The sequence below is a fragment of the Salvia miltiorrhiza genome, unplaced genomic scaffold (genome assembly GCF_028751815.1).
Source record: "Salvia miltiorrhiza cultivar Shanhuang (shh) unplaced genomic scaffold, IMPLAD_Smil_shh original_scaffold_269, whole genome shotgun sequence".
NCBI lineage: Eukaryota > Viridiplantae > Streptophyta > Magnoliopsida > Lamiales > Lamiaceae > Salvia > Salvia miltiorrhiza.
Window position 1 is genome coordinate 1 of NW_026651514.1, and position 71,670 is coordinate 71,670.

The 71,670-nt window shown below is 36.5% G+C and overlaps 7 protein-coding genes, 3 long non-coding RNA genes and 1 pseudogene across 13 annotated transcripts in view; 4 read left to right on the plus strand and 7 right to left on the minus strand.

The window, feature by feature from the left end:
- The first annotated feature begins 243 nt into the window (after window positions 1-243).
- On the plus strand, window positions 244-1,332 carry LOC131003780 (F-box/kelch-repeat protein At3g23880-like). Its single transcript, XM_057930331.1, has one exon. It carries the CDS (start codon window positions 259-261, stop codon window positions 1,330-1,332), a length of 1,074 nt encoding a protein of 357 aa, XP_057786314.1. The 5' UTR covers window positions 244-258.
- Window positions 1,333-6,671: 5,339 nt separating this feature from the next.
- LOC131003792 (uncharacterized) lies at window positions 6,672-7,727 on the minus strand. The gene is made up of 2 exons (XR_009094798.1): window positions 7,603-7,727; window positions 6,672-6,906 (listed from the first exon to the last, which is right to left on the minus strand). It is a non-coding gene; the product is annotated as an uncharacterized LOC131003792 (long non-coding RNA).
- Window positions 7,728-9,597: 1,870 nt separating this feature from the next.
- LOC131003802 (uncharacterized) lies at window positions 9,598-12,625 on the minus strand. Its single transcript, XM_057930357.1, has 2 exons — window positions 10,447-12,625; window positions 9,598-10,366 (listed from the first exon to the last, which is right to left on the minus strand). Exon 1 carries the CDS (start codon window positions 12,222-12,224, stop codon window positions 11,181-11,183), a length of 1,044 nt encoding a protein of 347 aa, XP_057786340.1. The 5' UTR covers window positions 12,225-12,625; the 3' UTR covers window positions 9,598-10,366; window positions 10,447-11,180.
- A 413-nt stretch (window positions 12,626-13,038) lies between these two features.
- On the minus strand, window positions 13,039-14,094 carry LOC131003803 (uncharacterized). Its single transcript, XR_009094801.1, has 2 exons — window positions 13,970-14,094; window positions 13,039-13,273 (listed from the first exon to the last, which is right to left on the minus strand). It is a non-coding gene; the product is annotated as an uncharacterized LOC131003803 (long non-coding RNA).
- Window positions 14,095-20,739: 6,645 nt separating this feature from the next.
- LOC131003805 (uncharacterized) lies at window positions 20,740-22,343 on the minus strand. 2 transcript variants are annotated; one of them, XR_009094803.1, is made up of 3 exons: window positions 21,562-22,332; window positions 21,362-21,459; window positions 20,740-21,167 (listed from the first exon to the last, which is right to left on the minus strand). It is a non-coding gene; the product is annotated as an uncharacterized LOC131003805 (long non-coding RNA). The 2 variants fall into 2 exon arrangements; XR_009094802.1 differs by having other exon boundaries at window positions 20,740-21,459; window positions 21,562-22,343.
- Window positions 22,344-24,931: 2,588 nt separating this feature from the next.
- On the plus strand, window positions 24,932-25,966 carry LOC131003807 (F-box/kelch-repeat protein At3g23880-like). Its single transcript, XM_057930362.1, has one exon. The coding sequence runs from the start codon at window positions 24,932-24,934 to the stop codon at window positions 25,964-25,966; it is 1,035 nt and encodes a 344-aa protein (XP_057786345.1).
- Window positions 25,967-31,515: 5,549 nt separating this feature from the next.
- Window positions 31,516-32,790, minus strand: LOC131003808 (uncharacterized). Its single transcript, XM_057930363.1, has 2 exons — window positions 31,815-32,790; window positions 31,516-31,651 (listed from the first exon to the last, which is right to left on the minus strand). Exons 1-2 carry the CDS (start codon window positions 32,144-32,146, stop codon window positions 31,516-31,518), a joined length of 468 nt encoding a protein of 155 aa, XP_057786346.1. The 5' UTR covers window positions 32,147-32,790.
- LOC131003809 (F-box/LRR-repeat protein At2g43260-like) lies at window positions 32,153-32,800 on the minus strand. Its single transcript, XM_057930364.1, has one exon. The coding sequence runs from the start codon at window positions 32,798-32,800 to the stop codon at window positions 32,153-32,155; it is 648 nt and encodes a 215-aa protein (XP_057786347.1).
- Window positions 32,801-38,055: 5,255 nt separating this feature from the next.
- LOC131003776 (F-box protein At4g22390-like) lies at window positions 38,056-39,834 on the plus strand. 2 transcript variants are annotated; one of them, XM_057930325.1, is made up of 2 exons: window positions 38,056-38,208; window positions 38,577-39,834. In XM_057930325.1, the coding sequence occupies exons 1-2, from the start codon at window positions 38,206-38,208 to the stop codon at window positions 39,720-39,722; spliced, it is 1,149 nt and encodes a 382-aa protein (XP_057786308.1). In that variant the 5' UTR covers window positions 38,056-38,205; the 3' UTR covers window positions 39,723-39,834. The 2 variants fall into 2 exon arrangements, with proteins under 2 accessions (XP_057786308.1, XP_057786309.1); XM_057930326.1 differs by having other exon boundaries at window positions 38,067-38,208; window positions 38,570-39,834.
- A 21,109-nt stretch (window positions 39,835-60,943) lies between these two features.
- LOC131003777 (pentatricopeptide repeat-containing protein At1g62720-like) lies at window positions 60,944-64,420 on the minus strand (annotated as a pseudogene).
- Window positions 64,421-70,668: 6,248 nt separating this feature from the next.
- The window catches only part of LOC131003778 (F-box/kelch-repeat protein At3g06240-like), a 2,299-nt gene continuing 1,297 nt past the window's right edge, over window positions 70,669-71,670 (plus strand). The window contains exons 1-2 of one of the 2 annotated variants that reach the window (XM_057930329.1): window positions 70,669-70,929; window positions 71,557-71,670. The exon at window positions 71,557-71,670 is cut by the window's right edge and continues 1,297 nt beyond it. In XM_057930329.1, coding sequence (XP_057786312.1) covers window positions 71,557-71,670 — 114 coding nt within the window. In that variant the 5' untranslated portion in view covers window positions 70,669-70,929. Of the gene's footprint in view, window positions 70,930-71,312 lie in introns of both variants that reach the window. The other variant, XM_057930328.1, reaches the window with a different exon arrangement.

Genomic DNA, 71,670 nt, shown 5'->3' on the forward strand with positions numbered 1-71,670 from the left:
TGTTGGAATAAATATATAATGAGTTTTTAGATAATTAGTTTCTAAATATATCATGATTTTTAGATTTTTAATGGTTTTTAGATATAGAAATTGATTAAAATTTAGAAAAAAATAAGAATGAATGAGAATTGAGGAAAATAATGGAGTGATGGTACGACGCCACGTAGGATATAATTTATTTTGTTAGAATATTTATACAGAAAGCAAATCCCTCGCCTCTTCATATACAAAAACCTTGAAACATTCGCAGCTTTGGCTATGGAGATTGGAACAAGTAGTCGAAAATCTCTCCATCTTCATGAAGAAATAATCGAGGAAGAAATACTGCCAAGACTGCCGGTGAAATCACTGTTGAGATTCAGGTGCGTTTCGAAATCATGGGGCTCTTTAATTGGCAGCAAAAGATTCATTAAAAAACACCACCAAAATTCGAAGAACAACCCTTCTTTCCCCCAACAAAGTATCATTATATATACGTATTTGCATGAATGGCCTCACCAATGTTCTCTGCTATCGGCTTTGAGCGGACCAACAAATACTATCCCTTCATCTCCTTTAGCTGATCCAACGAATACTACAGTGACGTCATTTAAAATTGAGGGGTGCTGTCATGGGCTGCTGTGCATTCTCGAGGAAGTGGACGAGGAACAAATTCAATTTCATTTGTTGAACCCATCAACTAGAATCTCCAAGAAACTGCCAGAAATTTCTAATTCGGGCTTTGTTTATAATTTTGGATTCGGTTGGGTTGAATCGAGTGATGAGTACAAGGTGTTTGTGAGTCTGGTTGATCGTAGGAATAACTTCAGGGGTTGCAAAGTTTATAGTTCAAAGACAAAATCATGGAACACAATTGAGCTCTGCGCGGGTGTAGTTTTATGTAGGTCAATGAGGGTGTTTGCAGGTGGGAAGCTTTACTGGAAGAACGAAGATGAAACATTTATTACTTTCATGGACTTGAAGAGTGAGGTGTTTGGAATGATTGAGCTTCCCTTTGATCACGAGGAGGGTGTGCTTGGTGGTTTCCTTTGTGTGCTATGTTATGTGAACTTTCCTAATAAAAGAGGATTTCGAGTTTGGGTTATGCAGGAGTCTTGGGAGAAAGTGATGACGCTTGATCAACTTCTTGAGCTTCTTCAACCAGTACCATTGGTGGTGGGTCTAAAGGGAGAGATTTTGGTAAATTGTGGATCCTTTGTGATGGTTTACGATCGTCGGGATAATGTGTTTCGCGACCTCAAGTATTGTGAAGGTTCCTGTTGTCTTGGGTTCTACACAGGGGCAGATCCAGGAATTTTGTTGGGGGGCCCGGAAATTTTTTTTGGGATATAATATATAGTAATTAATAAATAATTGTTGTTTTGTCATTAGATCAACAACAATAATAAAAACCTACAATAGTTTCATTCATTACCATGTCTATTACATTACAAATAATCTATGAATAGACACTTGGCGAACCCGAGCTAGTAATTGTGGAAATAATAAATAATCACCTGGCCCAAAGTTGATCAATGTTGAATTGGGAGAAATTATTTCTCGGATCAAGACACGCCATGCATCTAAGCAAATTAGTGCTAGCTTCGGAAAACCGAGTGTTTAGCTCTTGTATTGTTAGATCAACATCCTAAAATATTAATAGAGTATTTAGTTTATTATTAGTGCTAGCTTTCAGTCTGTCCCGTTTGTATTTCTTAACAGAGTATTTAGTTTATTATTATTTTTAATTTCTATATTTAAAAAAAAAAAAAAAAAATTGGGGGGGCTCTAGCCCCCCCCTTGCCCCCCTGGATCCGCCACTGGTTCTACAGCTACAACAATTGTGCCCGTTATATTTCATATAAGGTCTATGTTGAAAGTTTAGTCTCGCCAAAAGATTTATGAAACATGATAGTGAGTGGCAGGGGCGTAGCCAGGGGGGGCTAGAGCCCCCCCAAATTTTGAAAAAAAAAATTGTTTTTTTTATAATATGTATATTATTTTTATTTTAATATATATATATATATATATAAATAACATAGGAAATTAAGGCTGAAAACCCTTACTAGCGCTGAAACCCAAAATTTTTTATTAAGAAGCTGCGCTGCGCGCCGCTGCTCCGCCTCGCTCGCACCACCACCGCCAGCCACTGCTCCGCCTCGCTCGCACCACCAAGTATTTATTCTTAGGTTATTTGTAATGTATTGAAACTTTTTTAGTTATGTTATTTGGAATGTATTAGAACTATATTATCTATGAAAATGTCGTTATTATTATTATTATATTTGTATTTTAGTAAAAAATGTCTAAAATGTATTGAATGCCCCCCAAAAAAAAAAATTCGGGGGCCCCGTAACAGTTCAGCCCCCCCCCCCCCCCAAAAAAAAAAAATCCTGGCTCCGCCACTGCTGAGTGGGTTTCATAGCTTTTTTGATCATATGTGTTTTTTTATTTCGATGCTTTCTTTATATATATATTTTGAGATCTTGTTCTTGTGGATCCTAGTTAAATACAAATATTTATTTATGAATTGTGTTAGATCCTCATATTTATGTTCAATGTTAAATACAAGTATTCATCCTGTGACACAAGTAGGAGAGCTTTTGTCTTCCATAAAAACATCATGGCAATCTGGTCCTTATTTTATCCCGTGCAGGAAATAATAAAGACACTAAAAATCTTCAAATTCCTAAATACAAATACTTGAGACCACTCTTATGTATGAGACTCCGTTTCGGGTTTCATTCCCTACTCTAAAAATTCTTCTTTCTCCCAAAACCATATTCAGCCATAATTTCCCCTACCGACGTCGAACTCTGCCTCCTTAAAGGCCTAACTAAGTACCTCCGGCGTTCTGATTAGCATCCACCTCTTCCAGTCGGCAGTCGGCATAAGTGCCGAGGAGTCGGCCATCGGGACCAGGTGTTTGAGCCGCGGGGCGCCATTCAACTATTCTTCAATCTTTATGAACGGTTTCGATTGAGGTATTGTCACATTCACTACAAAAAAACTCGAAAATAGCGGCCAAAATTAGCGACGGCGAAGCCGCCGCCGGCAATTACCGATGGCACGGCGGCGGCAAAAACGGCGACCCGCCTTTTGCCTATACCGGCGCATTACCGACGGCAAAACAACCACCGCTAATTAGCGGCGGTTGTGCCGTCGCTAATTTAAATATATGTTAATTTAAATACAAATTATTTATTACCGACGGCGTTGCCGTCGCTATTTACCGGCGGCAAGAGGCCGCCGCTAATCACTACCGCCGGTGACATCCGGCGATAGCACCACCGCCGTCCGGGCAAAATTACCGACGGCAAATTCCAATTACCGACGGCAAATGCCGTCGGTTTTTTTTTTTTTTTTCATTTATCATCTAATAAATTGGTCAAAGATAATAATACAAAAACATTAAAATTAAATATATATTGAAATACAAGTGAAAATTTAAACATTGATTATTACTAATCAAAGATTATTACTAAGAATTCAAGATTCCTAGTAAGAAACTTATAATTATAACTTAAGAATGTTAATTTGATTAGTGATCCACTTGATTAGTGATCCACTCATCAATCATCACTAATCTAATATTATTACTAAGCATTCAAGATTATTAGTAAGAAACTTATAATTATAACTTAATAATGTTAATTTGATTAGTGATTCACTCATCAATCAACACTAATCTAATATTATTACTAAGAATTCAAGATTCTTGGTAAAAATCTTATAATTATAACTTAAGAATGTTAATTTGATTAGTGATTCACTCATCAATCATCACTAATCTAATATTATTACTAAGAATTCAAGATTCTTAGTAAGTAACTTATAATTATAACTTAAGAATGTTAATTTGATTAGTGATTCACTCATCAATCAACACTAAGGTTATGAATGGTGTATAAACTAGATTGATAAAAAAAAAATCGAAAATTAATAATAAATTAATTAATAAATATTTTTCCGACATAAAAATAAGAACGGAAACGAGCCCAATCCGTAATTAACAACATTTTTTGTATATCATCTCGACATATTCTAAGGTTATGAATATATATGATATTGTATATTGAAGTAGACTTTAAATGAATTAATAGATACTATATATATCAATAATACGAGTGTTCTGTACTGGTGACCATTCGAAAACAACTTCAAGGTTAAGCGTGCTTGACTTAGAGCACAACTAAGATGGGTGACCGACTGGAAAGTTCGTCTAAATTATGCAATACTGTATAAATACCGAAATAAATTGTGGATATACAATAAATAAAATAAATAAATAAACTAAAATAAATAAATTAAAAAATATTACCGAGGGCAAATGCCGTCGGTAATGCCGTCGGTAATTACCGACTGCATTTTGCCCTCGGTAATACCTTGAACAACTCTGGCGTGTGCGCCACCACCGTCCGGTGGAAATTACCGACGGTGATCTCGCCGCCGCTAATTACCGACGGCATTTGCCGTCGGTAATTTTCCGGCAACTCTCCGCCGTTCAACGGCGGTATTTAACGGCGGAAATGCCGGCGGCGGCCGATCGCCGTCGGTAATGGCGTTACCGATGAGCCGGTTAGCGACGGCGAGTTGCCGCCGGTAACCTTTATCACCGGCGGCCGTGCCGTCGATAATCGTACGTTTTTTTGTAGTGATTGTCCCTATGAATACAATTCAATTTCTTCATCTACATTTCCCTTTTCTCTAATACTATAGGATTTTCTTCATGGCCCAAGCCACACCATGTCATCAAACAATGTAGCTGAGAAACATGTATCAGCTGTCATAAACCTCAAATGACTCAGGTCTCTTGCTATCTTTGTGTACATATCATTCAAGGGGAAATGAGAGAATCATCAACATTCAAGATGTCCAAGGCACCAATTTCAGCCAAATACCTACAAAGGTTTCAGCAATATATATCACTCACAAACACACTAAATAAACACTACATTGCTACCAACGGCTCCGAGAACATCACCAAATTTACTGAATAGAAAACATAATTTTGTTTGCAGCACAAAGAAGATTGCGACCATATACTAAAGAGCAATAAAACTTTGCAGAAAAGTTGAGGTCGAAAAAGTCAAGTTTTAGATAAATGTGGTCTTAAAATGAGCAAAACATAATCCAAATCTTCTATTTTGATCGATCTAGTGTGTGTGGGAGAGAGAAAATTGTAAAACGTTTGCATTGTCACGTCGCATTCAACATCCGTTAAATTGTGATGCTTAAGATACAACAAACAATTATCTATACTTATAAAAAAAGAGCCTTGGGCACAACAAGTGGATTGACAAAAATAAAAATAAAAAAATGAAGTGGCCTAGACAAAAAATTTTTGTCGATAACCTCATACCAATCAATCAAATATTGATTAATACATGATGGGGAAGTAGCAAATAATCCTCTATCATACAACCCCCTAACACATTTATCTCCCCATCTTTTAACTGTGGGATGTTAGTCCCTCAACATCTCATAAAGAGTGCAAAATCCCCCTATTTCTGACGGACACTTAACATCGTTAAATATATATTTTTTATTTTTTATTTCACTATAATATTTGTTAAGTAAAATTCATTGTTACAAATAATATTTCTAAGCAAACCTCAACCTTAATTAATAATTAACAACTATCATTAAATATAAATTTGCATTTTTTGGGAACAATCAACGAGGACGCAAAGATTAAAATATGTAAGATTGAGTGCTCATAAGCTTTCACGTATTTTTCTCTATCATACCACTTGGATATCATGGTCAATGGAGAGATAAATAGAAGCAATTTCATGAGCATATTTTAATCTTTGGGTATTCGTCGATTGTTCCAAAAAATGCAAATCTATATTTAATGATAGTTATTAATTATTAATTAAGGTTGATGTTTGCTTTGAAATATTTGTAGCAGTGCATTTTACTTAACAAATATTATAGTGAAATAAAAAACAAAAAAATATATTTAACGGTGTTAAGTGTCCGTCAGGAACATGAGAAATTTTGCACTTTTTATGAGATGTTGAGGGGCTAACAACCCATAGTTAAAAGATATGGAGGTAAATCTGTTAGGGGGTGTATGATAGGGGGCTATTTGCTACTTCTCCCATACATAATTGATCGAACATTATTTGAAAATGGCTCTTCTGCTCAAAAACAAAATGTTCCAAATGTTCCTGGAAATTCTTGCTCCCATTGGACCGTTAGTATCTATATGCATCAGGATCCCGATTCATGAATTTCTAGTCAATTCAAGAAATCAAGATAAGAGGATCGAACCGTTTCTTCCGACTCTTTTTCAAATTTGATAAACGTTGGTTGATCATATATTTCATTATAGTTCTATGATTCAGAGTATCCTTTCCTATTTGATCCCTTTGAATTCCATATTCGAAGTTGTTATCAGATCGATTCATTAAAAAGAATTGATTCAATATATTTTTAATGTAGCCATAGGTACTATATTGGATTCAGATCAATCTATATTGATAGACTGCCTCCATTATGTTGTTGCTATCAAATACTGTCACGACCGGCCTTAATTAGGGATAATTAAGTCGGGAAACCATGACTGGGGAAGGGAAATTACGAAGCGGGTTTAGAAAGGGGTGCATAAAAGAATACTCAAAGAGCTTGAATACGTGTGAAATATTCCTTAAAAAGGAAAAAAGGCATAGTTCGCATAAAAAGGGTACTCAAAGAACTTGTATACGCATTATATTCCTTAAAAGGAAAAAGGCATCGTTAGGGGCTTGGCTAAAACATTATCAGAGTTTGCAACGGAAGGCGTAACTGAAATAATCAGTGTTTACAGCGGAATGCATAACTGAGATACATGTATGAAGACATGTATCCTTTCTGAGCCTACTTTAAGTTCGACAAAAACTCCACTCAGCAACAACACTTCATCGCCCATCACAGCTCAACCTGCACAAACATAAATATCGAAGGGCTAAGTACAAGAGTACTTAGTGGGCAGTTGCCAAGCATATAACATAACATCATTAACAATTTCACAATATCGCATAAGAGGCATGAGTTTCTTTCATATCCTTTGCTCATTAAACATTTCCAAATTCATAAATAACATGAGCGCATTCTTCATCATCAACAATCATAAACAAGCATCGTGTCGTGGAGAAGGCCTTCCCCAACGAACACGGGCATCGCGCCGTGAAGGGGGCCTCCCTCAGCGGTCACGGCATCGTACTATTGAGGGAGGCCTCCCCCAATAGACGCTGTAACACTGGCATACTGGCATACTGGCATCGCGCCGCGAGAGAGGCCTCTCTCAGCGGACACGGGCATCGCGCCGTGAGGAAGGCCCTCCTCAGCGGACACGGCATCGTACTGTTGAGGGAGGCCTCCCCCAACAGACGCAAGCATCAAACATAAGCATAAACTTATCAGCGTAAAGCATTCAAGCGTAAATAAGCGTAATCAAGCGTAAATCACATAAGGCGTAAGTAGCATAAACAGCATAGCGTAAATCATTTAGCGTGAAGCATAATAAAGCTTAACTCAATTAGGCGTAATAAAGCATAACACACTTGAAGATCCAATTTGCATTTTTAAAGCATAACACTTGCATAGCATTTTATTTACGCGTAAGAAATTGCCCACCTGATAGCAAAGTTTTGCTAAGGTACTGTGACTCCTTGAATAGTTCTTACTCTCGCTCTTGACCTTAATCACGAGAATATAAAATAAGACATTGGCTCGAGGAAAATTCTCAATTAATGAGAAAGCGTAATGCATGAATCTGTTATGCATGTACTAATTTTCTGAGCGATAATCGGGAATTCTACTATTAATCCACATTAATAGATTTAACTAATTCTCGTATAACGTGGTCGAATAAAGCTGTGATTCTTCCTTCCTCATCGGAATATTCTAGTCGTGAAATAAATCTCGCCTTTGTACTCGTTCGAAATAAAAGAACTATCTCGGCTTTAATCGAGGTGTGACCTCGTAGAAATTATCGGGCTTTTCGATAGAAACATAATTACTAACGTAATCTCAAATAATTAATAGGCTCAAAAGAGAGTAGCCAATTAATTAAATAAAACGAGTAGCTTAACTCAAATAAATAATGGCAGCTCAAAATAATAATTTGGCCTTAACGGAAACAATATTATAAGCTCAATAATTAAGAGGCTCAATAAGGCAGCCTGATAATTAATTAAGTAGAGGTGGGCCTGAATAAATAGTACGAAAGCTCAATCGAAATAATTCATTGGCTTAAGTAATTAAATAAATCTTAGCCCAAATGAATAAATAATCTAATAGTTGGGCTCAAATAAATGAAGTATGCTAGGCCTGGTTGTAATTAATAATTCAGCCCAATTGAAATGAAATAATAAAGGCTCATCTGAATAAATAAATAAATAAAGCCCAACTGAATAAAATAACTGAGCTTGATTTAATGAAAATTCAGCCCGTTCCTAAACCAATTAAAGGTGGCCCAATCATAAAAATAAAACAAGGCCCAATTGGATATAATAACAAAGCCCAATAATCAATTAAGTGAAAGAGGCCCATTAAAAAGTTAGGCCCAACTGAATTAACATTTCAGTCCATAATTTAAAATTAGCCCAAGAATAGAATGAATTATTCTGAGCTTAAAATTAAATAAAACTCGGCCCAAATGATGAATTAAACTGGCCCAACGAAATATAATTGGGATTAGAATAATAGCCTATCGTAAAATAAGCATAAGCCCAATCTTTAAAATAATTCAAGCCCAATAGAAATAATTAGAAGAGCCAATTAAATAAAAGACTGGCCCAGTTCGAATTTAAATGAAAGCCCAATCAATTAAATTGGAAGCTCAATTCCTTTAGAATAAAACAAACCCAAACTCAAGTAATTCGGCCCAATTAATATAGATAAAGGCCCAATTCGAATTTAGATGTGAAGCCCAAGCCATTAAAAATTCAAGCCCGAAAATTAAAATATGAAAGCCCAAGCAAAAGAAATAAAATTAAGCCCGATCTTAAATTTTTTCGGCCCAAACTTAAAAGAATTCGGCCCAAAAGAAAATAATTCACAAGCCCAAATAAAAAAAATACAAAGGCCCAATAGAATGGCCCAATCCTTCACATGAAATCTCGGTTCTTTCTCTCTCATTTTCACGACTTCTGTTCCTCAATTCCTCCACCCAAATCAGCAACCTCTCTTCCCAAATCTCGCCAGCGCCGCTTCTCCTCCGGCGAGCGCCTCGCCCGGCTGAGGGAGCCACCTCTCGCCCGTTTTCTTCATCGTAGAGCCCTAATCGTCAAACCCAGGTCGCTGCTGCGGCCGCATCTTCGCCTGAAATCCGCCGGGCTGCTGTCGTTTGGGAGCCATCGCCGACTGGAGTTGCTGCTGCTCGGGCTCGGTACCGGTCAGCGGTCGTCGTCTGGGAGAGCGCCGTCGTCGATCGCTGCTGCTCCTTCGTTCGGAATCCGTAGAATCAGTCGGTCTCTCTCAACATCAGTCGAGCTTCAGTCGCCTTCTATGCTCCAACCGGCGTCGGCTGCCGCCGAGCTTAGGTCCGGCGTCGTTCAGCTTCCGCCAGTTCCGTCCGGCGTCTTCTTTCCTCTTGGTTTCACTGAGCAGAACCCTCAAAGAGATCTCTTGTTCTCTCTCGATTTCACGAATTGTGAAGTATCGAGGCGAGCTTTCTCGCCTGATTCCGCCGTCCCGATTTTGTAACCCGGCCAGAGGAAGTTCCTCTCCTCTCTGAGTCTCACACACACGATGCATAGGTGGTCTCCAAAACAAACAGAGTGAAAGTCCTAACTTCGCGCTTAAATCGGCGTCTCAGCCTCATCCTCTGCCTTCCTCCATCTCCGGCGAGTCAGACGCCGTCGACCACCGGTCTCACTTGCTGTCATTGATCTGATGCAGACGAGATAATCGATAGTTCGCCGTTTTTGTTCTCGGTGTTCGTCACGGCAGCAGGGGTTCGCCGTCCCCTTGGTTCGTCCGAACCGGCAGCCGGCACTATATCTTAAAGCTAAGTCTTTGTTCTACCTTCCTCTTCTTCTTTGTATAAGTCTGTATATAAACAATAGTTTGTGGTTTGAAGTTAAAGGGATCTGTTCTGTGTTCCTATTTTGATAAAGTTAGAGATTAAACTAGGAACTATGGTTTGCAAATGTCAAAAGCATTCTCATCATCTGACTCATGTGAAGAATTGTAATTACATAAATTGATTTCTGTATATTGAGCGTGTGACTTGCTGGATCTATAAGCATATATACCCGTTTACATCTCTATATTCCTACTCAAACATGTGTCTGATGGTATGATGAGAAGATAGCTGAATTGCATTGTGTAGTATTTACCTGAAATGCTTGGTGTCGGTGGTTGTCTGTTGCTATGAATTAAATGGGGAAAGGAACTGAAATTGCAAATATTGTTTTCTCAACAAATGCAGAAAGAACCAAGTATGGAATGAAGAAAACTTAGGCCAAGACTTACCTCTCGATACTTGGCAGTTGGCAGCAGGAACTTCATCTCCCTTTCTGGTGCTTGGTGTATGACATAAGGAATGAAGTAAGTGGAATGTTTGGTGGAGAAAAACAAATGTAATGGAGAAGTTGGTGGAGTGTAAGAGTAGGTGTAGTGGTGGGGAAGCAAATGGTGGTAAATTCAACCTTGTAAAATACTATACAATTTTCCCCAAGCTGGGAAGTAGACTGTATTCGTGAACTGTAATAAAATACTGGCTTCTATTCTCTATCATCCGTTATTGTATCTGTTTGATATTTTTTTCCTTGCCTGCTAACTTGATAAACTATAATATAACTTAAATTAAATCCGTAGATTTAATCTGCTTTGCTGTCGGAAATAAATCCTCGACTTCTAGTAGCATTAATAAAATATAACTGCTTCCGTTTCTCGATTAATAAATAACATGACTTTGCTAAGTCAGTTATAACTTGAAAATAATAATTATTGAATGGCTCAATAATCATCGTCGCGTTTTTCTCATACGTTATAAAAGTATAACGCTAAAATAATAACTCCGTTTCTGATATTAAAAAAAATCAGGACCATAAACTGGATTCATTTATAATAATTTGCATTTACTAGATTTAATTATAAATAAAAGAGCGGGCTACTACATACTACCCCTCTTAACAAAAATTTCGTCCCGAAATTTGCATATCTTTGTTAAAACAGTTCGGGGTATTTCTCCTTCATCTTGTTTTCTAGTTCCCAATTGCTGAACCTCGTTGTCTGTTGGGGCATTGCGTGGAGTAGTGTCCCTTTTGACCACAATTGTAACAACCGTTAGTCCCAGCTCGACAAACACTCCTATGCATTTTACCGCAATTTGGGCAAGGTGAAATTCCTCTCTGACTTTGGCTACCCCCAGTTGACTCGAGGTTAGTCTGTGCCTCGTACCTTGGTTGAATAAACTGTTCGGCCCGTTCATATTCTTGCCATACTTGCTTATTAATCGGATTGATATTGTCTTCATTGTTGTCCCACTTGCGCTTCCCTTTGAGAGTATGTAAGGCTCCTGGTAAGTCGTTTGGCGTTGAGATCAATGGTGGGGCTGACTTGTCTGACGGCATTGCGGCTTCAATGTCAAGTGCCCTGTTCAGAGACTCCGTATATGAGAGTCCTCCGTGACTTGCTAGAGCCATCTTAATTTCGTACCGTAGACCGGCACAAAATTTCTCTGCCATCTTCTCATCTGTGTCCACTTGTTGGGGAGCAAACCTAGACAGGTTGCAGAATTCCTTGTCGTATTCAACCACAGATTTATTTCCTTGCTTCAACTCGTAGAACTCAGCTTCTTTCTTCTTCCTATAGCTTTTCGGAATATATTTATCATATAATCCCGTCTTAAAATCTTCCCAAGTATAACTTGCCCATTGTTCAGGTGTCAGAATTTTTCGACGTGCTTCCCACCAGAAGTCAGCTGATCCTGTTAGTTGGAAAGAGACGCAAGATAGGCGCTCCTCATCATTACAACGTAGAAAGTTGAAAATGTGTTCCATTGCACGCACCCAAATCTCAGCTTCAGCCGGTTCACTCGTTCCGTCAAACGTAGGTGGGTTTTGCCTTAAAAAGAGTTCTTCGACTCTCCTAGTCGGGGGCGGAGGGGGTAGGTTATGTCCTCGAACATCTTGTGGTTCTTCGGGTACAGCGTTACGGTTTCTGCGATTGTTATTGTTTCTCGCAGGGCGTCCTCTCTTAGGCGGCATTCTGGTATCAAATATGTGCCAATTAGTACACTCTAGCATAATCTAATACAAACCTCAAAAGAATTCTTGTACAGGTTAACTTATTCTAACTTGTAAACAAGTCATAACTCCAATGACAACATTGATGTAGTAAGCTTTAAGGGTCCTTAGCATCTCATTTCCATGAGTCATATCAATTCTTAAGCATATAATATATCATCATCTAAACTGGATACTTAGGTATAAGTCATGGAGATTTATAGCGGCTATAAAATCACGAGCTTAAAAATTATTCTATACGCATCACTTATCTTGCTTCTTTCACTATAGCCACCAAAAGATACAGTCGAAGTTCTTCTACGTTTGCTTCTATGTTCTGTCGTAGTGGTGATCTCATAACTTAATAGCTCTATGTTCATAGGGATTTATTCCATAAGCATACTTAATCGCACTTGCGTAAATCATTTCATTCAATAACAACATAACAAAGCTATTGACAGTTACTCACTTTGTTATTACGATAGTTCTCACTTTTTGTAAACATTAACTCAAAACTTGGAATAGCTTACCATTCTGCTTCGTTGAGTGTGATGCGATGAAGTGCTGAGCTTTGTCGATTGAAATCTAGACACTTTAGTGATCCATTCTAAGTTTGGCTTAAATAAACTCTTAGGCTCAGAGCAAACGAACTGCTCTGATACCACTCTGTCACGACCGGCCTTAATTAGGGATAATTAAGTCGGGAAACCATGACTGGGGAAGGGAAATTACGAAGCGGGTTTAGAAAGGGGTGCATAAAAGAATACTCAAAGAGCTTGAATACGTGTGAAATATTCCTTAAAAAGGAAAAAAGGCATAGTTCGCATAAAAAGGGTACTCAAAGAACTTGTATACGCATTATATTCCTTAAAAGGAAAAAGGCATCGTTAGGGGCTTGGCTAAAACATTATCAGAGTTTGCAACGGAAGGCGTAACTGAAATAATCAGTGTTTACAGCGGAATGCATAACTGAGATACATGTATGAAGACATGTATCCTTTCTGAGCCTACTTTAAGTTCGACAAAAACTCCACTCAGCAACAACACTTCATCGCCCATCACAGCTCAACCTGCACAAACATAAATATCGAAGGGCTAAGTACAAGAGTACTTAGTGGGCAGTTGCCAAGCATATAACATAACATCATTAACAATTTCACAATATCGCATAAGAGGCATGAGTTTCTTTCATATCCTTTGCTCATTAAACATTTCCAAATTCATAAATAACATGAGCGCATTCTTCATCATCAACAATCATAAACAAGCATCGTGTCGTGGAGAAGGCCTTCCCCAACGAACACGGGCATCGCGCCGTGAAGGGGGCCTCCCTCAGCGGTCACGGCATCGTACTATTGAGGGAGGCCTCCCCCAATAGACGCTGTAACACTGGCATACTGGCATACTGGCATCGCGCCGCGAGAGAGGCCTCTCTCAGCGGACACGGGCATCGCGCCGTGAGGAAGGCCCTCCTCAGCGGACACGGCATCGTACTGTTGAGGGAGGCCTCCCCCAACAGACGCAAGCATCAAACATAAGCATAAACTTATCAGCGTAAAGCATTCAAGCGTAAATAAGCGTAATCAAGCGTAAATCACATAAGGCGTAAGTAGCATAAACAGCATAGCGTAAATCATTTAGCGTGAAGCATAATAAAGCTTAACTCAATTAGGCGTAATAAAGCATAACACACTTGAAGATCCAATTTGCATTTTTAAAGCATAACACTTGCATAGCATTTTATTTACGCGTAAGAAATTGCCCACCTGATAGCAAAGTTTTGCTAAGGTACTGTGACTCCTTGAATAGTTCTTACTCTCGCTCTTGACCTTAATCACGAGAATATAAAATAAGACATTGGCTCGAGGAAAATTCTCAATTAATGAGAAAGCGTAATGCATGAATCTGTTATGCATGTACTAATTTTCTGAGCGATAATCGGGAATTCTACTATTAATCCACATTAATAGATTTAACTAATTCTCGTATAACGTGGTCGAATAAAGCTGTGATTCTTCCTTCCTCATCGGAATATTCTAGTCGTGAAATAAATCTCGCCTTTGTACTCGTTCGAAATAAAAGAACTATCTCGGCTTTAATCGAGGTGTGACCTCGTAGAAATTATCGGGCTTTTCGATAGAAACATAATTACTAACGTAATCTCAAATAATTAATAGGCTCAAAAGAGAGTAGCCAATTAATTAAATAAAACGAGTAGCTTAACTCAAATAAATAATGGCAGCTCAAAATAATAATTTGGCCTTAACGGAAACAATATTATAAGCTCAATAATTAAGAGGCTCAATAAGGCAGCCTGATAATTAATTAAGTAGAGGTGGGCCTGAATAAATAGTACGAAAGCTCAATCGAAATAATTCATTGGCTTAAGTAATTAAATAAATCTTAGCCCAAATGAATAAATAATCTAATAGTTGGGCTCAAATAAATGAAGTATGCTAGGCCTGGTTGTAATTAATAATTCAGCCCAATTGAAATGAAATAATAAAGGCTCATCTGAATAAATAAATAAATAAAGCCCAACTGAATAAAATAACTGAGCTTGATTTAATGAAAATTCAGCCCGTTCCTAAACCAATTAAAGGTGGCCCAATCATAAAAATAAAACAAGGCCCAATTGGATATAATAACAAAGCCCAATAATCAATTAAGTGAAAGAGGCCCATTAAAAAGTTAGGCCCAACTGAATTAACATTTCAGTCCATAATTTAAAATTAGCCCAAGAATAGAATGAATTATTCTGAGCTTAAAATTAAATAAAACTCGGCCCAAATGATGAATTAAACTGGCCCAACGAAATATAATTGGGATTAGAATAATAGCCTATCGTAAAATAAGCATAAGCCCAATCTTTAAAATAATTCAAGCCCAATAGAAATAATTAGAAGAGCCAATTAAATAAAAGACTGGCCCAGTTCGAATTTAAATGAAAGCCCAATCAATTAAATTGGAAGCTCAATTCCTTTAGAATAAAACAAACCCAAACTCAAGTAATTCGGCCCAATTAATATAGATAAAGGCCCAATTCGAATTTAGATGTGAAGCCCAAGCCATTAAAAATTCAAGCCCGAAAATTAAAATATGAAAGCCCAAGCAAAAGAAATAAAATTAAGCCCGATCTTAAATTTTTTCGGCCCAAACTTAAAAGAATTCGGCCCAAAAGAAAATAATTCACAAGCCCAAATAAAAAAAATACAAAGGCCCAATAGAATGGCCCAATCCTTCACATGAAATCTCGGTTCTTTCTCTCTCATTTTCACGACTTCTGTTCCTCAATTCCTCCACCCAAATCAGCAACCTCTCTTCCCAAATCTCGCCAGCGCCGCTTCTCCTCCGGCGAGCGCCTCGCCCGGCTGAGGGAGCCACCTCTCGCCCGTTTTCTTCATCGTAGAGCCCTAATCGTCAAACCCAGGTCGCTGCTGCGGCCGCATCTTCGCCTGAAATCCGCCGGGCTGCTGTCGTTTGGGAGCCATCGCCGACTGGAGTTGCTGCTGCTCGGGCTCGGTACCGGTCAGCGGTCGTCGTCTGGGAGAGCGCCGTCGTCGATCGCTGCTGCTCCTTCGTTCGGAATCCGTAGAATCAGTCGGTCTCTCTCAACATCAGTCGAGCTTCAGTCGCCTTCTATGCTCCAACCGGCGTCGGCTGCCGCCGAGCTTAGGTCCGGCGTCGTTCAGCTTCCGCCAGTTCCGTCCGGCGTCTTCTTTCCTCTTGGTTTCACTGAGCAGAACCCTCAAAGAGATCTCTTGTTCTCTCTCGATTTCACGAATTGTGAAGTATCGAGGCGAGCTTTCTCGCCTGATTCCGCCGTCCCGATTTTGTAACCCGGCCAGAGGAAGTTCCTCTCCTCTCTGAGTCTCACACACACGATGCATAGGTGGTCTCCAAAACAAACAGAGTGAAAGTCCTAACTTCGCGCTTAAATCGGCGTCTCAGCCTCATCCTCTGCCTTCCTCCATCTCCGGCGAGTCAGACGCCGTCGACCACCGGTCTCACTTGCTGTCATTGATCTGATGCAGACGAGATAATCGATAGTTCGCCGTTTTTGTTCTCGGTGTTCGTCACGGCAGCAGGGGTTCGCCGTCCCCTTGGTTCGTCCGAACCGGCAGCCGGCACTATATCTTAAAGCTAAGTCTTTGTTCTACCTTCCTCTTCTTCTTTGTATAAGTCTGTATATAAACAATAGTTTGTGGTTTGAAGTTAAAGGGATCTGTTCTGTGTTCCTATTTTGATAAAGTTAGAGATTAAACTAGGAACTATGGTTTGCAAATGTCAAAAGCATTCTCATCATCTGACTCATGTGAAGAATTGTAATTACATAAATTGATTTCTGTATATTGAGCGTGTGACTTGCTGGATCTATAAGCATATATACCCGTTTACATCTCTATATTCCTACTCAAACATGTGTCTGATGGTATGATGAGAAGATAGCTGAATTGCATTGTGTAGTATTTACCTGAAATGCTTGGTGTCGGTGGTTGTCTGTTGCTATGAATTAAATGGGGAAAGGAACTGAAATTGCAAATATTGTTTTCTCAACAAATGCAGAAAGAACCAAGTATGGAATGAAGAAAACTTAGGCCAAGACTTACCTCTCGATACTTGGCAGTTGGCAGCAGGAACTTCATCTCCCTTTCTGGTGCTTGGTGTATGACATAAGGAATGAAGTAAGTGGAATGTTTGGTGGAGAAAAACAAATGTAATGGAGAAGTTGGTGGAGTGTAAGAGTAGGTGTAGTGGTGGGGAAGCAAATGGTGGTAAATTCAACCTTGTAAAATACTATACAATTTTCCCCAAGCTGGGAAGTAGACTGTATTCGTGAACTGTAATAAAATACTGGCTTCTATTCTCTATCATCCGTTATTGTATCTGTTTGATATTTTTTTCCTTGCCTGCTAACTTGATAAACTATAATATAACTTAAATTAAATCCGTAGATTTAATCTGCTTTGCTGTCGGAAATAAATCCTCGACTTCTAGTAGCATTAATAAAATATAACTGCTTCCGTTTCTCGATTAATAAATAACATGACTTTGCTAAGTCAGTTATAACTTGAAAATAATAATTATTGAATGGCTCAATAATCATCGTCGCGTTTTTCTCATACGTTATAAAAGTATAACGCTAAAATAATAACTCCGTTTCTGATATTAAAAAAAATCAGGACCATAAACTGGATTCATTTATAATAATTTGCATTTACTAGATTTAATTATAAATAAAAGAGCGGGCTACTACAAATACTCCCTCCGTCCATGAAAGAACTTCCTAGGATGGAGTGGCACAGGTTTTAATAAAAAATATTGTTGAGTGTATTGAGAGTGGATAAAAGGTAGTTGAGTGTATTGGGAGTGGTGAAAAGGTGTTATAATTAATATTGAGAGTTGTGAAAAATGAAAAGTAAGAGAATTATAAGTGGTGGGGTATAGTCCAAAAATAGGTAGGAAGTTCTTTTGTGGACGTCCCAAAAAGGAAAGATATGAAGTTCTTTCGTGGACGGAGGAAGTATCATTATTTTTGGTTTTGGATCTTCCAAATCATTCCCGATCCTAATCCTCATTTTTTTAAAGGGTAATTTTAAATACAGCCCCCAATTTACTCACCATAGCCTCTTATTTAAAAAAATAATAAAAATAATTATAATTTTACTATTATATCCTTATAGCCCCATCGTTTGAAAAAGAAGGGAAATTGAAGGAGCAATCGTCAGGAATATTTAGAATTGGAGGAAACGAGCAAAAAATTACAGATCTTGATACCTATTTGCAAGAATACAGTGATTTAACCATTTGCAGATTTTAAAATTTGAATCTGCCCTATCCATAATTCTCTATGTATGGCCGACTGTTTTGGCTTGAGTCTTTGTCTCGTATGTCGAGTCGAGGGGTGTCGGAGGTCGAAAAAAACTGGCTGTCGGCGGTCAGCGTCGGAGCTGTGTTGACTTCCGTTCTGCCGAAGTAAAGAAAGAGGGGATGGGGGAGCGAGGAGTCGAGGACGAAAGGGGCAGCGCCAAATATGGAAAAAAAAAAAAAAGGGAAGAACGGCGGCGGCGGTGGCCGTTGGGGCTGCTGTACCGGCCGAAAGAGGGGAGGCGGCAGCGATTTACGCCGTTCATCATGGGAGAGATGAGAGGAAGAGAGAGAATAAGGGAGCAATGGCAGCTGTGGGGCAGCAAAGGAGCCGAGAGAGGGAGAAGGTGGCTGTGTTAGGTGTGTGTTAATTTTATTGTAAATTTCAGCAGAGGAGCCGAGAGAGGAGAAAGTGATTGTACTAGATGTGTGCTGTTGCAAATTTTAGATTGAGACTATAAGGATATAATAGTAAAATTATAATTATTTTTATTATTTTGTTAAATAAGGGGCTATGGTGAGAAAATTGGGGGCTGTATTTAAAATTACCCTTTTTTAAATCCTTTAAGAAAAAAATTCTCATAAAAAATAGGACATTGAAACTTCAAGGACAAATGTTTCTTATTTATTCTTCTTAACTTTTTGTCTTTTTTTATGTGATTTTATTTTTAATTCGATCCAAATTTATGCATTAATTAGGCAACAACTCATATAAAAATGCCATTTAATCTATATAATATATACACATGATTTTTTTCCCACTATGTTTTTCCTCTTTTTTTCTCTCTGCTCCCTGAAATTTTTCACTATTTTTATCTCTATTTTTTATATATAATTTAATTCTTGTCTAAACATCGCCCAATTTTATTTATGAATAAATATTTAATCTGCATCTTAAATATAAGTTCGTGAAAAAATATTTAATATGGTATAAAATTCATCAAAAAAGAATTTAAAACGAATAAGTTATGAAAACTTTAAAATATTCATTAAAATTTTAACACTTTTTATTTATATTTGTATATAAAAATATTTATTTATTTATTAGAACGTGTAATATTCTATAATAATAATGTGTAATGTTAATTTTTATTATCACATTATTTAATAACTATAATTATCTTACACATTGCATATAGTTGAAAAATTACGTTTTTAAATTTGGAATTTTATTGAGTAATTGATATATTTATTTTATTTTAAAATATATTTTGCATGTATTTATATTTTAGTTCTATTTAATATTTATACTTATTTATTTAAACATGTTATTTAATTTCGATGTTTATCGTGCATAGCATGGATGAGCATACTAGATTGTACGTAAACTTTGAATTCTTTAGAATTTGGTTTGAATTAAAATTATGTATTAATAGGTAAAAATGCTCACATATATAACTTGTAATTAAATACCCTTGGATGTTGATGGGTTGTTATTGTTTTTTGTACAAGTATGCTTGTGTAAGAAAAATATGCAATTATTAGATTTTTTGTTGATATCGATGAGACTTTTGAGTATTTGCCAGTTATTTTTAATTATTAAACTATAATTTAAATTCTCAAATTAATTCATTATTTATCAAAACAAGTAAATTACGTACATGATTTGCCATTAAATTAAACCGGCTACCACGCAATATAGGTAGCCGGTAAGAGATATGAGGTAGTCCCCGGCTAGCTACCTTTGTGTTTTAAAAATTAAAAGAAATAAATTCATAGTACACCTTAACATGTGCGTGTGTTGGCCTAGCGGTAAGTGGTTAATGCTCAAGGTCTGAGGTCCTGAGTTTTGAGTCCACTGTAGTGTGATTTTTAAAATTTTTTTATTTATTCATGTAATTTACTGAAGTGCGATCTTTAAATTTCTTTATTTAAAAAAAAAATACGCATGGGTACCAACGTTGTGATACACATTGCCATAAAATAAAGAGTGGATTTTGAAAATAGCCACTTTCATATTGTAAAATTAAAAATTGTCCACTAAAATAAAAACATAAAAAAATGGCCATTGTTACCAAAATACCCTTCCACATTAAAAATTAAAAAAATGGCCACTTTACATCACCCCTTTAAAAAATCCCGCAATTCACAACCAGTGTGAATTCACAACCAAAATTTTTTGGTTGTGAATTCACACTGGTTGTGAATTGAGAATTCACAATCAGTCGAATTCACAACCAGAATTTTTTGTTTGTGAATTCACAACTAGTCGAATTCACAGCCAAAATTTAATTCACAACCAGTCGAATTCACAACCAAAATTTAATTCACAACTAGAATTTTTTGGTTGTGAATTCACAACCAAACGAATTCACAACCAAAATTTAATTCACAACCAGATTTATGTTGGTTGTGAATTCACAATCAGTCGAATTCACAACCTGAATTTAATTCACAACTAGAATTTATTGTGGTTGTGAATTCAAGTAGTTGTGAATTTGAGTTTTTAAAGTTTGAATTCACAATTAAAACTGTAATTTATTTTGATTGTGAATTTATAGATTTGGTTGTAAATTTAAGAATATTAAGTTGTGAATTCATCGAGCTAGTTGTGAATTCATCGACTTGGTTGTGAATTCTTAAATCTAGTTGTGAATTCATAAATGTATTCTTAAATCTAGTTGTGAATTCATAAATGTGGTCGTGAATTCAAGAACATTAAATTGTGAATTCATAAATTTGGTTGTGAATTTAAGAACATTAAAAAAATTGTTGTACAACACCAAAATACAACAACTCAATCCACCATCAAAATACATCAATTCCTCTAAATCAACAATCAAAATACAACAATATATTATCAACAAAAAAACATGCCTCCAATTGAATTGAAGCTACATGAATAATCCTCAAAATTACAACACAGGGCTTCAAAAACACACAACATGGCAACTAATTATGCGTTGGCTCTCTCAACTCCAAAGCCATTCATCACTTGCCTCAAACAATCATCATTTCATTGCAGATTAGCGGCAATCAATAATATTCCAAAATCTTGTGACCAGAAACATGTCATTTTTTCAAATCCAAACTCCAATTCCAAAATTCCCGCTCGTCGTAGTATCCTATAAGAAAAACTTGGACCAAATTGGGCATCTGCACACTATCAATTATTAAAACAACACTCTTGTCTTCCAGCTTAACAAATTGTAAATTTGCAACACAAATGGAAGATGCCACATTCACAAAAGCAACTTCTGCACGCTTCAATAGCAAACCAGAAACTCACCACATTCGCAAACCAATGAAATGAGAAATAATCATTTTCTTCCAAAACAATTGAAACATACTCTTTTGCAGGCGGAGATGTGGTGATGAACCATTGGCTGACCAGCCAGAGGAAATAAAGGCTCTGGAGTATTGAAAGAAAGCGGCCTAAATCGAGTCCCTGAGCAAAATCGCCATTAAAATGGGGGGGGGGGGAAGAGTGAATTCAAAGGAGAATTGTTGCATTAGACAGAAATTGAGAACAGAATCAGAAAATTCGCACCTTTACTAGGACCTGCCACCAAGATCACTGCGACCACCTTCTCATCGGCGCTGTCCATTTTCCGGTCATTGTTCGATTTCAAGCTCAGATCGACAGCTCTTCCAGAGAGTCGAAGCGAGCGGGCGAAGCAGAAGATGGCAGAGGCGACGAGGCCGGGGGCGGCGGCGCTTCGCGGCAGGGGACGAAGCAGGAGATGGCGGAGGCGACGAGGCCGAGGCGGCGGCGCTTCGGATTTCAGGCCCCAAGCCGCCTGGAACCCTAGATCTACCACGCCTGGATGTCTGGAACCCTAGATCTGCAATATCCACCCACAACCACTGCCGGATTTGAACCAGCAACCTAAGGATTAAGGCGGCGGCGGAGATGAAGGCGGTGGAGATTGACGGCGGCGGCGATGGAGATGAAGGCGGTGAAGATAGACGGCGACATCGATGGAGATGAAGGCGGCGGCATCGATGGAGATGAAGACAGTGAAGATAGGCGGCGACGTCGATGGAAATCGGTGGAGATAGACGGCGGCGTTTCTCGATGGAGATCGGTGGAGATAGATCGGTGGAGAGAGAGAGAGGAGAGGAGAGGATGCGTGAGAGAGAGAGAGAGATGATGAAGAGAATGAGCGTGAGAGAGAGAGAGAGGCAGGGAGGGTGAGTGGCCATTTTTTTAGTTTTTATGTTAAGGGTAAAATTGTACTTTTACATAAAATCTGGCCAAATTTTAAAGTTTTTATTTGACTGGCCAATTTTTAAGTTTACTATATGAAATAGGCTAGATTCATATATTGACACTAAAATAAAAGGGGAATATCCAATATATTTAATAAGGAATTGTATTATTATTATTATCTTCAGTGTTATTTATCTCTCTTTTGTTCAATCGTGTTCTGTGGATTGCTTGGTTCATATCTTTGCGTCAGTGGCGGAGTAAGGTATTAATTTGGGCCTGTGAATTTTATTTTTTTTGGACATTTCGCATATTTAAGATATTTTTTTATTAAAAGACAAGTATAATAGTAATAACAAAGAACAACATTTTCATAGATTATATAGTTTCAATATATTACAAATTAATTTTAATACATTACAAACTTTTGTTGTTATTTCGTATATTTTAGGCATTTTTTTTATTAAAAGTCAAGTATAATAGCAATAATAATGAACAATATTTTCATAGATTATATAGTTTCAATAAATTACAAGCTAGAAACAATAATAATAAAAGACAAGCATAATAATAATGTATAATATTTTTATAGATTATATAGTTTTAAATACCACAATTATCCTTAAATTAATTAATATGAAAGAATATAACAAGCAAATCTATTTTTGTAAAATAAATTTCTTTTTAATAATATAGACATATATCTATAATTGACACTATTCAGTTATATAAATGACACTGTTTATAAATGACACTATTCGGTTATACAAATAACACTGTCTATAATTGACACTATTAATTCAATTATATAAAAATTACACTAAGACATTTTAAAATGTTGTTGTGTCATTTTCAATCTTATAGTGTTATTTAAAATATTATAGTGCCATTTATAATATTGTAGCGTCAATTACAGAAAGTGTCATTTATATTGTCGAATAGTGTCAATTATACACAGTGTCATTTATAATGCTATAGTATCATTTATACGCAGTGTCATTTGTATAACTGAATAGTGTCAATTACATGCAATGTCATTTGTATAACCAAGTAATGTCATTTACAAGGTTCAGATCAAGATGCGGGTTCGGGTCAGGATGCAGATCAGGGTACAACTTGGCCAGTTGTACCCAAGACCAGCTCATTCCAAGTAATGAAAATACAAAGTTAAAAATTTATTTATTATCAAATTTTATTTTTTTTAAATAATTGGAGTGAATTATTTTATTTACAAATAATAACTCATACTACTATTAATTTATATTTTGATTCGATTCAATATTTATATTTATTTTTTTAAAGGGTTATTTCTCCTAAATACATAAACTTTCATTATTTTCTGAAATTGCACACAACCTTTTAAATCCGCCTCACAATACATAAACTTTCTATTTTTTCTGGAATTTCCCACGACCACCCAACCACTCAGCGTGAAAATGATGTTGATGCCGAAAATACCATATATTTCACGCCGAAAAATTATATTAATTGGCGTGGCAGCCATGTAGACAAAACGACGTAGTTTTAAATTTTGATTTTTTTTTTCAAAATTTGAAAATATCAATATTTTAGAAATATAATTTATATCAGCTATTTTTGTAGTTGTTCAATCTTTATGTTCCTTATGTTGATATTTTAGGAACATAAGGACTGAACAACTACAAAAATAACTGATATAAATTGTATTTCTAAAATATTGATATTTTTGAATTTCGGAAGAAAAAAAAAAGAATCAAAACTCAAAACTACGTCATTTTGCCTACATAGCTGCCACGTCAATTAATCTAATTTTTCAGCTTGAATATGTGGCGCTTTTTGGCATCCACGTTATTTTTATGTTGGGTGGCCGTGAGAAATTCCAGAAAAAAGAGAAAGTTTATATATTATGAGACGAATTTTAAAGGTGGTGTGCAATTCAAAAAAATGAGAAAAGTTTATGTATTTAGCGACAATTACTTTTTTTTTTTTTAAATCTTATTGGGCCTTGCATACTAGTTAAGAACTTAAGATTTCAGCCCATATTTCTTTCTTATTCGTGAAACCTAAATTAAAACTAGGGGTGAGCAAACCCGAACCGGACCCGCCGAACCCGCCCGGACCGACGGGTTCGGTCCGGACCGGACCGACCCATTGTGTATGATCCGGGTCGGGTCTAATTCTTAGGACCGATTTTTTTCGGGTCGGTCCGGGTCGAGACCCGGTCGAACCCGCCGAACCCGGACCGACCCATATCATTAAAAATTAATTATTTATTTTATATATTTAATATTTATAATAATATTAATAATATTAAATTTCAAAAATTTCTAAAACCTAAAGGAGGAATGATTTTGATTTATGTTTTTTGTTGTGATTGTGGATTGCGAATGGTGAAACTATGATATTGATATGTGTTTGTATCGTATTTATTATGTTTTATGTATGAAAATTAAGTGCGAAAACAGGAAAAAAAAATTTTTGGCTTCGGCGGGTCGGATCCGGACCTAACCGGACCCGTTGCTCGGGTTTGGTCCGGGTCCGGGTCGGCCCGCACACATTTTTCGGTCCGGGTCAGTCCTTCATTTTAAAATTTTCGGTCCAACAAACCCGACGGGTCGGTCCGGGTCCGACCCGCTGCACACCCCTAATTAAAACTATTTGTTGTAAATACAAAAAGCAAAACCCTCGCCTCTTCATATACAAAAACCTCGAAACATTCGCAGCTTTGGCTATGGAGATTGGAAAAAGTAGTCGAAAATCTCTCCATCTCCATGAAGAAATCATCGAGGAAGAAATACTGCCAAGACTGTCGGTGAAATCACTCTTGAGAGTGAGGTGCGTTTCGAAATCATGGGGCTCTTTAATTGGCAGCAAAAGATTCATTAAAAGACACCACCAAAATTCGAAGAAGAACCCTTGTTTCCTCCAACAAAGTGTCATTATAGATACGTATTTGGGTGAATGGCCTCACCGCACACTTAAAATTGTGGGGTGCTGTAATGGGCTGCTCTGCATTCTCGAGGAAGAGGAAGAAAAGGAAGAGGAACGTATTCGAATTCAGTTGTGGAACCCATCCACTAGAATCTCCAAGAAACTTCCAGAAATTTCTAATCCCGGCTTTATTCAGAAATTTGGATTTGGTTGGGTTGAATCGAGTGATGAGTACAAGGTGTTTGTGAGTGTGTTTGGTTTTCATGATTCCCAGGGGATTGGTAAAGTTTATAGTTCAAAGACAAAATCATGGAAAACAATTGAGATGTGCCCATATTTACATTCATCTTGGTCAAGGGGGGTGTTTGCAGGTGGGAAGCTTTACTGGAAGAGCGGACTTGTAAAACTTATTATTTGCTTGGACTTGAAGAGTGAGGTGTTTGGAAGGATTGAGTTTCCCCTTGATCAAGAGTACTATGGTGGCACTGTGGGTGTGCTTGGTGGTTTCCTTTGTGTGCTATGTGATAATTATAAAATAGGCTTTCGAGTTTGGGTTATGAAGGAGTCTTGGGAGAGAGTGGCGACGTTTGCTCATCTTGTTGAGCTTCTTCAACCAGCACCATTGGTGGTGGGTCTAAAGGGAGAGATTTTGGTAAATTGTGGATCCTTTGTGGTGGTTTACTATTGTCGGGATAATGTGTTCCGTGACCCCAAGTTGTTTTGTGAAGCTTCCTGTGCCTGTCAGGATATTCGGTTCCGCAACTACGAGGATTGTGCCCGTTCTATTTCATATGAGGTCTATGCTGAAAGTTTAGTCTCGCCAAAAGATTTATGAAACAACGTCCTACAACATGATTTAGTGAGTGGGTTTCATGGCTTTTTTTATCATATGTGTTTTCTTTTTATTTCGATGCTTTCTTTATATATATATTTTGAGATCTTGTTCTTGTGGATCCTAGTTAAATACAAATATTTATTTATGAATTGTGTTAGATCCTCATATTTATGTTCAATGTTAAATACAAGTATTCATCCCGTGACACAAGTAGTAGAGCTTTTGTCTTCCATAAAAACATCATGGCAATCTTGTCCTTATTTTATCTCGTGCAGGAAATAATAAAGACACTAAAAATCTTCAAATTCGTAAATACAATTACTTTCATTCCCTACTCTAAAAATCCTTCTCTCTCCCAAAACCGGGAGCCTCTCCCTCTCTGTCTCGTATTCAGCCATAATTTCCCCTACCGTCCGCGGCTCGCCCCCCGTCGGACTCTGCCTCCTTAATGGCCTAACTAAGGACTCTGTCTCATTTTTCACAAAAGAGAAGCTCACCAATTTTCTTTCATTCTTTTAACTTCAAGGAGGGATAATATTATCCTTCCGTTTTTTGTGCGATAATATTATCCCTCCTTGAAGTGAAAAGAAGGAATGAAAAAGTTGAACTTAAAATGAGGGATAATAGAGGCATTTAAAGGTATAAATTTTTGTTATCCCTCATTTTCCGATAATAATATTATCAATCAAAGAGAACAGACCCTATATCTAAGAACATATACAACTGAAAAGGAGAGGCCTGCATAAACATTGATAAGGACTCGGACGTGGTTGATGGAAAGGGAGAGAGTTGATGGCGTCTTGAATGGTGGTGAAATCTCCAAGCGCCGGATCCTTGTCCACCGTCAGCCGTCTGAATGTAGGAAGGGGACACCTTGTTCTTCGTTGTCTTGAACACTGCATGCTTCACAAACTTCACCCACTTCATGAATTGATGCTCCGAATATTCAGCTCAAGTCATGTAATGCCAGTTATGCTATTTTTTCCCTTAGCTTCAATTTTCTATGCTACCGAGCTGAATTTGGTGTCTGTGCTTCTGTATTAGCTTTTAGGGTTTAGGGATTAGGCTGGGTATTACTTATGTTTCTTATGGATTTTGACACTCTGCATTTGCTGACTTGCTCGGATTGTAAGATATTTTGGATTCATGGTTCTATCTGAGTAGAACATGCTTGTTATATATAGTTAATATTCTCGATTTCTTATGTTTATAATAGATTGTGTTTCCTCTGGAATTTTACACTCGTGCATTTGAATAATATTCTGAATAGAACATGCTTGTGAGTGTTGATAATTTTGAGGGGAAATTGGTTTGTAAAGTTTATAGTTCAAAGACAAAATCATGGAAAAAAAAATTGAGCTCTGCTCGGGTTTAGTTTCATGTTGGACAAGGGGGTGTTTGCACATGGGAAGCTTTACTGGTAGAAGAAGAAGGGAAGTAAACAAGATAAGGAAGATATTTATCGGACTTGAAGAGTGAGGTGTTTGGAAGGATTGAGTTTCCCCTTGATCAAGATAACTATGGTGGCATTGTGGGTGTGCTCGGTGGTTTCCTTTGTGTGCTGTGTTTAATTATAAAAGAGGCTTTCGAAGGAGTCTTGGGAGAAAGTGATGACACTTGATCAACTTCTCGAGCTTCTTCAACCAGCACCACCATTGGTGGTGCGTGCCGTGGTGGGTCTAAAGGGAGGTAAATTGTGGATCCATTGTGGTGGTTTACGATTGTCGGGATAATATGTTCCGCGACCTCAAGTATTGTTCCTATTGTCATGTTACTTGGTTCAGCAGCCACGGGGATTGTGCCCGTTCCAATTTATATAGGGTCTACGTTGAAAGTTTAATTTGAAAATGGCTCTTCTGCTCAGAAACAAAATGTTCCAAATGTTTCTGGAAATTCTTGCTTCCATTGGACCATTTGTATCTATATGCATCAGGATCCCTATTCATGAATCTCTCGTTTGTTCGAGAAATCAAGATAAAAGGATCGAACCATTTCTTCCGACTCTTTTTCAAATTTGATAAATGTTGGTTGATCATATATTTCATTATAGTTCTATGATTCAGAGTATCCTTTCCTATTTGATCCCTTTGAATTCCATATTCGAAGTTGCGATCGGATCGATTCATTAAAAAGAATTGATTCAATACATTTCTTATGTACCCATCGGTACTATATTGGTTTTGAATCATATTTCGGATCAATCTATATTGATTGACTGCCTCCATTATGTTGTTGCTAGCAAATACCACTATTTTTGGTTTTGGATCTTCCAAATCATTCCCGCAGTAGATCCGGACCCTTTTTTTTCTGATCCTTCGAGAAAAAGATTCATTCTCTTCATAAAAAAAAAGGACATTGAAACTTCAAGGACAAATGTTTCTTATTTATTCTTGTTAACTTTTTGTCTTCTTTTTTTTAATGTGATTTTAATTTTAATTCGATCCAAATTTTTTTAAAAATCCAAATTTATGTACTATTAGTTAAGCAACAACTCATATAAAAATGCCATTTAATCTATATAATATATACAGATGAATTTTTTCCCACTATGTTTTTCCTCTTTTTTTTCTCTCTTCTCCTGAAATTTTTTCACTATTTTTATCTCTATTTTTTATATAATTTAATTCTTGTCTAAACATCGTCCAATTTTATTTATGAATAAATATTTAATATGCATCTTAAATATAAGTTCGTGAAAAAATATTTAATATGGTATAAAATTCTTCAAAAATGAATTTAAAACAAATAAGTTATGAAAACTTTAAAATACTTTATTTTTTCTCTTCGTTAAAATTTTAACAATTTTTATATATGCTTGTATATAAAAATAATTATTTATTTATTATGACGTGAAATATTCTATAATAATAATGTGAAATGTTAATTTTTATTATCACATTATTTAAAATTATTTAATAACTATAATTATCGTTACACTTTGTACATAGTTGAAAATTTACGTTTTTAAATTTGAAAATTTATTGAGTAATTGATATATTTATTTTATTTTAAAATATATTTTGCATGTATTAATATTTTAATTCTATTTAATATTTATACTTATTTATTTAAATATGTTATTTAATTTTGATGTTTGTCGTACATAGCATGAATGAGCATACTAGTATGTACGTAAACTTTGAATTCTTTGGAATTTGGTTCGAACTAAAATTATGTAGTAATGGGTAAAAATGCTCACATAAATAACTTGTAATTAAAAAATGTTCACTCTTGCAAAAAAAAAAAAAAAAAAAGCCTTGATCTTATGCCCAAATTATAATGAATGGTCTAATATACCTTGGATGTTGATGGGTTGTTATTATTTTTTGTGAAAAGTTTTACACTTTTCTTATACAAGTATAGTTGTGTAAGAAAAATATGCAATTATTAGGTTTTTTGCTCATGTCGGTGAAACTTTTGAGTATTTGTCAGTTATTTTTTTGTTATTAAACTATAATTTAAATTCTCGAACTAATCCATTATTTATCAAAAAAAGTAAAATACATTATTTGCCATTAAATTAAACCGGCTACCACGCAATATAGGTAGCCTGTAAGAGATACAAGGTAGTTTCCTTGTGTTTTCCAAATTAAAAGAAATAAATTCATAGTATACCTTAACGTGTGCGTGTGTTGGCCCAGCGATAAATGCTCAAGGTCCGAGGTACTGGATTCGAGTCCACTGTAATTTATGTAATTAATGGTAGTGCGGTCTTTAAATTTCTTTATTTATGTAATTTATCAAAAAAAAACAATTAAAAAAATAGTATGGGTACCAACGTTGTGATACACGGGGCCATGAAATAAAAGGGAATTTAATAAGAAATTGTATTATCATTATTATCTCCAGTGCTATTTATCTCTCTTTTGTTCAATAGTATTCTGTGGATTGCTTGTCTCATATCTTGCGTCTAATCTGGGAAATGTGACTGTGTGGATATGTTCATAGCTTGATTTCTTTATCTGTATACATATGCTGTATTTTGTATGATTCCTCAATTCTACGTGACCATTGTATAAACTGTTTTGCTTGTGAGTTTCGCATGTTATTTGGTATTAGCTGAATACTCATGCCAAACTTGATCTCCATAATCTTGTCTCATCCACTGGCTTCGTACAATCGATCACGAAGCTCACCCCCTTTCCTCTTCCCGCCTTTCATAAGCATGCACGACGCTATCACACTTCACTATTTCTATTTCTAGCTAGCACCGTCGAGTGAATGAGAATTTTGAAACAGTTTGCATAAATAATCTCACTCAAAGATTTGTTTTCTAGAATGGCCATTTAGCAATCCTGCATGTAAAGTTGCAACTCAGTTGATAGTGATACATAAGATTACAAAACATAAAATAAAAGGTAATAGAAACAAGTATTTGTATAGTAACAGCAAACAAAATCTACTGAACCATATAAATTAATCTGGCAATAAGAAATCATTAGATTTAATAAAATATAAAAAAAGATGTAATCATTAATTTGATTCTTTAGAAGAAAAAAATGTTGTGAACTGTTTACTGAATTAAAATTTATTGAAGAAAAAGAAAAAACCTAAAAACCCATTAATAGCACAAAGAAAAAGTGCATCGATCAAAGCCCCAAAGCTGGACGTCTAATCTACATGCATCAATGTTGAAGTAGCGGATTTCATAAACGCTCTTTGTTGGAAGCCATTCTCTAATGCAGTAGTAACACTGCATTAAAGTAAGACTGCATTAAACTAATAATAACAAAAAACTCCCAAGTATGCAAATTAAATGTAGAGCAAAAGGCACATTCGATCGAAATAACTTGTCTTAATCAAACAAGCTCAAGCCCATGTCACTCTCCTCCTTCTCCTCTACAGCAGGGGCAACTGCAGCAGCGCCACCACCTGCAGGGCCGGTTGGAACCCCACCAACGCCGACGTTCAAAATAAGATCCTCCACGTTCCTCTTCTTGCAAAGCATTGCAAAAAGACTAGGCCAGTACAATGCTTTTTGGAATGGCCATTTCGCAATCCTGTAAAGTTGCAATTGAGTTGATACATAAGATTACAAAACATAAATAAAAGGTAATGAGCATAATTAGAAACAAGTATTTGTATAATAATAGCAAACAAAATCTACGGAACCATATAATCTGGAAATCAGAAATAATCAAATTTAACAAAATATAAAAAACGACGCAATCATTTGATTCTTAGAAAATAAGATGCTGTCAACTGTCATGAACAATACAGTTTGAGCACAATAAAAAGCCCATTACTTTTATGTGAATAAGAAAGACAAGCATTCTTCTTTGACCAAACAATCTACCAAGATACCAATTTGTGAAAATCCTCATTGATCCACAACTTTCAAAAAGAAGCTAAAGACTAAGGAGACAACAAATAAATGTGCATTATGCTATTACACTGTGGTAACCGATATTATCAGATCAAATTTATCATCAAAGGGGTGCATGGGAGCTAAAAAGAATGAACCAGCTGGAAATTAACAAATGAGAACAAGAATACCTCCTCCTGATCCTCCTCTGTCTCAATGATACGCATTCTGCAATTGCACGTGTTTAATTAGTAAAAAGAACTAAATAGATAAGAGAAAGTTGCTCCTCCTCTTCCAGCTCTTCCTCCTCCTCCTCGGCTGTGGATTCGATGGCATTGTCGTTGTTGCCCAATGAAATATCACGATTAAGAACATCGGATCTGCACTCGCACATTATAATTAAATATCATGTTTAGTCACATACTAACTCAAACAAAAGCAGCACTTGCAAAATAAAAGTAGACCCATTTCAGTAAAACAGTAAAAAAGGGCAGAATATTATAATTAACCCAAGCAAGCAAGGAGTAGAAGAATGGTAGATACCCCTGAATTGGCTTTCCATCCAGCAGCGTAACAAAGCTCTCAACATAAGAGAAAACGTAGACATTATCAGTAAAACCGAGAACCACGCATTTTTTCCTAGTATGGTCGTAAACAGATAGACCATGATTAGTTGCAATATTATTGCCACCACCATCCTTATATAGTCCACGAAGAAACAAGAATCGATTGTCTACCATAGTCATTGGTGCATAAACACTAGTAAGAGACACATTAAAATCTTTTTCCCATTTCTCTTCCCTACATACCCAAAGCTCATAATAATCCCCATCATAAAAAGAGGATGATTCAGATCCTCGTAGCCGATAGTACATAATGCCTTACAAATCTTCACCATAATAATTATCTAACTTGATGAGGCGAGCGCTATAGTCATCTGTCTTAGATGGTAAAGAAAAGTAAGAGAATTTTTCTTCACTAAAATCGAACGATACGACTTTGGTCCCACAAGCAAACCAATAACAACTACCTTCAACACAAGTAGGAGGTTCGGAGTAGACAATCCAAGCAGATGCACAAAAATCAGGAGTTTTAATCTTTTTCCAATCCTTAGATTTGAATGAATACACCTGAATGTCAAACCTGTCAACCTTGGACATCTTCAGATCTTCGCGATCACATAGATAAACACATACGATTTTGTAATCACCAGATTCAGAAAGATAGCCTAAACCAGCAGTCACGATATACGGAATCCATGGGTCGGGTTTATGTACCTTGTATTTGGATGGAAAGGATCGAAAGTGTTTGGTTGTGGGGTTGCAAAGAAAAAGGTGGTTATCATCGTAGATAAGCAACAAACCCTCATTACTGGTACCATAAGTGTGAACCTTTGGATCCAAAAAAGGAAGATCCAGATCACTTTGTTTGCATATTTCAGGTAAATCTCCCGGAGAAGTAATAGATAAACATTTCGTACCAGACTTGCACCATTGCACAGCAACCCTTCTCTTCTCGGAATTACGCATCGTCCACGGACGTTTAAAAGTAATGTTAAATGCCTAATTTTATTTCTAAATTTGGGTTGAGTCATTTGAACTGAGACAACCCAAAATAGAAATTGGGTTATTTGAAGTGGTACGGATGAAATAATTGTTAAAGAACAATCTCATGTGAATATTTTCTTAACACCTAGGAAAAGAATAATATTTATAAATCTTTCTTCATGAAAAGAACCATTTAAATAACAATAACAACAATAACTTGTGTTATATTCCTTTATGACCGAGAAACAAAGCTCTATGGGTGAGTTTAAATAACAATAACAATAACAATAACAATTTGAGGTAATTTCAATTACATTAATTACCTCAAATTAAACAGATTCAAAAATAATATATATATATATATATATGTATATAATTGCTTATAAAAATAATATTATATAATTTAAATAACAACTTAGAATAATTCCTTTCGACGGGTTAAACACTAGTGAGCATAATAACATGAAACCACATTAATTAAGGTGATGTTTTAAATGCATTAGTGAATTCAATAAAAATAAAAATAAAATTATATAATTTAAAAATGTATATAAAAAAGAATAATTGCAATGAATTGAAGAATTTTGAAATGGTGAGCTTAGAGAATGCCACATAGAATAAGTGATTTTCCTATTATAAAGAAGATGGTGACCCATGATCAGTTTTTTGTAAATAAGTATGAAAAATAGAGATAAAAATTAATTTTTTTTATGGAATAGTGTTCAAAAATTAAAAAGAAAAGGAAAAACATATTTTGAGGATACGATCCAAAATGTCAAAATGCACATATTTTTCGGTGACGTGGGCAGTATATTATATCGAGCACTTGATTATTAATGAATAAATAAAGCTGTTGGGAACCTTGTGGAATATCCTAATCCTTGTTTTGATGATACCAAAATTCATAGGTCTTAATTGTAATAGACTAGAACAGTTTTGAACTCAAGTGTTAGAGTTCGTTTCTAGTTTAGCTTGCGGTTTTGAAGACTGAAGACTGAAGACTAAAGGACGAAGGACTGAAGATACCAATTGAAGTATCAGTTGAAGAATCAGTTCGGAACTGATTACATAATGCGTGCTCCATGGACTCAGCGAACTGATACTAAAGTCAAGTATCAGTTAAACATTCTTCCTCGGACTGAACTTCCAACGTTCAAAGGAAGCCACATACTCACAAAAGTACAGCCGCATTAAATGCAGAGATCTCAGAATCTCCTTATCTCTTCAGAGGTCATTCCTATTTGGTGGCTACTTTATCAGAGTCGTCACATCTCCGTCCTTCAAGAGAGTCATTTCCACCAAACAAGGAACCTCGAAGATTGAAGTCTCAGCCCAAATTCGAAATGCTCTCCAACGGAAGAAATCTTGAAGACGTTCTCCGCCAACGGATCTATTCAAGACCTCTCCAATAAATAGCGCTCGAGGATCAACTTCAATCTTCACCGATTCAACGACATAAGCTGAAGCTCTGCTAAAATCGCTACTCAGCCTAAAGCTTAACCTCTCCAAAGCTTGAATCGAAGAAGAGAATTCCAAAGCCAAAATCAGTCACTGCTGATTACATACATTCTCTTAGACCTTAGGCAAACCTCTGTTTACCCAGAAGCCAAGGTCAAAACTTGCTCCAAAGAACTTGTTCTTTGCAGTATAGTTGCCAACCGTTCAAACCTCCTTTCAGAAAGAAAGAGTAGAGTGTTTGAGTGATTCGGAGTTTAGGAAGGTACTCTGACTCTGAGAAGTCTTAGCCCGGGTTGTGCTAAGCGAGAGAAATCCGACACGAGTGAAGTGTGGGTACTGAAGAAGTGGTTTCTTCAGTGGTACGGTTGTGTGCACCCGACAAGCACACGGTTTGGTTTGCAGTGCACCTGTTAAGCACTTGCGGAGTGGATTGTTGGTCTGATCAACCGACCGTGGATGTAGGAAAGGGTTTTTCCGAACCTCGTAAAAGTCTCTGTGTTATTTACAGCTTTCAGTTTTACATTCTTACTTGTGTTGTTTCAATTGATAAACTGAATACTGAATAACTGCAAAGAGAAACATAAGACTAACAACGTGCTCAACCGAGGCTATTACGAAACTAAGTTTATTTCCGCTGCGTATGATATCAGTCTGACTGATCTATCTTCTGATAGTCAGGAAGAGTGTTATCATCTATATTTTAGCAAACTCGACTGAAGCCCTTACGTGCATCAGTTAAGTTCCAGTAACTTAACTGATAACTCCTTACTGAAGAGTTTTCAGTATCAGCCGTCAACCCTGTTTGGTCAAAACTCCTTTCAGTTAACAGGTGTCATAGTTTGCGTGTGAAGTTTCGCTTTGATCTCTATCTTGAGATCCCTCAGTTTGAGGTGGGAAAAATAGCCCATAGGTGTATTCCCCCCCCCCCCATACACCTATTCGAGACCCTCCGGACCTAACAAAAGCTACTAAATTTAAAAGTTACTTAAATAATAGTAGAAAATTATACTCCCTTCATTATTCCCTCCGTCTATGATATCGTTTCCATTTTTGTCATTTTGGTATATTCATAATATTATTTTCACTTTTATTTATATCACTAGGGTTCACATGACACATATTATTTCCTCCATACAATTATAGTGGGACCCAAACTCTACTCAAAATGGATATCCATTGTTATTAATTATTCCCTCCATCCACAATTTAAAGCCCTACTTGCCCTTAAATTTTTGTCCACAAATTAAAGCCCTATTTTGTTTTTTGTACTTTTTTATTCTCCTTCTTTTCCTATATTTCCCACCCTTTGCCACTAATGGATCCACCTTAAAACACATTTATCATTTTTATATTCTATATTTACTACACTTTATCACTAGTGGACCTACTCACAACACCGTTATCACTTTAGTCAACTACCTTTATCACTTTAGTCAACCACACTTATATTTCACTCGCAACACCTTTTTTAGTTTTCTTAGTCTCCATGCTCACACCAAAGTGGGGCATTAAATTGTGGACGGAGGGAGTATTATCCAATATTTTCTAAAATCTCGTGCCATTTATAACGTTGATATCAAATGCAGTATAATTTGAAAATCAATTACATTAAAATATACCACAATAGTGACAACACATTACTGTGACACAAAATAGAATATCATCCAAGACTCGAGACTGAAATTGGTGTTTTCAGTATTCCTCTTACAAACGTTCAATTAAATAAATAAACTAAGGGTGATTCTATTCATAGCCCCCGTTTTACTCAGTATAACCCCCTATTAAAAATAATAATCATAAATTTACTATTATACCCTATAGCACATAACCCCCATATTAACCCTTTATCTCATTTTGGATGCACCGAAACGCCACTTTCAGTGCTCGAACTACTTCATCCTCTTCCACCGCCGGACTGCAGCCTTGGCCACCCTTCCGTTGTTCATTCCCTTGAAGGCCCACTAGGTAAAAGAAGTTCTCTGCTGTTATAGCTTAATTATATCAAGATTTCTCCTCCCATCAATGATCTCAAAGAGTAGCATCCCGTAACTGTAAATATCCGTTTTCACAGTGATGGAGCGATTGCTCACCCACTCTGCAGGCGGGGGGCTGAAGCCCCCTCCCTAATTTTGAGTTTTTTTATTTTTATTTTAAATATAAATAGATATATGTCTATATAATAAAAGAAATTTGTTTTACAAAAGTTGATTTGCTTATTATATTCTTCCATATATAATTAATTTAAGAATAATTGTGTTATTTAAAATTATATAATCTATAAAAATATTATACATTATTATTACTATTATGCTTGTCTTTTAATAGAAAATGCCTAAAATGTATGGAATGCCAAAAAAACTTGTGTTTGCTATTATTACTATGCTTGTCTTTTATTATTATTGATTCTAGCTTGTAATTTTTGAAACTATATAATCTATGAAAATATTGTTCGTTATTATTGTTATTATGCTTGTATTTTAATAGAAAAAATACCTAAAATTTACGAAATGACAAAAAAAATTGTAATGTATTGAAATTAATTTTTAATATATTGAAACTATATAATCTATGAAAATGTTGTTCTTTATTATTACTATTATGCTCGTCTTTGAATAAAATGCCTTATAAATACAGAATGTCCAAAAAAAATTTGTAATGTATTGAAACTATATAATCTATGAAAATGTTGTTCTTTATTATTACTATTATGCTCGTCTTTTAATAAAAAAATGTCTTAAATATATGAAATGTCCAAAGAAAGAATCTCGGGGAACCCTCCTACAAGTTCAGCCCCCTCCCAAATTAATTCCTGGCTCCGCCACTGTCTGCAGCTAGGTACCCTCTCGTTCCCCTTATCGTGGTCACCACACTTGACACCTCCCTCCCCATCATCTTGTCCAGGCCGAAAATCCTACACCTTGAAAATTGTTTTCCTGCTTGATGTCGCAGTGGAAATAAGCAATGCCTTTGTACAGTACCAACACCCACTTAAAAACCGAGTTTAATCTAAAAACCTGCTGCAATTCTCTCCACTAATGTAGCAATGCAATATCCAATTATCCAACGATCCATTCTTCATGAACTCGTATGTATGTGTAATAGGTATATACATTTATACACTGTGTTGATTGATGTGTATAAGCTAAATTAATATAGGTGGACAGTTTATATATAAGGACGTTAATTTTTCATTAATATTAAGGAAGGTGGAGATAATCTAGAAATGCCCATTGCATTTCATTTTCCTCAAAAGCCTCTGTGTCCCCTCCAAGCAAATCATGTCTTTTTATATCTACCTATATGTTTCATTACTTGTTCCTAGTAATTGCGAAAAGTTACTAGTCTTCTTCAACTGCAAATCGCAGTAACTGAAATTGATGGGGTGCCTTGACACGATCAGGGAACTCTCGAGAGCTCTCCTCAACTTCCTCTTTCGACGAACATTGATATGCAACAAGCAAATTAAACAAGCAGGATATTAGCATAGTGATGCTTAAACACCCCACACTAAATAATAGGATCGGAAATCCACATATGTATCCGTCAAATACAGGAAGAATGGGGGTTACACGGTGTTTAATTTGGGGGTTATAGGCTATAGGTAAAATTGAAAATTTATAATTATTTAATATTATTATTTTTAATAGATGGCAATATTGAGTAAAACGGGGGCTATCAATAGAATTACCCATAAACTAAATAAAGTACCCAAAATGCAAAAGTTCGCATTAAATGAAATTAATCAGTATTTTTCTTAGACAAAAAAAATAAGTGAAAGCCCACATTAAATTGTCGATAGCGTATTAGAGACGCATAAGGAAAGCTCACATTCAAAACCCCAAACTGCGTTTGGTTTTGCAGTGTGGCTGGAGATACACTAACCACATGAGCGATAGCTACCATCTCTACAGCTGCAGCGTCGCCGTCACATGGTATTTTGTTTTATTTTTATTTTATCTTCTTTTTTTTTTTATTATTATCATTTTTGTTTTTGCGGATTTTCTGTAAATTAGAGCGTGTGTCTTTACTCATTTGTTCGAGTTTGGATGCAATGCAGCATATATGTTGTTATTAGCATTGCCGAATTTGCAGACATAATTTCTCGAATTGATTAGGTTTTGTTGGGCCTAAAACCTGATTTGGTTAGTATTCGCCACTCACTTTCTTAGATATCCTACATTTGTTCTTATTTGATTTTGTGTAAGTTCTGATAAAAATAATTAAATAGTTTATGTTGTGTTAAAAAATACATGAAATAGTTTAAGAACTGACTCTTGCATTGTTTTTGATGAGGTAAAAGATGAATAAGACAAGCATTAAAAATCCCAGAATGGGGCAAGATTTGTTCACATATCTACCATCAGAAATCATACTCAACATCCTCTCAAGACTCCCCGCTCGAACCACCATGATTTGCAAGTGTGTTTGTAAGCCGTGGCTCGATCTGCTCGTGACTCCTGAGTTCGTCAAGTCCCATCTCTCTAAATCAGTCCCTGGCCTTGTTGTTTTCGAGTGGAAAACAGATCCGAACCCACACAAAGTCGTTGAGTTTGTAAACAAGCTTGATTTTAACTGCCATGAGCATCGGTGGAATGTAGTCTTCAGCTTTGACCTCCCATTTTATGGGCCAGTTCATGACTCAGCTAATGGCTTGCTCTTCTCGTGTCATAGAGATGACGAAATTTTTGTATGCAATCCAATCACTCGTGAGTACATCAGGCTTCCTTCTCCTCTTCCACGGATTTACCCCAAACCTGAGATTGAAAGGCTCACTTATGGGTTTGGAGTGAGCAGAAGCAGCGGGGAATTTAAGGTGGTTAGGATTTTATCAGCAATCGCGGGAAGAAATGATCGATGTGACTGGCAAGTTTACACCGTTGGGACTGCATCGTGGAGAAGAGTTGCGTGCTGTAGCCTGCTTGAGTATGGAGGAAACAGTAAAGGGGTACTTCTTAATGGAAATCTTCATTTCTTGGGGTGGGAACCGTACTCATCCAGGGTTTCTTGCCTCGACCTTGAAACTGAGCTTTTGAGCACCTTTTCTCCTCCTCATCCCAGTTATCCTAACACGGGTAGGAATTTGTCTGTTTTAGGGGGCTGCTTATGTGTGTGTGATATGACTTTGTCCCAGCCTGTTAACGAGATTCATATATGGTTGATGAAGGAATATGGCGATGATGAATCTTGGACAAAGGAATTTATCATTCACAAGGTTGGTTTGGAAGATCGCTTGTGGTTTGTTTGCCCCATTAAAGTTTTTGAAGACGGCGATATCATAATGGGATTGGAATTCAGACAACTGGGATACTACTCCAGCAAGACTAAAACTATTCGAAAACTTGATGTGTCTGAACTTGATCCTAATATTTCAAGCTGTGCAGTCGTTTATGCCCCAAGTTTTCTTCCGCTCAAAACTTATGCTATGGAGAATGTGATCTCATTCTGATTTGTGGCTATATTTCTTTCACGATGAAATGTAATTTTTATATCTTTCGGCCACCATCTTCCTAATGTTCTTTTCTGATTTCTTGATATGAAGGATTGAAAAGTTTACCTTTTGGTGAAGAGAAGTTCAAAGTAAATTATCAAAACTTGTGATGTGAAAAGTGTGGTAATGCCTATATATGGACGCAAATCTGTTTTTTTTTTAGGATTGATAATGGTTTCTCATTTCCTGTGTTGTGACTCAAACCTCCAACTTGTTGGTTTGAGGGGAAGTGTCTTATCCATTCACTTTCTCCTTGTGTTCAATCCATCAGTTTCTCATCAGATTGGTCGACGATGAATGTGAAATGTTTCAAGCATGGTATGTATTGTTTATCTGCTTTTTCTCTGGGAGATCTATGTGAAATATCTGAAGAAAGTTTGAATCTTCCATCCAAAGCTTTAGGCTGATGCTAGCAGTTGTGGGGGTTTCTTGCTTATTGGACACCGTTTTCTTTGCAACCCCACAACCAATTACAGTTTCAATTCTTTGTTATGGCATAGGTCTGAAGATATCGCGGGTTGACAGCTATGACATTGAGGTGTATTCATTCGAAACTAAGCGTTGGAATCTGTTTGGATTGTCTACTTGGATGCTCCTATTTGTGTTAAAGGTAGTTGTCATTGGCTTTCTTATGGGACCGAAGTCATATCGTTTGATTTTAGTGAGGAAAGATTTTCTTTATCATCTAGGACAGAGTAGGTTGGTCGCCATTGCTGTGACTTTAACCTCATCAACATCAAGTTAGATAATGATGGTGAATTATGTACTATCGGCCACGATGATTAATTCATTAATGAAAAGGTGATTCATGCATGGTATTATATATGTATAAAGTTAGCTTCATAAGAGTAGCATTAGTTACTTGTGTTTTGAGATTACATTTCTAAGGAAAAGCAGCTTTCTCTTTTATGTATAGTTTCTTTTACTAATTAAACACATGTGTAAACTGCAGAATTCGTATTATTGATACAGAAGACGAAGAGGAGGAGGAGGTATTCTTTTTAGGTCCCATGCACCCTTTTGATGATAAAGTTGATCTAATAAATAGTGTAGTTGCATAATGCACATTTATTTGTTGTCTTCCTTAGTCTTTAGCCTTTGTTTTCCAAAGTTGTAGATAGACGAAGATGTTCAAATTTTGGAGTCTTGTTTGGTGAAGAATGCTTATGTCTTTCTTATTCATAAAAGGGCGAGGAAGAAGATTAGATGTCCAGCTTTCTTATTCAATGGCTTTCTTACTCAATCGAAAGTTGGTGAATTTTTAAATCACTTTTAAAACTCATTGAAAAAACGAGAAATCGACTAAAGTTTGAGGATTGTGGCGTTATTTCTCCTATTTTAAAATATGTAGTGAAATTTGTACATGACAACGAAAGAGTTTTGAATTATATGAATCTAAACTGACTTTTGATATTTTGCAGAGATGCTATAATTGCTGCAGTGGCCAACTATATATGAAGATTTTTTTTATATTTTCATATGTAAAAATTATCGATTTTTTTTTTTGAGGGAAAAACGCGAAGCTTATATTAAGCTTATATCGACAACAACAAATCTTCTTGCTGGGAGGCCTCCCAAAGGGCATCACAAAGAGACTCCGAACCTTGATTAGTGCCTTGAAGAACATGAATGGCTAAGAAGGGAATCAGAGAAGATATACACCGGGCCTAAGTCGTTTTCTAAGCAGAATCCCGCTAACATCATAGCGTGTAGTTCGCCCAAGAGTACCGTTGGAGTAAAGGCAAGCAGCAGCCACACAGGCTGACCCAACTCATTTCGGAAGACGAAACCGACCCCAACCCGATCGAGTACTGTCGTTCCCCTGAAACGTGACATCCACATCAAGGCGAAGAGCACCTTGACATGGAGGCTGCAAAGAATCCGAGCCCTCCCTCGGTGGAACACGATTTTGGACAGCTACCACCCGGAGGGCTTCTTGAAATTCCAGCAACATCTCATCACTTGGACTGATAGCTTCTGCAGAAAAGCCACCCATGCTTCATAGTGTCCCAGAATTCTGTCTCTCTCCAAAAACCACGGACCGTCTCACATAAAATAAGACAATGAACCGTTGAGCCCCACCACTTTTTACACCAAGAGCAAATTCCATTAATTGGAACATGATGCTTAAACAAATTTGCATCAGAGCTCGCCAAGCGAAATGACGAACCTTAGGTGGAACATTAAGAGCCTAGAGCTCCTTCCAGCTTTTGATACTAGGCGCGGTCGAAGTAGAAATTGCTGCATATCTTCTCAATGGCCGTGCATATACGAAAGCAGGTCATGGCATAAGTGGGAATGGAATGCAATACAGCTTTGATCAATGTTTCCTTTCCTCCGAGAACCATTTAACTTTCTTCTGGAGATAGCCAAACTGAAGCTTCTTTAGTCTCATAACCATGTGTCTCTTTGATACCAACAACATCAACGACCGAATCAATGGTGCTAGGACTAAGAGATATTGTAGATTTGTCATAGTTAATAACTTGTCCAGAGGCTCTCTCATACTTCTTAAGCACATCCGCAAAATCATTTGATGCATTCTCCTCAGTCTTAAAAAACACCAAACTGTCATCAATGTCGAGCAATATTAATACAGTTGAAAAGACCTTAATTCTCGAAACCTCGAAACACAGAAGAGAAACCCTGAGAACAAATGTTTATACACAAATTGTATTGGACAAGATCGAGCCAAATATTCTATTAGTTGGAGTATATATGTTGTGTGTAAATATAAGCAAAAATTTATGTATATCTAAATATATTGTGCATCCATCTGAATTAGTTAGTTTCCCCAACCATATATATAACACAAAATCTCCCATATACGGTACACCCAGATGTACAGTATCATTTCGATAACATGATAGTGTCATTTTTCAGATAAAATTATTTATATAATATGATAGAGTCATTTGTAAAACAAAATAGTGATAGTGTCATCTACACACGGGTGTACAGGAGACCACCTCAATCTATAATACTCTAAACACATGAATTTTTTATATCACAAAATTTTCTCTCTCCTCATAATTTTTCAGTCCAAATTTTCTATCTTTATTTTATTTTTGGGTTAATAGCCAAAAAATACATGAACTATCATCAAATTTGCAAATTGCACACGACCTTCAAAATTAGCCCCAGAATACACCACCTTTCGATTTAATTGTAATTTGCACATGCGTTGACCATCATCTTAAACGTTGTTGACGTGGCAGCCGAAAATTGCAGACGTGGACTAACCGCCGGGCATGTAAAACGACGTCGTTTTATCAAGTTTTTCTAAATAAAAATAAAAAGAAAAAAAAAACCCTTTCTGCTCAACGCCTCCTTTCTGCTCTCTCTCTCTCTCCACACAGAGACGCCACTCCCTTCTTCCTCACCGGCGTTGCCGGCGTCGTCACCGGCGTCGTCGCCTCTCCCTTCTCTCGCCTCTCACCGTTCTTCCCTCTCTTTGCGTGGTGTGTGTAGGTCGGAGAAAGTTAGAGGTGGCGGTGGGGTAAAAAGGGGGAAATCCCCAGATCTGGCGGCGGCGGCGGCGAGGAAGAAGAGGAGCTGGGGTTTGGTGTTTGTTGTTGCGTGGTGTGTGTGGGTCGGAGGGGGTTTGGTATTGGCGGTGGAAAGACTCGCGAGGAGGATGAAGGCGGCGGCGTTGTTGGAGAGGATGAAGGCCGAGGGCTGCGATTTGGGGATCTAGGAGGTCGAGGGCCTGATTTTGGTGGAAGAGCTGGCCGGCGGTGGTGGAAAGCTTGAGGAAGGAGAGGAACGACGCTGTGATTTGAGAGAGAGATGAATTTTTGTGGAAGGAGAGGAACGGCGGTGGTGGAAAGCTTTGGATAATGGATTTGCAAATTTGCATGCTCGCTCCAGGATGATGGATTTGTCTAAGTTATCTTAGTTTTGGATAATTGAATGTGTTTAATTCGCTCCAGGATGGTGGAAAGCTTGAGGAAGGAGAGGAACGACGGTGGTGGAAAGCTTGAGCTGGCCGGCCGGCGGTGGTGGAAAGCTTGAGAGAGAGATGAATTTTTGTTTTTTTTTTATTTATTTTTTAATAAAAATGACATGTGTATTGCCAAATCAATTAAATTGCCACGCGTATTGCCACATACAATAAAAATGCCACGCGTATAGTCCACGTCATTGCCGGTCAACTTTAATTATGGCCGGAGTTCTCGCCGTGTGCAAATTACAACAAAATCAATAGCTCATGTATTCTGGGGCTATTTTTGAAGGTCATGTGCAAAATGCAAATTTGGTGAAACTTCGTGTATTTTTTTGCTATTAACCCTTTATTTTTTTTATTTTAATTATTTTCAAAAACTAACTAACTTCGATTCATGAAAAAATATTTAATATAAATATTAAATTAAAGATTAGGAGATTGTCGCATTTTGCAAATCTATATTCCTACAGTTTTTTCAATAGGTAAGAATTGAGTAAAATTGTCGCATTTTGATGGGAAGGCCCTAATGCAGCCAAAATCTTTTAGTCTTATAAATTCTAGCCATACAAATAAAAATATAAAATAATACTCCTTCCGTCCCAACGAAAGCGGTGCGTATTCTTTTTTGAGCTGTTCCAACAAAAGTGATGCATTTCCTTTTTTGGTATTAATTTTACACTACAAATAATGTTGCCCCACATATCTTTTACACATTTTTACACTACAATCTTATTTTCCTTAAATTTCGTGCCGAAAGCGCACCGCTTTCGTTGAGACGGAGGGAGTAATATTTTTGACGAAAATATCATTTTTAGTGTACATTGAAAAAGTATGTAATAGTTTTTTGAATGTTATACACACTTTTGCGAATGTGTAACAATATAAAACACATTGTTACACGATTTAATAAAAATTGTGTAATAGTCTATTTTACACTACTAAATACACTATTATACACTTTTATAAAAATGTGTAATACGGTTGTAAGTGAACCAAGTCGCTCGCGAACTATTCGGGGCTCGTCTCGAAAAAGCTCATTTGAAATTCGTTCGTTTTCTAAACGAGCCGAATTTGAGTCCGAATCTGAGCTCGATCAAACTATCGAGCTCGCGAACACATTCAGCTCATACCTTCGCGGGCCGCGAATATATTCGTGATCCTAATATATTCGTCGTGATCCTATTCGCGAATAGGTTCGCGCGTCGCGAATAGGATCGCAAATGTAATGCCCCGTTTCCTCGAGCTAAGTTTAGAATAATTTTGAACTTAGATTTAAGATGATTCACGCCGGATAAAGAAAATAAATTTATTTTAATTCCAACAAAAGTGATTTACAAAAAAACATTTGTAAATTTAGTTATTAAATTTTTATGCATTGCATATTTATTTAATTTAGCATTTAAGCATTTACACGAGCTATTTATCTAGCAAACACTAAATGATGATCACAGTACCTATTATTAAACCCTGAAGTTTTTATTTGTCCAATCAACACCCATACCCTACGTTGTCCATCAGCCACCCTACACATATTCAAGTAGCCCAAAATTCAGGCTTTATGCCATGCTTGGCAGAGGCAATCAAATGCCCCAAGCTCCTCTGCCAATTCAACTACTCCTTCACCACTCCACACAACTCATTTCGTGAAGGGAAACTGAAACAGAGAGCAACCATTCCCCTCACCAATTCAGCAGCAACACACCTCCAATTTCAGCAAACTCAAATAAAAAACTCTTGAAGATCACACGAGGCTTTCAGCTTGAGGGCTTTCCCCACTAAACATTCAAAGGTTTCATCTTAGACTCCTTACTTCTCTCATTTCATAGAAAGATGTATAAAGAATTTCAACTGCCCAACCAAGATTCACGAGCATACATGCATTCACAAACAAATTTTTATACCAGTGTAGATATGTATAAATGATCTGTATATATATATATGTATGTACATACATCAGAGCATGACTGTCTTTAAAGAAGAAAGGATATAAATGGAGTCTTGAGTTTTGATTGTTGCTGTCGATCTGAGTGTTTGGGGCGTTTGAGTCGGAAAACTGAGGGTGCGTAGTCGACGGCGGCAGCCATGGCTGCTGTTGCTGGAAGTTCTTTTGAGGGAGTTCAGGCGGCGGCGGTGGCTCCCCTGCTGCTGGCACGCTGTCTGTGAGAGGGGGAAGAAATAGAGGATCAGTCGAGAGGGAGGCGGCGGCGGCGTTTTCGCCGTAGCCAAGGAGGAAGGCGGAGGCAACGTGGAGGCTGTTCCCGCCGGGTTCGGTGAAGAGAGGGGAGAACGGCGGTGGCCACGGGTGCTGTCGTGGGGAGGTTTGAGAGAGAGCATAGGGAGGTCGGGCGCGGCGGCCCTGCCGTTGTCGCTCGGCCACGGACGGAGGGAGAGATGGGAGTTGCGGTCGGCGGCAGCCTTGCTGCTGCAGACGCCGGAAACAGGCAAGAGAGAGAGAGGCCGAGGGAGGCGGCGGCGTTTTCGTCGTTGCCGAGGAGGAGAGAGAACAGGGGGAGTGACAGGGGTGCGAGGGAGGAGTGTTCCGGAGCGGCGCTCGTCGCCGGGGGTGGTGGCGCGCGGCCGTGAGTCCGAGAGAGAGAAAGGGACGAGCAGTCGTGGGAGGATGAGTGACTGATGGGCGTGACTGATGAAAGGAAGGAAGAAGAAGAAAAGGGTGTTGGGCTAGGGCTTGAGGGTTGGGCTTCGAGTGTTGGGCCGAGTCAGTTGATCCGAGTTTTGTTCAATTTTTGTTTCAGTTGGGCTGATTGGGTTATTTTCAGTTGGGCCCTTATTTAAAACCTCATTGGGTCAGTTTTATTTTAAGACTTTGGGCTGCTTTGATTAATTCTATTAATTGGGCTGCCCTATTTTAATTAATTGAACTATTAATTAGTTTGATTAATTATTTTCAAAGACTAGTTTTCATAATAATATTAAATTATTATTATGTGCATATTTTAAGTAAATTACTTATTATATGCTAAGCATGACATGAAATTGCATTTATTTTGCAATAAAAGTATTTATGATTTAATTGGTTTTATTTATAATTCCAATTGTTAAAGAAAAGATGAGTAAGAATATTGTTGGTGTTCTTGACTCAAGAGAAATGTTTTCAATTATTTATTCATTAAATTTTGAAAACCCGGCTAAGTGAATCATAGAATGTTAAGCACTTCACCATGACTTAAGATTAGTTTCAAGGAGACCTATTAAGAATAGATTTCTTGTAGGCTTTGAACGTCAGGAGGATTAGCACTGCTATTCCGATTCAGAGATAAGGTTAAACGACAGGCTTTGCCTATACAGGTGGGCTTACTTTCCAAATGTATAAAGTATGATTGAGTTATTAAGCTCTAAATGTTTCAATGAAATGCAAATTATTTATTCAACGAAATGCAAACTGTTTATCCAATAAAATGTTTATGTGCACTCTGCTCTGTTTAAGGCTCGCGCAGTTAATCAATTGAGGTTCTCTTATGACCTAATACGTTGTTTGAGAATTGTGTACACTTGTTAGTTGACTCGGTGGGTTGATCTCCATCGGGCTCTAACGAGAGGCGTTATAAGGGTGCTCGGCTGGATGTGTTCCGGAGCATGTGAAATATAAGGGCTTGTCTGGGTAGCATCCCGGGGTCAAAGTAAACTTGTCTGGGTTACGCCCTCAGTTCAAGTCAGCGGGAGACAGAGATCCGTCGGTGGCTAGAGGTCCGGGATCACAGCGAGTAACAGAAAGGGAGTGTGACATGTGCGCACAAATGAAAGAAATGTTTTAACATGCTTAGAAGTTCTTTCAATTTAAAACCTTCTAAGTCATGTCAAGTATGATTGGATAAACTGCTCTTTACGAAAATATGAAATGTTTCAGAAAATGCATGCCCACTAAGTACATTAGTACTTAGCCCAAAATTACTTTCAAATGTTTTCAGGTTGGCTGGCTGGTGCTGACGGGACGGAGCTGAGGCTAGGGTTAAATTCCTATTTTAGACTTCCGCTGTAGCAATCATTCATATCCGTCTTTTCTTATCCCAACTTAAGATCTTCATGTAAAATTTCAAACGATATACTTGACCGAGCTTAGACTCTTCACTACTGAATTTATGCTAATGAATGTCGGTTGTCAGAAGCATGAAACAAAACTTGTGATCCAAAGGGGCATAGCCCGACTTAATATTTTATTACTCGGCTTTAACAAGGTTTTTCCCTTGTTTATTTCTATGAATTATTCACACCTCGATTATATTTATTCCTTCAAGAATTGGGGTGTGATAGAATGGTATCAGAGCATGAGTTTTCTTTCATGTTTCTGATAACCATAAGCTTTTCAATGTCGAGTCTAGAATAGTATCTCTAGACTTCTAAGAATGTCAGTAGCCCTCAGCTCACCGTCACACTGCCGCAACCAAGGTACGATAATAGTTTCAAAATATACATATATGTATTTCAGCTGTTATGAATGTTTCCAAGAAAAAAAAAAGTGTGCGCTTTCAATGAATGATGCTATATGAATTGCTTACCGCTTTCCATATGCTATAAGTTATGAATTGTTAATCGCTTTCATTTTGTTATTTTGGGTCTCCGACCCATGTAACCAGTAAGTATCGTGTTTGGGACAACCCGAGCCCTTAACGATAAGATGAGTAAGTATCGTGTTTGGGACAACCCGAGCCCTTAACGATAAGATGAGTAAGTATCGTGTTTGGGACAACCCGAGCCCTTAACGATAAGATGAGTAAGTATCGTGTTTGGGACAACCCGAGCCCTTAACGATGAGATGAGTAAGTATCGTGTTTGGGACAACCCGAGCCCTAAACGATAAGATTAGTTAAAGTCGTGTTCAGGACTATCGAGCCTTTCACGAATACCGGATGTATGGTCGAGTTAGATTCTTTGAATCCTTCCGGGAATAGAAAAGTTTCATGTGGCATTTAATGTCCACATGTTTCAAGTTTCAAAGAGAATGAACGAATGAGAAAGTTTTATGTTGTCGTTTTAGGCTAACTGCCTATACGATTAGAACGGTGGATCCTCTTACAAACTGTTTGAGTACCACCCAAGAATGCCTTGAGAATGTTAGTCGTGATAGCACCGCTTGATCGATTTAAGTAAGGATTGGTAAGATAGAAATATTTAACATAGATATGTTACAACATAGAGGCAATGCCTTAAGACTAAGGATTCACTTGAGCTATTTCAATAGCGGTGAGATTAAGTTTTTCACATAAGAACTTATGTTGCTTATGATTATGATGTTAGTCGTGATAGCTTAGCTAGAACGGCATAGAATGGACTTTCATGGTATCAGTAACTGATGATGAAGTACTTGTTAGTAAGTGTTTTAAAGTTAGAAGTTTGACCAGAGCCTTACATGAATAAGAAGTTGACATGATTGGAGACGAAGCTCCCATTTGACTGAGTGATTTGTTTTGTTGGGTCTGGCCAGCCCACATGACTAAGATCTCGGTGATTGTCAATTAAGATTTTTGATCTCGAGGTAGAGCATCATCGCAATATATAGACTCGCACTATATAGTTGTCACAATAGAATATCCTTCTATCACGATAAGTATAGTAGCGATTAGAATTACTCAGTTTGTCGTTAGTTTTCAACCATTAGAACGATGCACTAAGTATCAAGTTGTCTTTTGGTAATCAAAGCGATTTTTGGAATCCCAAGCGAAGAACTGGAGCAGGTAGTGAGTATGATGAAGTTTTCAACCAGCTGTCAATATGTGGTCCACATGGTGGACAATAATGAGAAATGCGTAAAGGAGTTCGTAAATGAATCGCGTCATGAGATATTCAATTCCCCTAGTAAACCAGGGAGATATTACGAAGGAACAAGCAATGAGCGAGACCCTCACCACCGAGTCACCACAACAAATGGAGAAGGAAAAAGTTCATGCACAAACAAGATATGTACACCACCTCAAGATGGAGGTAAAGAAAAAGGAAATGGAAGGAAAGCAATGGAACTTAACTTAAGGTATAACCCGGTCCTAAGGCTAGCAAGCTCAAGCTAAGAGAGTGAATGCTTTGGCTAAAGTGCCAGAAGCTACAGCAAGAATAAAGTTGGAACGCCACCACAATGAAATCTTAGAAACCCACATTGAATAACCATTTGGAAATGGGAAAATGAGTTTACATGGCAGAAGGAGTGCCATTAATCCTCGAAGTGAAAGTTACGAAGACGATGAGAAAAGTTTGATGTTAGAATTCCCTGGTCAATCTGAGAAGGTGACTTAGGACGAAGGAAACAATTAAGAAAGTTCAACAGATTTGAGAGTACAAAGATATTTTTCCCAATGAATTACCAAATTTTCACCAGACCTAGTTTCATGCAACATAGTATGTCACTATGGGGAGCACTAATTCAAGATGTCAAAGAAAAGATGATACACTAAGGATGTGTATTGATTATAAGAAGTTGAAGCAAGCACATAAGAATAGATATCCTCTTCCGAGGATAGACGACCTGTTAAATCAGTTGAGAGGAGCCGGTGTGTTTTCCAAGATTGACCTAAGATCTGGTTACCACCAACTCAGGATGAAAAGAGAAGACATTCCAAAGACAGCGTTTCGAACGCGTTATGGACTTTACGAGTTCACAGTGATGCCCTTCGATTTAACGAATGCCCCAGCAGGTTTCATGGACCTAATGAACAGAGTTTTCCATCAGTATCCCGATAGTTTTGTCTTAGTGTTTATCGACGACATCCTCGTATACTCTAAGACCGAAGAACAACATGAAGAGCACTTACGCATCGTACTCAAAACCCTGCGCAATGAGAAATGGTTTACCAAATTCAACAAGTGTGAATTTTGGTTAAAGGAAGTTATGTTTCTCGGTCACATAGTGTCGACTGAAGGAATCAAAGTAGACCCCGCCAAGGTCGAAGCAGTCAAGGAATGGAAGGCACCATCAAATGTCAATAAGATCAGAAGTTTTCTCGGTCCAGCAGGTTACAATGTAAGGTTCATCGAAAGATTCTCGAAATTGGCTAGGCCAATGACTCAGCTTTTAAGAAAAAGGACTAAGTATGTTTGGTCCGAAGCTTGTAAACAAAGTTTTAAGTAGCTCAAGACTAGGCTGACTACTGCACCAGTGTTAGCAATACCAAGGGAGAATGAAGAATTTGAGGTGTACACTGATGCCTCGAAACTAGGATTGGGTTGCGTGTTGATGCAAAATCAGAAAGTGATAGCATACACGTCTCGTCAATTGAAGCCCCATGAGCTGAATTACCCAACTCATGATTTAGAACTAGCAGCCGTTGTGCACGCGCTGAAGATTTGGAGACACTACCTCTATGGAGTTAAGTGTGAGATCTTTACAGATCATAAGAGTTTAAAGTACTCATTCGAGAAAAAGGATTTGAACATGAGACAACGAAGATGGCTCGAATTAGTAAAGGATTATGATGACACCGTTAGTTACCATCCAGAAAAAGTGAACGTATTAGCTGCTGCTCGGAGTCGAAAGACGAAGGCTAAGCTAGAATATTTCATCACCCAGCAGAATGAGCTGATTCGTGAGTTCGCCTCACTCAGTTTAGAGATTGTTTGTCCCCCCAGATTCAGTATCGGGTTGTGTAGCTGCGCTGACAGCTAAACCTGATTTGAGAGAAAGAATTGTGCAAGCACAAAGAGAAGATTGGTTCTTGGAGAAGATGCGTCTCGCTGCAAGAACGAATGAAACGAAAGGATTCACTGAAGCAAAGGATAACGCACTTATGGTTGGTGAAAGATTGTGTGTGCCACACAAAGAAGAATTAAAGAACGAGATTATGAGCGAGGCTCATGATACTCCTTACACTGCAAATCCAGGCAGCACAAAGATGTACTAAGATTTGAAGAAAATTTTCTGGTGGAAAGGAATGAAAAGAGACGTAGCGTCATAGTGGACCGATTATCAAAGTCAGCGCACTTTCTGCTAATTCAAATGACTTTTGGATTGGAGAAACTTGCAAAGTTATATGTCAGAGAGATAATACGCCTTCACGGAGTACCTGTATCTATCACGTCAGATCGTGACACCAGATTCACATCATGTTTCTGGAAAAGGTTACAAGAAGCAATGGGCACTCAGCTGAACTTCAGCACAACGTACCACCCCTAGACTGACGGACAGTCAGAAAGAACGATTCAGATCCTAGAAGATATGTTGCGAACGATTGTCGCAAACAAAGGTGGAAGTTGGGAGGATTTACTACCTCTTGTAGAATTTGCTTATAACAACAGTTATCAAGCAACAATTGGAATGGCTCCATATGAGGCCTTGTATGGCCGAAAATGTAGTTAACCACTTTACTAAGATGAAGTGAGTGAAAGAAAGCTGTTAGGTCCTAAACTGGTCCAACAGATGGTTGAGAAGGTCGACCACATCCAGCAAAGAATCAAAGAAGCTCAAGATAGACAAAAGTCTTACGCCGATAAACGCCGATCGGAGTTAGAATTCAATGTTGGGGGATCGAGTTTTCCTCAAAGTTCCTCCCTCAAGGGGAGTTATACGTTTTGAAAAGAGGGGCAAGTTACGACCCCGTTATATAGGACCTTTTAAAATCCTAGATAAGTTAGGCCTTTGTAGCCTATAAGTTGGCTCTGCCACCAAGCATTGTGGATGTATACAATACGTATTGCATCTCGCAATTAAGAAAGCATGTGATTAAGCCAGATAAAGTAGTCCTAACCAGGACTAAAGTTATAAAGAGAAACCAGTCCAGATACTTGATCGCAAGGTTCAAGTTTTACGAGACAATAATTTTGTTCTCATCATCTAGTGGAACCATCACAGGATGGAAAAGGCCACAAAAGAGATGAATGAAACGAATGACTAGTATCACAAGCTAGAATACCAGATATGCAATTCCGAGGACGGAGGGAGGGATGTAATGCCCCGTTTCCTCGAGCTAAGTTTAGAATAATTTTGAACTTAGATTTAAGATTATTCACGCCGGATAAAGAAAATGAATTTATTTTAATTCCAACAAAAGTGATTTACAAAAAAACATTTGTAAATTTAGTTATTAAATTTTTATGCATTGCATATTTATTTAATTTAGCATTTAAGCATTTACACGAGCTATTTATCTAGCAAACACTGAATGATGATCACAGTACCGATTATTAAACCCTGAAGTTTTTATTTGTCCAATCAACACCCATACCCTACGTTGTCCATCAGCCACCCTACACATATTCAAGTAGCCCAAAATTCAGGCTTTATGCCATGCTTGGCAGAGGCAATCAAATGCCCCAAGCTCCTCTGCCAATTCAACTACTCCTTCACCACTCCACACAACTCATTTCGTGAAGGGAAACTGAAACAGAGAGCAACCATTCCCCTCACCAATTCAGCAGCAACACACCTCCAATTTCAGCAAACTCAAATAAAAAACTCTTGAAGATCACACGAGGCTTTCAGCTTGAGGGCTTTCCCCACTAAACATTCAAAGGTTTCATCTTAGACTCCTTACTTCTCTCATTTCATAGAAAGATGTATAAAGAATTTCAACTGCCCAACCAAGATTCACGAGCATACATGCATTCACAAACAAGTTTTTATACGAGTGTAGATATGTATAAATGATCTGTATATATATATGTATGTACATACATCAGAGCATGACTGTCTTTAAAGAAGAAAGGATATAAATGGAGTCTTGAGTTTTGATTGTTGCTGTCGATCTGAGTGTTTGGGGCGTTTGAGTCGGAAAACTGAGGGTGCGTAGTCGACGGCGGCAGCCATGGCTGCTGTTGCCGGAAGTTCTTTTGAGGGAGTTCAGGCGGCGGCGGTGGCTCCCCTGCTGCTGGCACGCTGTCTGTGAGAGGGGGAAGAAATAGAGGATCAGTCGAGAAGGAGGCGGCGGCGGCGTTTTCGCCGTAGCCAAGGAGGAAGGCGGAGGCAACGTGGAGGCTGTTCCCGCCGGGTTCGGTGAAGAGAGGGGAGAACGGCGGTGGCCACGGGTGCTGTCGTGGGGAGGTTTGAGAGAGAGCATAGGGAGGTCGGGCGCGGCGGCCCTGCCGTTGTCGCTCGGCCACGGACGGAGGGAGAGATGGGAGTTGCGGTCGGCGGCAGCCTTGCTGCTGCAGACGCCGGAAACAGGCAAGAGAGAGAGAGGCCGAGGGAGGCGGCGGCGTTTTCGTCGTTGCCGAGGAGGAGAGAGAACAGGGGGAGTGACAGGGGTGCGAGGGAGGAGTGTTCCGGAGCGGCGCTCGTCGCCGGGGGTGGTGGCGCGCGGCCGTGAGTCCGAGAGAGAGAAAGGGACGAGCAGTCGTGGGAGGATGAGTGACTGATGGGCGTGACTGATGAAAGGAAGGAAGAAGAAGAAAAGGGTGTTGGGCTAGGGCTTGAGGGTTGGGCTTCGAGTGTTGGGCCGAGTCAGTTGGGCCGAGTTTTGTTCAATTTTTATTTCAGTTGGGCTGATTGGGTTATTTTCAGTTGGGCCCTTATTTAAAACCTCATTGGGTCAGTTTTATTTTAAGACTTTGGGCTGCTTTGATTAATTCTATTAATTGGGCTGCCCTATTTTAATTAATTGTTTAATTAGTTTGATTAATTATTTTCAAAGACTAGTTTTCATAATAATATTAAATTATTATTATGTGCATATTTTAAGTAAATTACTTATTATATGCTAAGCATGACATGAAATTGCATTTATTTTGCAATAAAAGTATTTATGATTTAATTGGTTTTATTTATAATTCCAATTGTTAAAGAAAAGATGAGTAAGAATATTGTTGGTGTTCTTGACTCAAGAGAAATGTTTTCAATTATTTATTCATTAAATTTTGAAAACCCGGCTAAGTGAATCATAGAATGTTAAGCACTTCACCATGACTTAGACTATGTTTATCAGCAACCATCCAACCACTCAATCATCCAACCATCTTTAATATTTAATTAATTTCTCTCTCTTCCACATCACTAATATTCATCCCAACCCAACCACCTCTATTTTTGTTGATTTATCAATGACCACCTCAACCACCTAACCACAACATTCTATATAATTATTTTATTATTATTTTTGAAAAATAAGAAAATAATAAAAATTTGAATTACGACAAACGAAAAATATAAATTACAACAATTTAAACTCGAAATAGAAAAAAAAAATACATACTAAGCATTTAATTATCATCACCAAACTTTGGATAATCGTCTTGGATAATAGTCTTGGGAGGGATTGAAATTTTGAGAGTTGAAGAAAGAATTATTGTCTCGATCCATTGAATAATAGAGAAAGAAATACTAGTAGATGTTATAGGTAGAGAGGAGAAATTGAAGAATTTGAAGGTGTGTTGAAATATAGCAAGAGTGGTCTCTATTTATAGATAATGAAAAAATATAAATTTTGGTATTTTTAATTTAATTTTATAATATTATATATAAAAGATATAATAATTTTTATCAATTATCTAAATAAAATTTATTGAACCAATTAAACATAAACAAGTGTCATCACACCATTCATTCATGTTAGAGGAGAGAGAGAGACCATGGGTGGTCTATTTTTTCTCACGGTCGACCATGTTCGGTGTGGTGCATTGAATTGTTTTTTTTTTTTTTTTCATATTATCCACGTGGCGGTCGACCACCATGGAAAAACATCACCGATAAAGGTGGTCTTAAGATTAGTTTCAAGGAGACCTATTAAGAATAGATTTCTTGTAGGCTTTGAACGTCAGGAGGATTAGCACTGCTATTCCGATTCAGAGATAAGGTTAAACGACAGGCTTTGCCTATACAGGTGGGCTTACTTTCCAAATGTATAAAGTATGATTGAGTTATTAAGCTCTAAATGTTTCAATGAAATGCAAATTATTTATTCAACGAAATGCAAACTGTTTATCCAATAAAATGTTTATGTGCACTCTGCTCTGTTTAAGGCTCGCGCAGTTAATCAATTGAGGTTCTCTTATGACCTAATACGTTGTTTGAGAATTGTGTACACTTGTTAGTTGACTCGGTGGGTTGATCTCCATCGGGCTCTAACGAGAGGCGTTATAAGGGTGCTCGGCTGGATGTGTTCCGGAGCATGTGAAATATAAGGGCTTGTCTGGGTAGCATCCCGGGGTCAAAGTAAACTTGTCTGGGTTACGCCCTCAGTTCAAGTCAGCGGGAGACAGAGATCCGTCGGTGGCTAGAGGTCCGGGATCACAGCGAGTAACAGAAAGGGAGTGTGACATGTGCGCACAAATGAAAGAAATGTTTTAACATGCTTAGAAGTTCTTTCAATTTAAAACCTTCTAAGTCATGTCAAGTATGATTGGATAAACTGCTCTTTACGAAAATATGAAATGTTTCAGAAAATGCATGCCCACTAAGTACATTAGTACTTAGCCCAAAATTACTTTCAAATGTTTTCAGGTTGGCTGGCTGGTGCTGACGGGACGGAGCTGAGGCTAGGGTTAAATTCCTATTTTAGACTTCCGCTGTAGCAATCATTCATATCCGTCTTTTCTTATCCCAACTTAAGATCTTCATGTAAAATTTCAAACGATATACTTGACCGAGCTTAGACTCTTCACTACTGAATTTATGCTAATGAATGTCGGTTGTCAGAAGCATGAAACAAAACTTGTGATCCAAAGGGGCATAGCCCGACTTAATATTTTATTACTCGGCTTTAACAAGGTTTTTCCCTTGTTTATTTCTATGAATTATTCACACATCGATTATATTTATTCCTTCAAGAATTGAGGTGTGACAGCAAATATGTTCATTAAATAATAATTTTATATATTTCATTTGTTAAATATTTTCTCTAAATAATAAAAATAATTCTCATAATTAAAAAAATAGTTTACAACTAACTTGACAAATTATCTATTTGTTAAAAATAAATTAAAAATTACTATAACTCATAAATAGTTTAGAAATATATGGAACAAATATAACTTTTTATTTTAATGAAATCTTAATATATAAATAATTCAAACCAAGCTTGAATTTGAGCCTGAATTTGAAATCGAGCTCGAAATACGAGCCGAGCTCGAGATAAACGAATAATTAACGAGACGAATTCGAACCAAACTCAAGCTTAGTATTATATAGGTGAACCGAGCTCGAGCTCATTTTAAAGCTCGAATTCGAGCTCGACCCGAGCCAAACCTTCACGAACCGAGCCCGAGCCTGGAGGTATTCGGCTCGACTCGGCTCGATTCGTATACAGTTCTTAGTCGCCATTTTGAAGGCGGAGACGGATTTTTTTATTTTTTCAAAAAATCATTTAGAATATATTTGTACATTATATCACAAAGGTTAGTTTTTCCAATTTTTTATTCTCATAGATATGTTTTTTTTTTGTCTTTTTACTGAATGAGAATGTTTACCTATTAACTTTTTTGTTGATGGGCCCTGACTTGTAAATACGTGTACAAAAATAAATTTTTATACTACATAAGCTTATTTGAATCACATCGTTGTAATCATCCTATTAGTTTAATTTTTCAAAAATATAGATTTGCATATTTTCGGTATTTTCATGTATTTATTGATCAGAATCATAATTGAAAATAAATTAGGAAAGACTATAATAATTTGAGATATATTTAATCGTTCAACTGTATATTGGTTTCTAAATATTTTCTCTTCTTTCTCATCAATTTTCGATCCATATTAAGCTTCCACCATATTTTTCTGCACATTTATTACATTTATTACATTCTAAACTGTTATAGTTAAATAAACATGTAAAATACAAAACATGGTACCTACTATTTTTTTTCCTTTAATAATACACAAAATAAATAAATATATAGAAAAAGATATATATTAATATAGTGGGAAAAAAAGTAATTATGTCATCAAAAAGAAAGGATGTCTTAAAAAATTAAAGAGGGTAATAGTATAGATATGAACTTCAAATTACCACTAAAAACTATAGTTTCTTTTTCCTTAATTGCACTAAAAACTATTATACTAAAAAATTATATGTAAATAAAATCATAAAAACTGATATAAAAAATAAAACTAAATTAACATAAAAAACTTAAATACAAAATTATAGTAAGTTCAATATTAAGGAGAGAGAAAATATGATAAATAAAAAATTTATTCTGAAACTTTAAATAGTTATAATTTATTCATTCTAAATTTAGTTTTGATTATTACTATCCCAGATTAAAGACTCTTTTTTTTCATAATCTCCAATTTAAAATGTATATTGAATAATTTTGTTCATAAATCAAATTTCACAATTTTTAAGAAGTAAATGGTAATATAACATTATTTTGGGACATAAGTTTTCCCTCTTAGATTAAATATTTATAAAAAAAAATATTCAATGTACATCTTAGATTATTAAGTATTTAATTGAAAATTATTTAAAACGAATAATATGTGTGTTTAAAGTTTCAAAAAGATTTTGTCTCTCTCCTCTTTACTCCCTTGTTTTTCTCATCTCCCTTTATATTGAGAGATTGCTTCATGTTTGGAGATGAGATAGGAAATGTTGTGGTGGTGTGGAGATTTAAGGCAAGGATTTATGGGTATTTATAGAGTAAATCATGATAATCTGAAGCTAGAAACATTGGAAATTTGTTACAATGGATGAGTTGATGAGTAGCTTACAATATTAGGTAGCAATAAGAAATGAAGTATGATACAATATCGATCCTTGATTCATCAATTTGAGAAATGAAATCATCTCCACTTTGTTCAATTGGCACCGAAGAGGTTGGAGAATCTGCTGAGAATCTCTTTCTTCCATGAATGATGTTGCCTTATCATTTATCAACCTCATTTTGCTTTACCAAACTCCGGATGATAGAATCGTATGTCAGACGATCAGGCCCACAGCCACAGTTCTTCATCTCCACTGTCCTTCTTGACAAACTGAATCAATGATCATATTGTATGTCCAAACATCAGGTTGCAAACCTTTAGAAGGAATTTCATTGAAAAGAGTTTCCCATTTTTGCATCACCCATAAATGAGGCACTCGTACGTGACTCTATCAGGAGTAAATCCTTTCACTTCAATCTTGCGGAGTATCGAAACAGCTTCCTCAATCTCCCCATTCTACACAATCCATCCAATAATAATATATTATAAATACACAAGTTGGGATGTACTTGTTGAGCTTCCATATCCTCAAATAGCTTCCAACCCTCCGCAAATTTATACTCTCATCCGTCCCACTTATATTGGCACTTTTACTTTGGGCACGGAGATTAAGAATAAGGGGTTGAGAGTGTAAAGTGGGTGGGGACCATTTGTTTAATGTGTGTAGAGAAGGTAGGAACCACATACTCCCTCCGTCCCGCTATTCAAGTCTCGTTTCTTTTCGGCACGGAGATTAAGGAGACTAAAATTAAGAGTTAAATTGTGTCTTCAAAAAACTTAATGTTAGTTTAATTAAGCACTGCACCACCACCGCACCACCGCCTGCACCACCGCCGGTAAATCACCACAACCCCACCCAAATCGAGCTCATAAATCTGCAACCCACCCAAATCGAACTTAGAAATCAAACGATTTCCCCCAACCAAATCTGCAACCCAAATTAGGGGTTATGGTTTTGCAGAGGGTTAGGGGAGATCAGAGGTGAGAGACGGAGGCGGAGGAGATCAGAGGGAGGAAAAGGGAGGCGACGAGAATTGCTGTCGCTCAGCCAAGGGACAGATCCGGCAGGCGAAGGAGGAGAAGGTGCTGGTGGAGGCTCAGCCAAGGGACAGATCCGGCAGGCGAAGTGACAGATCCGGCGTCCAACAGAGAGAAGGCGACAGAGGAGAAGGTGAGGGCGGAGAAAGGCTTCCTCCGACGACGAGCAGGGGAAAGGCAAGTGGAGGAGAAGACGGCTAGGGCGGTGAAGGTGGAGGAGAAGGCTTCCTCCGGCGACGAGCAGACGACGGCAGTGGAGACTCAGGCGCAGAGAGAGAGACGAGAGAAAGAGAGATAGAGAGAGAGATAGAGAATAGAGGGGAAATCAATTAATTAAGGGTTTATTAGTTGAATAATTAGTGATCTCATTTAATGTTAAGCATTCCCTTATTATTTCATTTTTAGGAAACGGGACATTATCGGTGGGACAACCCAAAAAGGGAAATGGGACTTGAATAGCGGGACGGAGGGAGTATTATTTTTAGAAAGTGCCAATATAAGTGGGACAAACGAAAAAGGCAAATGTGCCAATATAAGTGGGATGAAGAGAGTATTTCCTAAATAATCCACGTATCTTGGTACTATAAGTATACGCGTTAAGCTCGAGACTTTTATGGGGAATTTCAAGGAAAAGAAGCCAAGCTTCATCGAGGCTACCCTTATTGTCCAATTAATTCATGATAAAATACACATTTAGTTAGTTGATATGGTTTTTTGACGGTTTGAGCTCAATAAAATTATTACTCAGATGCAACAAATGCGCTGCTTGTTTGCAAGGCCAAGCTACTTGTGATAAACTCTAGACCCACTTAATATTAGTTGGAAATAAGTGAAAGGTTAGGTAGTAAGTAAAGCTGGACTGCTCGATTCAATTCGAGCTTCATAAGGTTCGAGTTGAACTCAAACTTATAACTTTTCACCTCGACACGATCAAGAAAATTATACTTCCTTATTTAATCTATACTATATTAAAAAGACAGTTTTCAATTTGAAATCAATTTCAAATCAATTTTAAAATTGAGTGGCAATTTTATTGTTATAATAAAATTGAAGGTTTATGTTTAAATTATATTTTTCTTTTTATTTTCCTTTTCTTTGACTTCTTATTTGTTGTTTTATTTCTTTCCAAAATTGAGAAATTCAATTAATTATAAAATATTTAATATGCATATCAAATTAAAGAACACGATAAGAGCTTTAATTGATATATTTTATGTAAATATTTGGTTTAAAATGTACAAATTAAAATTGTTTAAATATTAAAATTTTATAAATTTCTCTCTCCTCTCTCATCTTTTAAAATATATATATATATATATATATATTTAATTCTTTTTTATTAGTATTTTTTTTATTTTTTTTTAACTTTTCATAATATCAAATTTTATAATTGTAAATTTTTTTTATTTTTTAATTTTTAATATTCATTTCAAATATATTTAGTTAAACTTAATTTTTATTATATTTATGAGTATGATAATTAAATTAATAATTAATATATAAATATAAAAAATAAAAAATATCTTCTCGTACATTGCACAGAATGCAACTGCTAGTTAATAAATAAAACGCAAAGAAGAAGATGAAAAGAAAATTCACCAAACATATTACTCATCTAACCACAAATTGAGCAGAAAACTACTTATTCTGCAAATCAAAGTTACCTCACAAAACATCCTGCAGTTCTTAAAAAAGCTACACCAAAAACATACTTAAAATAAATAAACAAAAACAAAGTTATAAGTAGAGCTAATGCTTATGAAGATTTAGCAACACAACACATAGCAACAAACTGGTATCTACACCCTCCTTCAACTCCTAAACACAATTCTCTCAACAATATGAAAACCACCAAGACGAACTGCAAGCGCAGCGTTGCTTTCCTTGCCAACAGTTACAAATTACAATCGTAGCCAGCTGAAGAGCTTGTGCTGAGGAGCTCATTCCAATATTAAACCTCATTCCATCCAACCTAAAACTGTACAAGCCATTAAAGAAGATCACAAGCAGCTCGACTCTTCTGGTTCCTGCACGGCAGCACGGCTCGTTCATCACAGCTAAACAACGCAACTGGCTCACGGATCTCACCAACTAACACAAGCCATTGCAAGCATATGAAGAATCAAACTCAGGTTTACAGATCCGAGACTACGGCTGCAGGCATCCTCGCCCTGCACTGGAAATGCATCAGACAACGATGTGTGCTTTTGAAAAGAAACACAAGGGAACACACAATAATATTATAATTGCAACAATATTTCGTTGTCGATATCACTAACCCCGTATATCAAGAAGAAATGACTATGATACAATATCCTTGGACGCAAGGTACTTCATCAATTTGAGAAAGAAATCATCTCCACTTTGTTCAGTCGGCACCGAAGAAGTCTGAGAATCCCTTTTGGCGCATTTCTTCCTTGAATAATGTTGCCTTGTGAAGCTCATTTTGCTTTTGCAAACTCCCACTACAGAAGGAACAACTTTTAGTGGCAACACTTACTTGTCACTATATATACTAAAATTGTCACTATAAGTACTTATGACGACTTTTGTGTTTGTTGTTGAGTTGAGACTGTATGCACCGACACTACAAGTATTAGTGACAACGACAAAATATTGCCACTGTATATTGAATTATAGTGACAGATGACTTAACATGTTCAAAAAACTGTTATGAAAAACTACGAGCACCAAATCATAGAAATACAAACTACAAATGACTTAACATGTTCAATCCTAACAGTTACCAAACCTAGAAATGCAGAGTGCACGATCAATGAAATGTGCGAGTCACTTAAATATAACTCACTGCATATAGAGAATCGAACTCCACTGCACATCCCCACCATTGCTGCTTGCAGCTCCGAGACATAAGCCTTTGGCTCTAAGGCTGCAGTAGAAACGCATTCAGAGAACGATGTATATGCTATTGAAAGCAAACACAGCATGACATATCGCAAAATAAATTCAGCAGTTTCAATACAACTTTTAGATTAAACTCTCTATAAACGTTCATTTCTTGGAGGCCTCAACATGACATAGACGATATCTAAATATGTTCACTTTCATAGCTTTCTCTCATTTAATCATTAAAAACTTTATAATTGCAAAACACCAAAACCAAATTAAGTATTGGCCCAAAACTGCACTCCTAAAAAATCAAGTTTACAGTATCATTATTACCCACGAAATTGATGAAAATGTGAAGAATAATACTATAAATGATATTCTATCATTGTTGATATCACTAACCTCGTATATCAAGAAGAAAGGACTACGATACAATTTTCTTGGGAGCAAGGTTATTCATCAATTTGAGAAAAAAATCATCTCCGTTTTGTTCTTCCACTTGATCAGTTGGTACCAAAGAAGTTGCAGAATCTGCTGAGAATCCCTTTTGGCGCATTTCTTCAATGAATGATGTTGCCTTGTGAAACTCATTTTGCTTTAGCAAAATCCGAATGATAATGTTGTATGTCACACGATCAGGTTCACAGCCACAGTTCTTCATCTCTACAAGCAAACATTTTGCCTCCTCCATAGATCCTTCTTGACAAAGTGAATCAATAGTCATATTATATATCCAAACATCAGGTTGCAAACCTCTAGAAGGAAGTTCTCTCAAAAGATCTCTTGCAACATCACGTTGTCCATTTTTGCATAATCCATCAATAAGAGAGCCGTGATTATACTAGGAGTAAATCCTTTCACTTCAATCTTGCGGAGTAATGAAAGAGCTTCCTCAATCTCCCCATTCCTACACAATCCATCCAATAATATATTATAAGTCCGCAAGTTGGGATGTACTTGTTGAGCTTCCATATCCTCAAAAAGCTTCCAACCCTCCGCAAATTTAGATTTCCTAAATAACCCATGTATCATGGTATTGTAAGTACATGTATTATGCTCCAAACCTTTAGTGGGAATTTCAAGGAAAAGAAGCCAAGCTTCATCCAAGCCACCCTTCTTGCAATAGCCATTTATCAAGCTGTTATAGCCAACGATATCAGCCTTGAGGCCCCTCTCTACCATGATATCAAGTAGCTGTTTAGTTCTCTCAGTTTCACCCTTCAAACAAAACCCATTTATTAGCACAGAATAAGTGGTAACATCAGGATAAACTTGCTGTTGCGTCATAGTTACCAACATATTCCCAGCATGTTCCATCTTTCCTTCTTTACAGTATGCATTAATAATGGAACTATATGTGAAAACATCAGGTGAAATACCCACCCCAACCATCTTGTACAGGACTTTTAAAGCATAATCAACCATTCCACTCTTGCAAATCCGTCAATTAATGCACTATGAGCCTTAATGTCGGGACTCCACCCACTACTTTCTAGTCTATGAAGCCAATCATGGGCTGCAATGATATGTCCAGCTTTACACAGCCCATCTATCATGTGTAGAATCATAACATCATCAGGCTCGCAAAGTTTTAAATCTAGAACCTTTTCAAACAATTTCACAGCTTCGGCCTCCTTATCAACTAAGAAAAACCCGTTAATGAGAGTGCTGCATGTCACAATATTTGGTTCATAACCTCTCTTGAAAAATAATCCCATAATAGCAAAGCCAGATTTTATATCTTTCAAGAGACAGCAACAGTTTACAGCAATAGTAATTGTGTAAGTATCAACTGGAACACCCATCCTAAGCAGTTCATCAAACATATAAAGTGCAAAAGAGTAATGCTCAATCTTTGCAGTTGCACTCATAAGATTATTGTGTACATGCGAACAGAAGGCTCCGGCTGCATTCTCTTCATTTTTTGAAGAAATTCAGTTGCATCGTTTAGTTCTTTAACACAACTGAAATCGATTCCGGGCCGCGAAGGTTGAAAAGTCTCGGAATTCATGGAAGAAGATTTCTCAATCGATGGTCGCACATAAATCGGAAGAGAAGAGAGAGAACAGAGGAGAGAGAATACCCGATTCATGCGACCATCGATTGAGAAATCCCCTTCCATGAATGAATGAGATCAATTGCAGAAATAGCTGCTCTTCTGCTCATCGTCCTTAATCGGCGGTGAGATTTAATGTGAAGAAAGGGAGAGTGTTGGGCGGCGACTGCGAGATTAGATCTGAAGAAAGGTAAACAAGTGAGAAAGAAGGGTTTCAATTATTGAATATATCGGGCTCTCAACAAAAAATTATATATATAAAAGAAAAATGAAAATAAAAACGTAGTTTAGAATGCTAATAAAAAAAGGGGATAATTGCGTGAAAATACACAAACTTTGCCAAAATTCCATATTTGACGTAAAGTTTGTGTATTTAGGTGCAATTTTTCCTAAAAAAAAATTAATTTAACAACCACCAGTTCCACCACATAGATTGTCCTTTCAAAATAAATACATATAAACTGAGTCAAATATTTATAAATAAATTTCAACAACCACCATTAAAATTGTTCTTTCAAAAATATAAACTCAGTCAAATATTTACTCCCTCGATTCCCAAATAATTTCTTATATTCTTTTTTTGGATAGCCGTCAAATAATTTTTTTTTTAATATTACCCCACCACTAATAATATTTTATTTATTCTTACTTTTCACCATTCTCTTCTTATTTTTCAACGTTTCACAATTCTCAATATTAATTATTTGGATTTTGTTCTTTTTTTCCCTTTTTTTTCGTTATTTGGGTTTTATTTTGCTGATTTTGTTTTCTTTTTTGTTTTTATTTTTACGTTTTTTTTCTTTTCATGTTTTCTGTATTTTTTTGTATTTTATTTTGTAATTTTTAAACTGATATTGTATATTACTCAGAAACTGATACTTTATTAGTTTCTGAAGCAATGAAGTTACTTCGTTCCAAATCACCCCGAAGACAATATCTTTTTGTCCAGACTATGTTTTGTTATATTTCATGCTCTGATATATGCTCTGGTACTATTGTTTTGAATAGCTCTGATACGGGTTGTGATGTTACTGAGTCTTGAATGTTGTAATCAGTTGGTTCACTTTTCTGCTTGCAGGTTTTAGGACTATTTTGTTAAGAGGGAATTTGTTGGAGTTGATTTATTTAACTCCATAAAAATCTCACTTGTTGGTTAGTTTGTTTTGCCTTTCTCCACTTGTTTTCTTGTGGGTTTTCAACTAAGTCAAAGAAAAGAAAAAGGAGAGCTCGGTTGTTCCGATAAAGAAGGAGAAAGTGGAGATAAAGAGAGAGAAGAGATGAGCTTGTTGACAGCTCCTAAAATCAAGGGAGAAGTGGACCTAGTGGACTAATTCGAGCAACCATCAAACGACCACTTCGTTGATGATCAAAGCCACGACTTCAAGCCTTGGGAAACAAGATTGAAGAGCCTATATATACCAAGGAGAAGTTCCAGTTCAGATCACGAATTCAGAGAGAAGATATTGAGCTTAGAGAGTGATCTGTGTACGAGTGCTATTTCTTGTGTTAGGTTAACATTTGTTGTAGCATTCATTTGTTTTTGTCGGATTTCGGAGTATAGCTCTTGAATCCAGTTTGCGTTTGTTAGTGAGAGTGTCTAGTGTTCAAATATCTATAGTCTTGTAAATATATTTGAACGTGAGTGTTCATTCTCTTTTTAGTCATTTTGCCATAAGGCTTCTTCAAGTTATTTTATAACTTTAAGAAATTGTTCCAATTCTTGTGTTCATTTTATTTTCGCTGCATTATTGCTCTGTGTGCACTGGTGTGTTGTCTTAACACAGCGCATCGCATCCGGGTTTCGCAAAGTAACACTTTCAGAATTGTTTTATCATGTTCTATAGAAACTTGCTTTCAGTCTTTGTCTTAGGGATTAATGTGTGGCTTTGGCATCATCAAAAAGGGGAAAATTATTAGAAAATTAATAGAAATATCCTATCATTGTTTTGATGATTCCAAAACACTTAGTTTATCTTCACTAGGCTAAAGTAATTCTGGACACAAGTGTTAGAGTCCATATTTTTAGCTAGACTGAAGATCGAAGAACTGAAGACTGAAAAACTGAAGTCTGAAGACTGAAGAGTCGAAGAATTGAAGTCTGAAGACTGAAGAGCCGAAGAACTAAAGTACCGAAGACTAAAGACTGAAGTTCCAGTCAAACTAACGACCAAGAGACTCAAAACTGTTGACTCATACTGAAGGACACGTACACTGCAGTATCAGTGTTAGGAAAACAATGATACATGCCACGTCAGATAAAGTGGAGACTGATACTGAAGTAAAGTATCAGTTGAAACATCGGACTTATTCTCTATCCTAAACTGATTCTCAGTTTAAGGATGTTTAATACATTTCAAAAGAAGCCACTTGGAAAGTAAGCAAGTACAGCTGCATTTAATACGGAGATCTGCAGAATCGTCTTTCAGAGTGCGGAGTTTCCCCTTTCATGCTGCCCTCACCTACTGAAGAAATGACGCTACCTATTTTCAGTTTAGAGAGGACAAAGACTGAGGACCTAAACTCAAATTTGAATTTGAGTCACAACGGCAGAATACTGAAGATAGACCTCCTCCAACGGATCTTTTCTCAGGACGCTGCCTATAAATAGAGCTCAAGGATCAACCTCATTCTTAACCGATTCAACGCACAAGCTGAAACTCTGTCGAACTCAAGAGCCAGCAACTTCACCGCAATCAAGTTTAAATCGAAGAAGATAATACTTACCGTTGTAACTATCAGTCTAACTGATAACATACATTCTCTTAGGTTTTCTTAGGCATATACTTTCAAAATTATAAGCCTAGAAATTGATTACTGAGAGCTTGTTCTCAGTAATCCTAGTTGGAATTCAAACCCCTTTCAAGAGAGAGAAAATAGAGTTGAGAGAGTGTTCGAGACGGTTGTCTGAACACTAGGTTATTTTGCACACGCAAGCTAAGCGTGTGGTTTACTTAGCACCAGTAAGCTAAGGAAGAGAATTCCAACAGACGGTTGTCTGAACACTAGGTTGTTTAGCACCCGCAAGCTAAGCGAGTGGTTTACTTAGCACCAGAAAAGCTAAGGAAGAGAAGACCAATCCAGTGTGTTGGCACTGAAAATAGTTTTTCAGTTGAAGGTTTGTTGTGAACCAGTAAGCACGAGCCTAGTCGATTGTCAGTTTGATTAACTGACCGTGGATGTAGGAATCAGTATTCCAAACCATGTAAAAATCTCTGCGTTCTTCATTGCTTTTAGTCTTTCAGTTCATCTTTGTGCACTAATACTGTTATACACTGAGTACTGATAATCTAAAGGACAAACCTAAAAAATGATACTCTGTTTCACTAAAAGCTATTTCAAAATCGCTTCCACCTAAGTGTTATCAGTCTGACTGACAAGTCTGAAGACAGTCAGTAAGATTTCTAACATTGCTCTGATTTCAAAACTGAAAAGGTTGAACCCTTATTTGAACTTCAGTTTGTTGACTAGTTCCTCACACTGAAGTTAACTGACTGACTCATTATCAGTCCCAGCCTTGAACCTTTCTTAAACTGATCTTTCATACACTTTCACATTAGTTTCAGTTTCAGTTTTCGATAAAAAAAGCCTATTAGTGTATTCCCCCCCCCCCTCATACACCAGTTCAGTACCCCACCGGTACCCAACAAAATATGTTTAAATTTTAAGAAAAAAATTATTATTAAACAATCATGTAATGTTTTTGAAAAAAAAAATGGCATCTACTTATTTTTCTACCAAAAAATAAAAATAACATGCAAGAAAAAAAAAGCATGATGTTCAACATTAGAGATAGATGAAAGAGAAAAAATTAATAATTTTGACATTTTAAACAATCATAACTTATTCATCTTTTTTTATAATTTACTAAGCTTTAATTACATTAAAATTATTACTATTATTTAAAAAATCATGTAAAAACACAAATAATAAACACGAAAGAAATGTAAATGAAAACAAAAGGAACACGCAAAAAACGTGGATGTGGGGAGAAGGAAAACCAGAAATTTTTTTAATTAATTTAAAACCTTTAAACGATTGTAATTTTTTTTATTTAAAATTTATTAGTTATGATTTTTCTTGAATTTTGCATCAAATTATAGATCTTGTTATAATTTTTAATTTAGGATGAATATTAGATAGTATTTTTCATGAATTAAATTTAATAATTTTAAAAGACTTAAAATTGAATAAAGACTTAATTTTTCTCTTGCGAGCAATATAGAGGTATACTTTAGATTGAACACCAATCGAAATTAAGACAGTCAAGTTATTAGCTAACAAGCTTTCAACCTCATGTCAAATTTTAAAAATATAGTAAAAGTTTATTATTTTATTGAAAATATAGATTTGGTTAAAAACCAAAATTTGAGTATAATTCGTGTATTTATAGACAATTGACCCTTGTTTAAATACTTAAAATTTTGTGTTTTACAACATACAAGTGAATCATTTAAATTATTAATTATGCATGATATATAATTTAATCTTATTATTTTTTCATATTTTGTGTAACTATAACAAACCTCGTGATTTAATAAAGGGAGAGAATATAAAATATTTTAAATTTTTAATTTTTCATAATTTATTCATTTGAAATTCATTTTCGATAATTTTTTCTTAAATCAAATTTGACAATATGAATTAATATAAGAAGAAGAATGAAAGAGAGTAAAAGTTAATGGAAGAAGAGAGAGAGAGAGAGGGAAAAAATAGAGGAAAAATTTCCTCTTTTATATATTATATAGATTTTTTTAGTATCGAGACTATAAGGACAAGGTATTGGAAATCGTTTTTTCTTTTTGTCATCCTTCGTCCTAATTTTTTTATCCATTTGAGGATACACGAATTTCATTAAAATAATTGAGTATGTTGTGAGTGAAATAAGAGTCTCGTTTTCATAAGAGTGTTAAAGTGATTAAAGTAGATTAAGAGTTTTAAATTTTTATTAAAAATGGAAATAGATATAAAAATATGGGACAAATTAAAATGAAAAGATTGATACTAAAAGCTGAGAGGGGTAACATTATATTTTAGCAACTATGCACAGAAAATTAAAATAAAGAAAATGAGTTTGAATAAAATAATCAGTAGGTTCATAACTCTATTTTCTGATCCCTGTATGTATGGGCTTCTTATAGGCCCAACTAGAATACAACGGTTGGCCCATTTTAACACTTTACCAGTTTACCACTTTACCTGGCTTTGTCTCTGCCAAATTGCCAACCTTTGGTAATTCAGATTTGGAAACTAAAATTATATATATATATATATATATATATATATATATATATATATATATATAGGATTGTGCTAAAATAAAAACCAATCTTAATCTATAAAATAAGACTAAAGATAGGCCCTTGATTTGAATTAAATGGACGGACAGATTTTGGTGATATATATTATGGGTATTTAATACAGATTTATGGATGAGGATAAGAAAGTAATTACCATTTTTAATATAACTATCTTCTCCCTAAATCAAGGGATCACGTTTATGTCATTATAGCATTCCATAACTATAATACTCAATATTTATCACGTCCAATAGCAAATCTAAGAAGAAGAAAAAAAATAGAATTGGAGTTCAAGAACACACTATGAATTTTTATAGTTTAGACGATAAAATTGGATAATCATTTCTGTACACCATACACAACACCAGATCATCTGTGCAAACATAAATAAATAACACACTGCTATTATTCCAAAATTCATACATCAATTAGAGAAATTCATATTATAATAACTAAATGTACATACAACAACTTTTAGAAATAAAATGCATACTAGGAAAAATTCAGACTTAGTCCTCGCGCACAAGTAAAAATTCATACTACACTGGTTTTAGTTCATACTACAATGTTCTATAATTCATTTCTATACTCCATGCACTACACTAGATCACCTCTGCCAAAAAAATACTCCCAGCCGTTAGAATTATGTATATATATTATACCTAAATTCATACATCACGCAAAGAAAATTCATTAGGATTATGTGTTAGCTAAAATAAAGTCAACAATTGTTAATCTTATTCACAAGCAAATGAAATTTAATTCAGACATAAAAGAACTTAATTCAGACAACAACTTTTAGAAATTAAATGAATACTAATAAAAAATCAGACTTTGTATGAGATATTGTTGAGATCTATCTGCAGAAACCGAGGGTCAATCATTTCAAATCTTAACTTCCATAATTAATTGGAGTGATAATCGGAACCGTGTGATTGTAGACATGGAAGGTCAAGAGCATATGTCAATAATACCCTTCAACCTTAAATTTGTATGAATTTTTTAATTTATTTAATGAACTATAGATTAGTCAAAAAAATGAATCCCAGCCGTTAAGTCCCATATGATCTACGATTATAAATTAGTCTTATTTTATAGATTAAGAGCAGTTCATTGAATAGCGCACCCCTATATATATATATATATATATATATATAGATTAATCAGTTTTTTTCTGAAACCAAAAAAAATAAAAAAAGGAAAGCCCACATTAAATTACATACTAGAGGCAAATCTGAAAGCTCACGTTCAAAAGCTGATCGATAAATGCAAATTGCGTTTGGTTTTGCAATACTGTTTGGAGCAAATTGGTTACTGCATTTTGAGTTTTGCAGTAAAAGCACTTGAACGGCGGCTACCATCTCCACCGCTGCAGCGTCGAGATCCACCACCGCCTTCTCTAGAAGGTGAGCTTGTATTTTTACATCCACAATTTTGCATCTCTCTGTTTTTTTTTTGGCTCATTTAGTCATTATCTTTTTTTTTTTTTTTGCGGAATTTCTGTAAATTAGGGCTTGTAGTCTTTACTCATTAGTTCGAGTTTGGATACAATACAGCATATATGTATTTTTCTTCTTCCAGATATTGTTATTAGCATCACCGAATTTGCTGAAATAATTTATCGTGCTTAGGGTTTATTAGGCGTAAAACTTGATTTAGTTAGTATTCGCCACCCACTGACTTAGATATCTACATTTGCTCTTATTAATTTTGTGTAAGTTCTGATAAAAAAATAGTATCAAATAGTTTTAAGAAGTAACTCCGGGATATTGCTACCTGTTTTTATCAGTGAGGTAAAAGATGAAGAAAACGGAGCAAGCCCAAATTGGGACAAGCCGAATTTGCCGAATTAATTTTTTGAATTGATTAGGGTTTTTTAGGCCTTAAATCGACTTAGTTAGTATTCGCCAGTCACTGAAACAGATATCCTACATTTGCTCTTGTTTGATTCCGTTTAAGTTGTCATAAAAAATATGAAATAGTTTCAAGGATTAACTCTTGTATATTGCTATCTGTTTTGATGAGATAAAAAGATGAAGAAGACAAAGATTGAAGCTCGCAATAGTCCCAACATGCGACAACATTTCTTCAATTTTCTACCATCAGAAGCTTGCAATATTCCCAACATGGGGCAACATTTCTTCAAT

Excerpts from the sequence above, each read along its gene's own strand:
- LOC131003780 (XM_057930331.1), top strand. The coding sequence starts at position 259 with ATGGAGATTGGAACAAGTAGTCGAAAATCTCTCCATCTTCATGAAGAA.
- LOC131003802 (XM_057930357.1), bottom strand. The coding sequence starts at position 12,224 with ATGCTAGAGTGTACTAATTGGCACATATTTGATACCAGAATGCCGCCT.
- LOC131003807 (XM_057930362.1), top strand. The coding sequence starts at position 24,932 with ATGGAGATTGGAAAAAGTAGTCGAAAATCTCTCCATCTCCATGAAGAA.
- LOC131003808 (XM_057930363.1), bottom strand. The coding sequence starts at position 32,146 with ATGTACTATCGGCTACGAGGATCTGAATCATCCTCTTTTTATGATGGG. Across the intron at positions 31,652-31,814 it reads GATGGAAAGCCAATTCAGGG|ATCCGATGTTCTTAATCGTG; the intron begins GTATCTACCATT and ends GTGCGAGTGCAG.
- LOC131003809 (XM_057930364.1), bottom strand. The coding sequence starts at position 32,800 with ATGCGTAATTCCGAGAAGAGAAGGGTTGCTGTGCAATGGTGCAAGTCT.